Genomic DNA, 72,089 nt, shown 5'->3' on the forward strand with positions numbered 1-72,089 from the left:
TAGAAATAGAATGACATAGACCGGTCTATTTTTATTTTAATATTACAACCCATTTTTGTTAGCAACCATCTTCAAGGTCTAAGAAATTAGGTGTCTGTTACGTCCAACGTCTGTCTTAGATATGATTTTTTATACCGTGAAGATGATTCAGAATCGAAACCGGTTGTAATCTCTCTCTCTCTGTCTGTCTCTCTCTCTCTCTGTCTCTCTGTCTAAATATCCTGACTGACTAACTCACTATTGTCCCGCCCAAACCGCTAAGGACAGAAGCCTGAAATTTGGAGAGGCACCGTTTAAGAAGGGATGTTTCGAAATTTCACTCTAAGAACGTGAACTAGGGTATGAAACATTTTCTGAAAATTGTCAATATTAAGGTAATTTTGAAGCTTGAACTACGAAAATTGTTTTCTCGAACAGAAATAAATAAATATGTGTTTCAGCATTTTTGGGAATTTAACCTCTATGGGGGTGAAACAGTGGGTGAAAGCTTTTTTTTAAAAAAAAATAAATCACGAACAAAGCATTTTAAAGCGATTTATATAACATCTGGCATTTGATTTCTTGGCTGGATATAAAAAAATACGTGTTTCAGTGTTTTTGGAAAATTAGGTACCAAACAGGATGAAAGTTTTTATGGAAGTATTTCATTACGTAAGCTTTTTTGAAGCAATGTCTATGAAAATATGAATGTGAATTCCCGGTGGAAGTAAAAAATACTGTTTCGGGGTTTTTGGAAATTCAATCCCTAAGGGGGTAAAATAGGGGATGAAACTTTTTATTAAAATATTTCATTACAAAATCATTTTTCAAACTAAATCTCTCAAAATTCGTATTTGACTTCTTGCCTGGAAACAATACAATGCATGTTTCGTTGGTTTTTTGCAAATTCCGCCCCTAAGGTGGCGAATAGGGGATAATTTTTTTATGAAAATATCTCGTTATGTTAAAACATTCTTAAAGCAAAATCTATGAAAATTTGTATTTGAGTTCTTATTTAGAAATAACGAATTAAGTGTTAAGACATGGAAGTTTCTAGACCTCAAAGGGTAATATTAACGAAGACCTCTTACTTCGACTACCAGAACCGCTTTTCGGTCAGAAGTACATTTGGAAAAGGCCATGCTTCTACGGCCTTAATTAGCACCACAAGTTTAGATGTTGCAGTCTGTGAACAGCATAAAAATTTGATTACAGAAAACAAAAACAAAAAAATCTGTGCGGTCCATACACTCTACGTGAGCAAAGCAGTTGGTGCTAAGCTAGTAATAAAACAAGAAGACAGCTTTGTGTTATGCGCTTCCTAAAACTGAACTGCTCATATACGGAATTTGAAACAGGAAGTGGTCTTTGAGTGGGAAAAGGAATGGTCTTGGGTTGTCAGGGAACTAGCACAAAGAATTCCAAGTTTTCTTTTTATTTTGTTTTATTGTTTCCCATTTGCATCTGTTCGCCGTTTCTTATTTATTTGCGCGGCTCAGTCACAAACAAGATACAAAAGACAACTGGTGTACAAAACAAAAACACACATACAAAACGAGAACTCAGACCGAGCGTAAAACACACAAGTTCCGAGAACAGATAACGTACCGAGAGGGCGGCCTTGCAGCTTTCAGATCGGCCACAATGGCGTGCAAACAGCAAGCGGCGCGGCTCCGTTTATATGCGAAAGGTCGCCGGCGGCGCTGTCCCTGCCGCTACAGTAAGTAGACACAGTAGGTGGGCCGCCTAAGCCACGCGCCACACGGCCCTCGAACACTAGCAGACTACGGCACACACAACGTGCCCCACCACCGTTAATTCTCAAGCACGACATTAAAGCCACAAAGTGCATTCTAATCAGATTCAGCGTTCAATGCTTGTAGTATAAGAGTGGCCACTATGTTACGCAAAAGGACAGCTGTCAACGGAAGATATTATAGGTCACAATGCTCTATCGATTCTTTAAAATAGTGCAGGTAATGCAGAAAAAATTCGACTAAAGACAGTAGGATACGGTGCCATTAAGAGAACGTTAGCAATTCAGTGCGAGATAAATAAGTACAGCCAGTGCTGAAGCATGTAAACAAAGAAATAGTGTTCCTTGAGAAAAAATTCAATGAGTAGAAAAAGAGTTATTGTCGGAGTAGAAATACGATAGAGAAGAATATTAGAATTGTTAGAGTTAGTGCAGGACATCAAAATTCTGAAATTTTATAACAGAATCAATGTTAGTTGAAGTATTTAAACAAAGATAAAGATAGAAGAAGCTTTTCAACAGAGATAAAAAAGAAGGAGAAAAGAATGGCCTTAAAAGAAGGTAGTACAGAGAAATGAAAAACAATTAATAAAGTATTTGGGATAGAAAAAGAAGTATGATGTAATTAGTTACAAGCAACACATTAATCTAAGATAAATCGGACGTTAACATACAGGAAAGCGAAGAAGAGCTGTATGAAGAGAAATAGGCATTTACGTAGTATTAGCATTAATTGAAAGGAATTATATGCAAGGGCAATTACCAGGAACAAAATGTTTGAATGATACATATAGATGGCAGAATAAAGAGAGAGATATTGTATACAGACACGAAGATGAGAAGTATTTCTAAATAGCACGAGTGAAGAAGAACAACAAGACGGAAAAAATAGCTACGTCAGGTTACAAAATAGCAATAAGTTGTCAAAAAGTTCACTCACAATGTTAAAAATGTTATCAAAACATAGAGAATAAAGAAGTATTTATTCAGCATATATTTGAAACATTATGAAGCCTTCTTGAATGGTAAATAATATTGGCGTTAGCAGTAATGAATCCAAGAATGGGTTAAAGAGTTCCGAGATACACGCTAGTTACATGCAAGCACTTGGTGCTCCAGCAAGATAACACCCACCCACGCCTTGCAAGCCACGAAGCCGCCTCTCGGTGCGTCGTTTTCCGGCAGCGAGACTCACGGGTTTGAGAAAAGCGGAGTCCACCTCGGCGCAGCAGAACAGCAATAGTTCCGACTTCTGCAACAGCAACCACACTCACAAATTTATTAAAAAAATTATCATCAGTCAGTCTTGCGAGATCTGTTCTGATGCGCACGAGGCGGAAAGAAATGAAGTCCGCTACCCAAAACCTTGTCATTTGTGCGCTTGTGTCTGTTCACATATAAGTAAATACATACATTTTTGATTATCTGTAATATAAAAAAATACTTTGCAAAAGGATGGTAACGCAGAAGAACACCTACATCTCGCTTTGGAAACAGACAGATAGGAGAGAGACAGAGAGAGAGATAGAGAGACAGGGAGAGAACTAATCAAAAAAAATATTGTACCGTATTTGCACAACGAGTACATTTATTTACATTACCAATTATTAGAGGGAAAATATTTCGTGTAAGATAAGGCGCAGAAATCAAAATAATAATGCTATACATTAGACCTACGCGCTGTAAGATGCAGTACAGGAGAAAGACAGTTGGCGCAGACAGATACTGAAAGTATGAAAAACACATTATAGCGAATGATGGTTGTAGTAATTACGTTAAGATTTAGCAGGAGCATTAAGCTAACCTAAAACCTGATTACCTTAAATAAAAGAAAAGGAAAGATTAGAAAGCTGACGACTACAAAAAAGGAAAGGGAAAAATAAAAACACAGAGGAAACGTCGAATATTTGGAAATTAAGGAGAAGAAATGGAGTTTATCTGAACATGGGTAAGATGCCAGAGTAATGACGACGTGGAGACTGCTATTATTTGGACATATTTACAGAATGGATGACAACAGCCTAACCCAAAAGACTTGAAATGTCATTGGCAAGACAAAGTCAACAACCGACCACATGAATTGAAGCAGCCCCCCCCAAAAAAAAAAAAGAAAAAAAAAAGAGTTGGAAGAACCAATACAGGAGAAGAAGACGTTATGGAAAAGGAAATATTTTCCAAGGCAGGAAGCGAAACAGGGAGGAAGTGGCCTAACGAGTGGAGAAAAAGAAATACCAATGTCAAACAATGGAGGAATACTGGAGGAAAAAGAAGTAACAAGGAAAAATGAAGAGAAAGTGCTATGTGCAAGACTATAGTGCAAAAAGAAAAAGAAGAAGAGGAAGGAGGGAGGGAGAGGGAGAGAGAGAGAGAGAGAGAGAGAGAGAGAGAGAGAGAGAAAGAGAGAGAGAGAGAGAGAGAGAGAGAGAGATCATGATATCTGTAAACAGTTAAAGTGGGAAAGACGTGTATATGAAAGAACATGAGAGAGATCAAAGTAAAGTTATAATCGAAAGAAAATGCTCAGTGACTCTCTTCATTGGCTCCGTAGATTGCTCAGAGGACCGGCAGCGATGGTGCAGAGATCGTGGTGCAGGAAGCGACCCAGAGACCACAATCGGGGCCCTACCGGCGGACTTCTCTTGCGGAGGTCGACGATTCGAATGTTGGGCAACGCACGCCCCCTTTACTAGTGGTGCCATGTTGCTGCCCCGCTGTTAGCGAGTATCCTGGATACAGATTTCAACACTCACTCGCTTAATACGCGCAGAGTCTGTCTTTGCAACACGACGTACACTTGTAGCAGAAGAGATGTTGTGCAAGTGAGTACCGCTCCTAATTTTTCACCACTGTTCGCCAGTCATCAGTGGAGTGTCATGTGTTACGGATCGGCGACAGGTTGAAGCTTATCCGCACTGAATCGATTTCGCCATTACATTTGGCAAAACTGTGACTGTAATACTTCAGATGAATGTGCATGTAAATTCCATCGTCAGCCACGAATAACCTCGGTGTATAAGAAACACTGGATATGTCAAACATAACTGATTAAAATTTTGTACCAGCCATGACAGGCAATAAAATCTGCGCATTTATTGCACATCGTTAGAAGTGAATTTATTTGTTAAGCTTATCCATTGTGGATATTGTAGAACACATACCACTGTATTCCAGTGTATTTACAGTCAAATTTATTTATCACTGAAGACGGAATTCATAGTTACAATGATGCAGATTTTTAAAAAATTGACAATATTCTGTTGGATGTTTTTTTTTATTTCAGTCACCCCAGACAGGAGAAACTTTTGGATGCTCTGGACAGAAACAGTTGAGATGTAATTACTTTCCTTGTGAAGACTCGATTTTACTACACTTTTCGCAGATACAGTCCAGCTTTAGTGTCTTTAACTTTGCACTGAATAATTTTCCTGTGGTAAAGGCACGTCACATGGTGAATTTCATCAGTCTACAGATACAATATTAAACACTGCTTTTTTAGACTAATGTCGTGTCGTGTCGTTAACAAGTTCTTCTTCAACCTGGAGAGATGTTGGTGACTGCTATATGTATTTTTAAATCGTTGTACTCCAGTTTTAATTTTGATAGTGTTTTGGAGGGGCTACGTCGTGGCATAATTGGCTGCGGACTTTGGTATACCTCCTTGAGCAAGACAGGAACGCTTCTCCGGAGTGTTTTACAGAAGATGTATGCATTTTTGGTCCGCTGACGGAACTTTTGGACTGCCGAAATGCAGACCTTGAGCAAGGATTTTCCGTTCTAATTACAGAGTAGAGTATCTCACGTAAGAAGTAATCACCTCAACGTTTTTAGCCCACTTGCGAAGGTATCGCATGGCACGAATGCTGAATTTCAGAGAGCATTTCTAACGGTAATTGCAGATTACTGACAGTCTCCCGTAAGACTGGATTGTATCAACATATTTGGCCCTGAGGCGGAAGTTTTGCATGGCAGAAAGGCTGATGTTCAGTAGGCACAGTGCACTTTGCCGCACACAAAACGTAAATATCTGAAATGTTTTGGTCGACTGAAACTTTGATCGGCAGGAAGGCTCAGCTTCAGCAGGGAGTTTTAAAATGCTGTGTGTCTCAGATAAAATATAATCGAGTGTGTGGCCCACTAATGGAAGTTTTTTATGGTACAGAGTCTGAACGACTGCAGAGCTTGTTGGTCCATGGCGTGTCTCGTTGGGCAAATAATCGACCTACAATGAGTATGGGATCTGTATATTCACAAAACTCTCCCAATTTTCTTCCGATTAACACACACAGGGGGGAAGGGGGACACGTTGAAGTGGACGCCTTGCTGACCATACGGTAGCTAATCGCAAAGTGTTCTCCTGACAGGTGATGACACTCCAAGACGGTGTGGCTGCTGGTGGTTTCGGGTACCGACGCGCTTTTCCTACGGTCGACGGTGGACGGTAAGTTTCTGAGAGGTCAAGTCGGAAAGCGTGGAGCGGCGGTTCGGGGATGGCGGGTCCCGGCGGCCTCAGTTGGCCTCCACGGTGACGGCCTCCTTGTCGGCGTCGGCCTTGGCGTCGCCGCCGCCCTTCTGGTCCGGCGTGTCCGCCGCCGGCGGCGCGGGGGCGGCGTGGGCGACGGCCAGCGGCACGGGCACGGTCAGCGGCAGCGGCAGGTAGTTGTAGCCGTAGTGCAGCAGCGGCGGCACCAGGTACGGGTTGTAGTGGTACGAGTACGCCGAGTAGTAGTACGGGCTGTAGACGGCGAGCGGCGCCACGAGCGCGGCCGCAGTGTGGTTGGCCGCCGCCTCCGCCTCCGAGGCGTTCTTGGCGGCCGGGGGCGGCGCCGCCTCCTCGGCGACGATGGCGGCGGCGGGCAGCAGCGCCACCGGCCCCACGACGGGCAGCGAGACGGTGTCGGCGCGGCTCGGCGCCAGCCGCTGGTTGGTCGAGATGAGCGCGTTGTAGACGCGCGGCACGCGCAGCAGGCCCGCGCGCCCGCCCGCCACCACCGCCAGCAACACCGCCACCAGCTGCACCACCTGCGCGACACACCGACACACCAGTCACCGCACCGCACGTCACCCCGTTCCTAACAACGCTACTGAACAGCGGCTTCAGCCGGGGGCGGGCAGGAATCCTGCACGTGTGCGGTACACTTGCTCGTGTGCAGTTAACAGGTATTCTGCGTGCACACAGGGGCAAGTTGGCCACCCGCTTCTCTCCCCTCCCCACCATACCGTCTCTCCGCTCCTTCCTCCGTAATGCGTTTTGTTTCCTAGCTTGCTTTATTGAATGAAGGGAATAAGGTTAGTAGGAGTCCTTGAAAGAAATCATGGTTTGAAAGAGTACCTATTACCTACGGTACGTTTTATTTAATTATCACAGATGAAATTTACAATACGTTTAATGTCTGGAACAAAATTTCTACATACAGACAAACGCAAACAGTTACGTAAATTTTCATCACTGATGTTTGCTCTTCTTAACCGAGACTTATTAATTTTCATAACAGAAAAAAATCTCTCACAAACGTATGTCGAGCCAAATATTGACGTTATCTTCGCGGCTTCACGATGGAGACGAGGAAACTCTTGCAGTGGAAAGTCGTGATAAAAGTCTATTACACGTTTTGCCAAAAGGAACTTGTCTCTCAGACTAGAATTACACTGTAGATCTATTAATTCTGTTGTGGACTGGCAAGACAGCCCCACTATAAGGAAGCCGAAAGGCACGCGTTTAAGCTCACGCAGGCTGGCGTGAGGTCTGGAACAGGACAAGGAATTTATAGTAGCCAAAAACGTACGTAGCTGCTGGAATACTTAACTTTAACCCATAATTGGTGAACATCGCTCTTGACGGTACATGTTTTACAGCATCAATAGTAACTTGTAATGGCGCCTTGCTAGGTCGTAGCAAATGACGTAGCTGAAGGCTATGCTAACTATCGTCTCGGCAAATGGGAGCGTAATTTGTCAGTGAACCATCGCTATCAAAGTCGGCTGTACAACTGGGACGAGTGCTAGGATGTCTCTCTAGACCTGCCGTGTGGCGGCGCTCGGTCTGCAATCACTGATAGTGGCGACACGCGGGTCCGACATATACTAACGGACCGCGGCCGATTTAAAGGCTACCACCTAGCAAGTGTGGTGTCTGGCGGTGACACCACAAATTCCATTTGCAAATAGGGATGAATATCATGTACAGAAACAGCAAATGGTCTCGAGAACCATTCAAAAGCTTGGGATAAATATGATATATCCCCAAATCGCTTGAGAAGTTCCTCTTTTATTGCACTAAGTACGGAAACATATTCTTTGCAATTCTGTTCTCGCATAGTAGACAGAGTAGGGAAATGCACTGCGTTCCCTGACGAGAGCTGTCGTTCCCACAGCTCAAGTTTGCTAGTGAAAGCTTGCACCTTCTCAGCGATTTCACAAATTAGCTGATTTTCTCCTTGCAAACTTGTGTTCAATGCATTCATGTGTCCGGTAATGTCCACTAAAAATGCAAGGTCGGCAACCCACTCTGAGTCTTCTAACTTGGGATCGTACGCCTTTGCCCTTTAAAAACTGATTTATAGGTATTCTCAGCTCAAAAAATCTTTTGAGTACATTACCGCGGCTAAGCCAGTGGCCTTCACTGTGGTATGGTATGTCACCGTACTCTTCCCCAATTTCGGCTAAATATGTGTGAAACTGTCTATGTGTATGCCCGTGGGATCTCAAATAATTAACTGCCCGAAGAACAACTTGCATGACGTCCCCCAGTTTTGCTGCTTTCGCACAGAGTACTTCTTGGTGCAAAATACAGTGGATGTGTTACAATGATTCTTCTGTACGTTGTAGTTTTTTTCTTAGTAATCCAACAAATCCCATTTGTTCCACTTTCATTGCAGGTGCTCCGTCTGCTGTCACTGACTCCAAACGTTCCCAGTTTAATCCAGCTGAATCGACAGCTTCTTCAACAGCTTTTAGGATGTCCGCACCGGTGGTCGTGCTTTTTAAAGATATCATATCTAAAAAATCCTCTGTTATGTGCAGAGCAGTGTCCACGCCGCGGACATAAATTACTAATTGCGCGGTGTCTGAAATATCTATGGACTCGTCAAGTGCGATGGAAAATGCAATAAACTCCTGCACTGCACTCCTTAATTGACGGTAAACGTCTCCTGCCATGGCACTTATATGACGAGAAAGATGATTTGCATTCAGTGGGAAAAGTAAATCAGCAGCTTCATTGATGCACTCCTTTATAAACTCACCTTCAGCAAATGGTCTCCCAGCTCTCGCTATATTAAGCGCAATCTTATAACTTGCACGTACCGCTGGGCTATGATTGTTGTCGTCCTGAAAAATTAGATGAGATATATGACGAAAGAAAGTCGCAGATCTCTCGTGACAACAGCAACTTACATCAGATTCACCTGGTATCGTCAGATCGCTCTTCATAAGCTCACTCAATTTCCCCATCCGCTCAGAACCGACAGTAAATTGTACTCGTCCTTGTGAAATTTATTATAATGGCGTTCAATACTAAACTTCCGCTGACCAGCGAGAATACTGCCACATATTGAACATTTCGAATTTTCACGTTTTTGTACAGAGAAAAAAAGGTTCTCCCATTCCTTTTTAAAAGACAGCAAATCTCCACTTCTCCGTTCCCTTGATTCACTCTGCATTTTCCGGATCTTGAAATACAACGTTCCCTACGTAGTGGTCGCTTCGAATCAACGTCCGCAGCTTAGCCCGGTACTACACTGCCGCAACCTGCCGGCTGTCGCCACTGCCCCGCTCGACGACTGCACGCGAGCAGCACACGTGCAGCGCTGTGCGCTCATGAGCCGCGCGCAACGTTTGCCCGCCCCTGCCTTAAGCCTTCGGCACACCCACCGGGCATCCGAACGTTGAGCGTTGAGCGTGCCGAGTTTCTGACGCCATAGCGTGGAATAGCACGTTCGGGAGTCTTTCCGAACGTGCAGAGCAATATCTGGCATGTCATATATTCTGAGCGTGCGTCTGAGCGTTGACCAATGAGATGGCACAACGCCACATACGTCACACGCACGCCGTCTCCCTTCAGTACAGAGTTGTGAGGCGCCATATTGGCATTCATTTAAAGCTTATACGTATATATGCCGTTTCTGAGCACCACCAAATTGAGAATCACTGGAAAACCTGTTGTTAACTGTGTGACTCGTTCCAATAAAATAATGAGAAACATCATATTCGTGGCAAAAGAATTATTGTAACTTGCGTATTGTGGTGTGCGTACTGTAAGATCTTCAGTACACACTAGAGTCCTGCATGACCGAGTAAGCGAGCACAAAATACGAGATGGGGCGAGCACACCCTAACTGGATAGGCTGCCCGCACTAGTTCTAGTGACCGAGCATAGAAGCCGTGACCGAATACGTAGCACGCAACTTCAAACACATTACACGTGTCATTATCCGTGTGAGACTGCAGCCAGTACGGGCTTCTCATTTGTGGTGTCTCTCTCTCTCTCTCTCCCTCTCTCTCTCTCTCTGCAATCATGCAGTGCGAGGAAACCAGTGCAGTAAGATGTAAGATTGAAATCAATGTTTACACGTTGAAGAGACGGGAAGGTCTAAAAAGCCAAGTACGGAGCATAGTTTTGGTGGTTGTAGACGAAAACAGTGCGTCTACTGGGTACGTATAGTGCATAAACTGCTCCACATTATTGTGTTTCCAATCGCGAACCACTCTTTGAAAGAAACACAGTTGCAAGAAAGCTCACAAAGATACAGCTCCTTCAGTAATACCGGCAGTAATAAAAAATAGTATTACAGCAAAGTGTGTTGCAATGTGTGCTAAAGATATGAGACCTTTTAATGCTGTTTGCGGTGAAGGTTTCAGAGAACTATGCCAAGAATTAATACGTCTAGGTGCGCACTATGGAAAAGTTAACGTGGCAGATGTCATGCCACATCCCTCTACTATAAGCAGACATGTCAGAGAACAAGCTGATGCGATACGAAACAGTATAATGCGTTCTGTTATTGCGGAAGTTATTAATAAAACATGTGCTGCGACAGTTGATATGTGGACTGATTCGCATAATCAGGTGCACTATTTGACGCTTACATTTCATTACATTAACACAGATTGGTCTCTTGTGATCAATGTTTTATTTACAACAAAATTCCCGGACGTTAGGAAGACGGGAGTAAATATTATAAAAGAAAGTGCTCTATGAATTTAGCTGTGTAACGTACCCGTTCTTGGAAACGTTACTTTTGTATTAAAAGAGAGAGAGAGAGAGAGGCGTTGGATTTGTACAGTAAAGTACAGAGCAGCGAGCCGGGGCTAGGCGAGGTGAGATGTCAGCGGTGACCGGTCATGCTCGGTTATCCGCGTGCCCGGAATCCGGACATCAGACATGGCGCGAGTACGTGACCGAGCCGAGTCGTATGGGACCGGACACGAGCTGCTCGGTCCCCCCGTCAACAGGCGAGCCGTGACCGGTAAAACACTGAGCGTTGCAGCACTCTAGTACACACACCATAAGATCATTTCACTTGTCGCTCTAACGAAGTAGGCGAGTGTCAGCAATATGTCTCGTGGTCTTATCGTGGCGTGTTTATCTTCTGCCGTTAGGTCAGACGATAGAAATACCACTTGCACGCTTAGAGTAGCAGATTGACGGTGACCAACGTAAACAGAACTTGATTAATTTTCACACACATTTATTAAAATAATAACAAGCATAAAAATTACTTAACTTGGTTATGGATGCGATTTACAGTTGACAATCTGAAGTTCCTTTGGTAATGGTACGTTAATCTTATTCTCACATATATTTCTGATACTTGACAAAAGAGTCTATACATTTATCTTCATGTCTGTGTACACGAATATGGTAATCTTATTAGGCGCAGACTGAAACTTGACTATAGACTGGTGCAGAAAAATGTAGAACTCGTACAGATTGGTACAGACTAATGCAGACTGGTACAGACTGGTGTAGACAAATGCAGACTGACTAATTGGAGGTCTGTACACTCGCTATAATACCTCGCGCGAGGAGAAAAGGTTCTACATTAGCAGAAATCTCATTGGCTGCGTTACATATTAATACGCGAATCGGCAGAAGCAGAATTTGGTCCATCTCTATGGCAGCGCCATCTCGTTGTGCGGAGACTGACGAGCACTGCGCCTGCGCTGTTGTGCTTAGCGGGGCGCGCTCTAGTGGGAAAGTTGTGTACGCGCTGACTACGCGGAACTATGTACACAACACGTATTATGTGAGTAGCCTATTTGAAGCCAGCGACACACTAAAACGCTTTGTTCTTGGTACAAATTGTTATAACGAAACTTCAATTGGGAACATATCTAGGATTAAGGTTTTCTGAAACGCATTGTTCTTGGTACAAATTGTTATAACGAAACTTCAATTAGCAACATATCTAGGATTAAGGTTTTCTGAATGTGTTAAGATACTATTAACAGACATCTACAGCGTGTTATTACTGTAGCGTAGCGACTAGCGTCACTGACCTCCCCCCCTCCCCCCCCCCCCCTCCCTCCAGCAGATTATTTTGATGGGGCGGTGGTTTGCGTCTTGCCACTTCCAAATTTTTTTCCAAACATTCGCGTTTTTATTGGGTTCTGGTACTTTATTATTAGTTTAATATAAGTATATACTATAATATTTGATGCTATGTAAATATAAGTTCACCTTTTTTTGAGGGGTGACTTTGTTCGATTGGCTTAATCTACAGGTCAGTTTGTGCTACTCGTATAAAGATATTTTGCTCCTTTTTCTTTTACGCTTCGTAATTCACATGTTACAATGATTCTGCTACTGGGTAGGAACAGTGATCAAGTAAGACTGACCTTGGGGTTTTACTAAAATGTGGGAATGATGAAATAATGTTTATGTTATGCGGAGAAGTATTCCAGATTTGTACCGCACTGTTTGTAATGGAACTTTTATAAGCCTGTGTCCTTGTTGATTGGACATGGTACTTTCCTTTTCGCGGACGATGGAGGAAATGCGCGTTTTAACTGAGCTAACGTGGGAATTTTACGCGCGCCCGTTTAGTAAACAGAGTGGTTTACGAACTAGAAACATCCCTCAACTGCCGTTGGAGTGCGTTGCGATCGCGTCTACCACGTTGGGGACCACGTACCGTATGCACGAGTCGCATCGTTCCTGAGCGTTCAACAGCACGTTGAACTTGGCACGCTCAACGTTAACGTTCGACAGCACGGTCCGTGTGCCGACGGCTTTACTGTTGGGCAGCGTAGCTACAGCATGGAAAACCTCCAAAGCAGTCATTATTTAGAAACCAGCAGACAGGGAACTTTCAGATCCAGAGACCTCTACACTGAAGAACAAAAGAAACAGGTACACCTGCATAATATCGCGAGCACGCAGAAGTACCGCAACACGACGTGGCATAGACTCGACTAATGTCTGAAGTAATCCTGGAGGGAACTAACGTCAGGAATCCTGCAAGAGCTGTCCATAAATCCGTAAGGGTACGAGGTGGTGGAGACCTCTTCTGAATAGCACGTTGCAAGTTATCCCAAGTATGCTCAATAATGTTCATGTCTGGGGAGTCTGGTGGTCAGCGGAAGTATTTAAAAGAGTGTTCCTACAGCCACTCTGTAGCAATTCTGAACGTGTGGAGTGTCGCATTATCCTGCTGGAATTCGCCAACTCCGTCGGTATGCGCAAAGGATATGAATAGATTCACGTGATCAGACACGATGCTAACGTACGCGTCACCTGTCAGAGTCGTATCTAGATATATCAGGGGTTCCATATCACTCTAACTGCACACGCCCCACAACATTACAGAGCCTCCACAAGCTTCAACGGTCTCCTAGTGACATGCAGGATCCATGCAGTCATGAGGTTATGTCCATATCCGTACACGTCTACCCGCTCGATATAATTTGAAACGAGACTCCTCCAACCAGGCAACATTTTTCCAGCCGTCTACAGTCCAATATCTGTGCTGACGGGCCCAGGCGAGGCGTAAAGCTTTGTGTCATGCAGTCGTCAAGGGTATGCAAGTGGGCCTTCCGCTACGAAAGCCCATATCAATGATGTTTCGTTGAATGGTTCGCAAGCTGACACCTGATGGTGGCCCAGTGTTGCACGTCTGTCACGTTGAACGATTCGTCGTTAGTCCCGTTCTTGCAGGATGTATTTCCGGTCGCAGTGATGTCGGAGATTTGATGTTTTACCTGATTCCTGATATTCACGGTACACTTGTGAAATGGTCGTACGGGAAAATCACCATTTCGTCGCTACCTCAGAGAAGCTATGTCCTATCGTTCGTGCGCCGACTATAACACCACATTGAAACTCACTTAAATCTTGATAACCTGCCATTGTAGCAGCAGTAAACGATCCAACAACTGCGGCAGACACTTGTCTTACATAGGCGTTGCCGACCGCAGAACCGTATTCTGCCTGTTTACATATCTCCGTATTTGAATACGCATGGCTATACGAGTTTATTTGGCGCTTCACAGTACGAGGTGCATCCAAGTTCTAAGGCCTCCGATTTTTTTTCTAGTTAACTACTCACCTGAAATCGATGAAACTGACGTTACTTCTCGACGTAATCGCCCTGCAGACGTACACATTTTTCACAACGCTGACGCCATGATTCCATGGCAGCGGCGAAGGCTTCTTTAGGAGTCTGTTTTGACCACTGGAAAATCGCTGAGGCCATAGCAGCACGGCTGGTGAATGTGCGGCCACGGAGAGTGTCTTTCATTGTTGGAAAAAGCCAAAAGTCACTAGGAGCCAGCTCAGGTGAGTAGGGCGCATGAGGAATCACTTCAAAGTTGTTATCACGAAGAAACTGTTGCGTAACGTTAGCTCGATGTGCGGGTGCGTTGTCTTGGTGAAACAGCACACGTGCAACCTTTCCCGGACGTTTTTGTTGCAGTGCAGGAAGGAATTTGTTCTTCAAAACATTTTCGTAGGATGCACCTGTTACCGTAGTGCCCTTTGGAACGCAATGGGTAAGGATTACGCCCTCGCTGTCCCAGAACATGGACATCATCATTTTTTCAGCACTGGCGGTTAACCGAAATTTTTTTGGTGGCGGTGAATCTGTGTGCTTCCATTGAGCTGACTGGCGCTTTGTTTCTGGATTGAAAAGTGGCATCCACGTCTCATCCATTGTCACAACCGACGAAAAGAAAGTCCCATTCATGCTGTCGTTGCGCGTCAACATTGTTTGGCAACATGCCACATGCGCAGTCATGTGGTCGTCCATCAGCATTCGTGGCACCCACCTGGATGACACTTTTCGCATTTTCAGGTCGTCATGCAGGATTGTGTCCACAGAACCCACAGAAATGCCAACTCTGGAGGCGATCTGTTCAACAGTCATTCGGCGATGCCCCAAAACAATTCTCTCCACTTTCTCGATCATGTCGTCAGACCGGCTTGTGCGAGCCCGAGGTTGTTTCGGTTTGTTGTCACACGATGTTCTGCCTTCATTAAACTGTCACACCCATGAACGCACTTTCGACACATCCATAACTCCATCACCACATGTCTCCTTCAACTGTCGATGAATTTCAAGTGGTTTCACACCACGCAAATTCAGAAAACGAATGATTACACGCTGTTCAAGTAAGGAAGTATTTAAAACAGTTCTCATTCTCGCCGCTGGCGGTAAAATGCCATCTGCCGTACGGTGCTGCCATCTCTGGGACGTACTGACAATGAACGCGGCCTCATTTTAAAACAATGCGCATGTCTCTATCTCTTTCCAGTCCGGAGAAAAAAAATCGGAGGCCTTAGAACTTGAATGCACCTCGTATAAGCCTAATAAACATCCTACAAATATTTACGAGAAGTTATTGTATAATCGTTTCCAAACCCACAGGGCTCTCAGGGGCTCGAGCCAACACCAGTTCGGCTTCAGAATCACCAAGTCCATAGATACTGTCGTCAATCGTGCCCTACACACAGTTAATGGCACAACGCAGAAATACGCTATGGCAATAATGATTGACACTGACGGGGCATTCGATAACCTCTGGTGGCCCGCAATGTTTCAATAGTCTAGGAGTATCGCAATCACTGTACAGCAGTTTCCTAGACTACTGTAAAGACCGAGTAGTCGAATGGCAAATGGACAGAGGGAAAGTAATTAAATGAGTTACCAATGATTGTCCTCAAAGATCATTTGGAATATAACAATCAAACCCCTCCTACAACTTTTGGAGAGAAAGCCAGTGGAATACTAAAAACAGTTACAAAATGGTGTCACGTCAACAAACTCGGGATAGCCGAAAATAAAACAACATACACATTGCTGAACGTACCACTCCAAAGGAGCCCTCTATTTGAAATAGGAGACACGAACATAAAACTAACACATGTCACGCGCTGTCTTGAGGTACTGATAGACGAGAAATTGAATTTCCACGATCTCATAACTCTAACAACAGACAAAGTAGAAGAAAGTACTAAATCAACAGGTGAGGCTAAATTCAAAGCAGTACAGACTACCTCTACAAGTCCTACGGACATACCAGTGTGCGCTCTTCGAATCATCACTCAGCTTCGCAGCTAGCACGTAAGCGCACAGACTTATTCTCGTTACCAACAAAGCATCAGTCAGACGAGGACAGAGCAGTGTCCTACTTAGGCTACCCGGAGCCTTCGGCACCACCTCAGTGTATGCACTGTGTGTGGTGCTCAGTGTTGCCCCATAGATATCACGATCAGATACAGAGCCGCAACGTAGTGGTTAATGATGGGGAGGATAGAAAGGTGCACGCAATAACTACACAGACTGCACGTTACCTGAAAAATTAGCGTTTGGATACGTGGCAAGGTGAGTTGGATGTAAGAGACGTAGACTGCACGACTTCCTACCTGACACAAGAGAGAGCTGTTGAGAATAACAAATCGATCCCAGACGGTATGGTACATTTCTTAACTGGACACGGACCTTATCCCACGCACTTAAACCATGTGAGTCTGAGACCGACTCCTACATGCACGTGCAGGGAAGAAGAATCCCCAGAACACGCAGTCTTCTTCTGCGGGAATAGGCGAACAATAGACGTATACTGCACTTAGACTACACAGAAGCAGATATGCATATACAGGGCGGACCATTTTAATCCATAATGGGGAATAACTCAGGATGGAGATAAGAGACAACAAAATGTTTCAGATAAACTTTGTGGGTGGCAAAGATGACCACGAATTGCTACTAATGGCCGTGATTTTCAAGGTGATTTGGAGGTTAAAATGATTTTTTAAAATGGAAACCCTACTATTTGATTCAAGATTCGAAAAGGCAGGCAAATATTACGTATTAAAAGATACATTATTGAAGGTCATGGAAAGTTCCAGTCGGGGTCAAATAAGGAAATATGTTTTTAGTTCTAGAGGAGGGATACAGCAAAATACAATGTTAGATACAAATTAGAAGGGGCATTCCGAGGAATGAGAGGTGAGGCTTCCCATTCAACGACTTGTAAATCAATGATATATGTTTTATTTATGTTAGGTCTTGCAAATGCCACAATAACATTTATACGCTATGATGTACTTATTTTTGCCATGTACTTATTTTAGCTGAGTCCAAAAAATCAAAATACAAAGCGCCAAAAAGTGCCTATCTTTCGAAGATCCTTGGTAATGTCCCGCTGCAGCACGAAAGTTTGAAACCTGGCTCAAAATTGCCTACAACCTTCTTCTGTAATGGTGGAAAAGCGTGACACACTTCGACCGCTACGGTCGCACGTTCGAATCCTGCCTCGGACATGGGTGTGTGTGATGTCTTTAGGTTAGTTAGGTTTAAGTAGTTCCAAGTTCTAAGGGACTGATGACCTCAGCTGTTGAGTCCCATAGTGCTCAGAGCCATTTGAAATGTCTGTGTAGTACTTAGATTAAAAGGAAACACACGTTTATTAGATCTAAATTTAAAGGTCTTACCCATAGGAAGTAATATGTGACGGGGAGTGAAGTGGCTATTAGGGATTAACTCGAAGTAGAGGAGGGATATAGCAAACGATGTCAAACTTGGTCTCGGCGATGGGTCAAACAGAAATGTGTCGACACATGCGAATAACAGGCCACCTTGTGAGTTGATGATGTCACACTGGCACCATAATTCACCACAATACCGTTGAACGGTGTCGTGGACGAGTCACACGATGAGAAGGTGGTCGCACCCACTCTTATCGACGTTTCACACATTCTTTTCACGCCTCTGCGATGGTTCTCAAAACTGTGACACCGAGCGTTTTCCTAATGGGTTACCGACGAAAATATTTCAGACGCAGTGCCGCTCAGAATCGACTCAGAAAGCTGTCAGGAGGTGGCATTAAGGTCGTCAATGAAACCGCCACTTTTCTTGGGTCATTGATTCCCACACATTTCGCGGTCGGAAACGATGGTTTCCAGTGCGATAAACAACAGAACGACTTTTTTGACACAGCTGACACCCCATGGATGATTCAACCCTACTCTAAGGCTATTGTGGGTCTGAACACGATCTGCCCCCTAAAGCGACAGCAGTTTTTCCTCTGTTGGACAGGGTGCAGCCACCAGGGACCAATCGAAACCGTCCTGAGGGTGTTTATGCATTTTAGGCCTTCCTTCTTCATGCCCACCAGTGATGTGACAAGGAGGGGTGCAACATGTGCATGAATTAAACGGTATAGACCCCCTGTAAAATCTGCCAGTTCGGCACCACTTTAGGTGCCAGCCACGCACCGTCGTTCAGCACATTAAAAATGTACCTTCCACAGATTACGACACTTTTCAGCTGTGTCTCGTGACTGCTCCAGCGCATGAGGGTTGTCGAAAGGGTTGCCTGCTCCCAGGCGCCAGAGCAGCAGCGGAACGCTACTCCGATGAATGGTGTCGGGAGTCTTAACGTGCTGAACAAAGGTGCGCGGCTGGTACCTACAGTGTTGCCGAACTGGCTGGTCTTGCAGGGGGCCTATCCAGTTTTATCAGCTGTATGACAACGTCCCACAGCCCCGTGATCACACCACAGGAGGGCTCATCGCACGGCGAATTGTCGTTTTTAGATCGCGAAATGTGTGGGACTCGACGCCCCATGGAAAGTGGTGGTTTTATTGTCTCCCTTTATTTTACCGCTTCGGGACTTTCCGTGTCCATTCTGAATGGTACTGCATCTGAAATGTCGTCCTCGGCCATCCATAAGCAAACCGCATGGTTGCTACGTTGGGTGTCGCGGTTCTGACCTCCATCGCAGAGGCGCCAAAAGAAGGATTAAATGTGAGCAAGAGGGGCTGTGACGCCCTTCCTATAGTGTCTTACGTCCACGGTGGCATTGGGCAGAATTGTGGCGAAATGTGGTGCCAATGCGAGATAATTAACTCAGCTTACACTTGCATGAATTTCTGATCTGTGGTTTAACTGTGAAGAAAACTCACCACTAAGAAGTTAATCTTAAGAAAGTTTTCCATAAAGGTAATTAATAATTAATAAAAGTGGTCTAAATGTTAATGTATGCAACTTAAAAGGATATCACACATTTGTCTGTGATATGAAAGGCACATATTGTATTGATACAATCATGTACAATTTATACACATCTTCAGCATGCGTATCGACAATTTTTCGCTTGTATGAAAACGAAATATTGAAATTTTTCTAGTCTTTAATGCAGCAAAATCTTTCAGTATAGAATCTTAGTCTACTGACTTCCAGGTATCACTTTCAGTGACTAAAATTGGTAGTACACATAATCCTTCTTGAGAATGTGCCGACCTGAGGTAAGACTCGAGGTTTGAAAAGCTCCTTTAACCCATAGGTACAGAGACAGAAAAAGTCAGGAGGATTCAGAAGCTTACAAAACTATTCCGAAATACAAGCATGTCAGCATTTTTTTTATATGGTAATGACCTTGTGGAGGTCTTCAAGCAAAACGAGTCAGCGCTAAGAACAAAACTTGACCTTTTGATGATTTTTAAGTGCTGCTGGAGGGGACTTCAATCGAAAAGATTAAATTTCAGACAGATTTATACCAACTAGGGCAATATTAGACACTGGTGTCAGTAGCGGCTAGTGAACACACATCTGCAGTTATGTCGTTGGCGGAACCCATGATTACTGGTATTATTTCCGTTCTATTAACGTATACTCCAGCACAAGTCAGCTTTCGCGAATAATTATCATGCACCCTGTATATGATTTAAAACTTCGAGGTTTGCTGGCGACACTTCTGTCGTGGCAGAGACACAAAGGACTTAGAAGTGCTGTTGAACGGAATGAATAGTCTCTCGACAAAAGTAAAACAACGGTATACGTTGCCGAATTAAATCAAGTGATGCTGAAGGAATTACGTTAGAAAATGAGACACTGGAAGCGGAAGATGAGTTTCGCTGTTTGGGCATCTAAAAATCTGTTGATGGCAGAAGCAGAGAGGATGCAAAATGCAGATTAGCAATAGCGAGAATGGCTTTAATAAAAAACAAGAATTTGTTAACAGCGAAAACAAGTTTAGTTGTTAGAAAATCTTTTCCGAAGTTATATCAAGTGTAGCCCTGTACGCCAGTGAAGTGAAGACCATAAAGAGTTCCGACAAGAAGAGAATAGGAGGTTTTGATGTGTGGTGCTGCAGGAGAATTTTGAAGGTTTGATGGATGGAACTAACGACAAGGCACTGAATCGGATTGGGAAAAAAGAAATTTATAGTACAACTTAAAGAAGAGATCAGCTGACAGGAGATATCGTGATATCTCAGTGCATCGTAAACTCGGAAATGGAGGGAATTGCTCAGGGAGACCGAAGCTTGAGTGCAGAAAGCAGGTTCGAGCGCATGTAGGTTGCAGTAGTTATGCTGAGCGGCATAGGCTAACGTGGAGAGCTCCACCAAACTAGTAACGACCGAAAAAACAACAACAGTAACAGCGGAAGTGTTTTGTATGGAGTTAAAGAAAATCAGACCTAGAGATAACAGTATACTAGTAATTTCCGTAATGAAGAAATGAGAACTGGCGCCGAAGGTGGACAAATGTATTGTGAAGCTGAGAAATTGTTCGAGAGTGGTGAAGACGATAAACCGATACACCGCCAGCCGTGGCTGCGGGTCGCACGAGGAACTGCTTCCGCCAGTCACGAAGGAGGCTCGCCAGAGTCACGACTGCTTTACAGAGACCGACATCGCGGTGTGGCAAAGCCAAGCACGAACCAGCTGAGCTATTGTCTGGAACACTGGAACTAGTCCGTAAGCCTTTGCTGTGCGCCCCGTGTTTGCGGGAGCGCGGTACAGAAAAATAACGGAAAAAATGAAAAACCCTTACATGGGAACCTCCCCATCGCACACCCCTCAGATTTAGTTATAAGTTGGCACAGCAGATAGGCCTTGAAAAACTGAAAACAGATCAATCGAGAAAACAGGAAAAAGTTGTGTGGAACTATGAAAAAAAAAAAGCAAAATATACGAACTGCGTAGTCCATTCGCAAGATAGGCAACATTAAGGATATTGTGAGCTCAGGAGCGCCGTGGTCCTTAGTTCAAGCCTTTCCTTTAGTGAAAAGTTTACTTTCTTTATTTTCGCAATGTTATGATCCGTCCGTTCGTTCATTGACGTCTCTGTTCACTGTAATAAGTTTAGTGTCTGTGTTTTGCGACCGCACCGCAAAACCGTGCGATTAGTAGACGAAAGGACGTGCCTCTCCAATGGGCACCGAAAACATTTGATCGCAAGTTCATAGGTCAACCGATTCTTCCACAGGAAAACACGTCTGATATATTCTATACGACACTGGTGACGGCATGTGCATCACACGACAGCAATATGTTGTCGACCCACCTAACTTGTACACTTGGCGAATGGATAAAAAGATTCTTCTACCTTGCCCGATTTAGGCTTTCTTGTGGATGTCATAATCACTCCCAAAAAAGTGATGAAAACATAAGAGTTTGTCACATAAACTGCAACAAATGAATGCAACAGTTTCACAGTCGCACAGTTTTCCCTGTGCTCTGTCAAAACATATGTTTTTAACGTTTTCAAATTTCCGTGTGTAGACCGTCAAATGCTGCATATGTCCAAGCAAATCTGAACATGTCATGAAATTTTGGAGAGCGAAGTTGATTATGTTTGAGTGTCTGAACTTTGATAATTGTCTGAAAATAAAAAATTAAAACGTTTCATCTAAGGGTAGACTTGAACCAAGGGCCTTGCTTTCCACAGCTGCTCATACTAACCACGGGACCACGGCGTTCCTGAGCTCGCAGTATCCTTGATGTTGTATATCTTGCGCATGGACTACTCAGTTGGTATATTTTGCTTTTTTTTTTCATAGTTCCACACAACTTCTTCCTGTTTTCTCGATTGATCTGTGTTCAGTTTTTCAAGGCCTATCCACTGTGCCAACTAAATCTGAGAGGAGTCCATGGGGAGGTTCCCTTGTTAGTAGCAAAATTACACAGACGGTGGGTGATCCAAAGTGATATTCCGATCAAGAATCAGAGGTCAGTTGTGAATATTTCGGACAGTACGAGTGAGGTCTGGTCAGCACCCGTGCATTGAATGTACCTCAGAGGTAGGCACATTTCCATCACCGTAGTAGCCGAAACCAGTGTCTATAGATGCTGTTGATACTAACTTATATATGAATTACGCGATACATTTGGTCACATACAAGTTGTTGGGAAACAGTTTGTTCAAATTAATACAGGAGATACAGAACATCAAAACAAATATGTTTCGATAACTAATATAAGGTCTCCGAAGCTAATTTGTAATGTTAAGGGACGTTTTGTTACTGGTGCTGACGTAAGCTGTTGCACCGCTGTCGCCGACTGGGAATGTGTGCTGACATTAAAATATCCACAGTTCGTGTGTTTGGGAACATGTGAATCCACGACTTACTCGACCTCTTGTTAATCAATGGATGTACTGCCAGCACGATGGGGCACCAGGCCATTTCAGCATTGCTGTGAGGAATCTACGGTTCGACCACCCGAGTCACCTTGTCTCACATGCCTGGATTTCCTCCTCTGGGGGCATCTAAAGCAGCTGGTGTAGGAAAACGTTGTCGAAACAGATGACCTCGTCGCTAAAGTTGTCGTCGCTGCTGGCACCATTGTGGACATGCCGCGAATCTTCCAATGGACACGTCAGTCAATGGTCCGACCATGTACTGCGTGCATACGCGCCAACAGTCGGGCATTCGAGCAGTTGCCGTGAATGTCACTGCATGCTAAGCTACTTTCGGTGTTAATCGTCCTTAGCATGAGAAACTGGCGCCAGGGATCGCGTTTACCATAACCAAATACATTTTTCTATGTTCTCTATCTTCTGAATTAATTTGAACGCATAGTTTCGGAACATCCTGCATATGTATTTATTTCATTCAGCGTGTTAGTAATTGAAGTAATACCAGTAAAACATCTATTTTAACGTATAGTACTGAAAGTGCGTCATCAAATCATTTATTTTAAACTAAAGGGAGTTATTAAAAACAAAAGGGGGCTAATGAAATAAAAAAAATAAAACTTTATACTTCTTTTATACTGTCTATTATATACGTAATGTCTAATCAATGTTTTCCAGAAATTGCACAAATTTTATTAAAGACGCTTAGCAGTGAACTACGTTGTACTTAGTTATCAGTCTCCTGATTATAATAGGGTAGTTGCTTTTACTAAAAACGTTTTATTTTAAAATTATATGATAAAATTGCTACACGTAGACAGCATGTGTTGCCTAAAATTTCTGCACAGTTGAAAGTTTTTTGTATTAACTTTGAAATACCCCAACTGAAACCTCCTTTTCCCCGTTTTTGAAAGCACAGTTTTCTTTAACGAAAAACTATTTGTTTCAGGTATTATTGATGAAAAACTTTAGCATTCTATAATGTTCTTTGGTAAAATTCAATAAGATCTGAATAACCTATACTATATTATAATTTTGGTAAACATTTTTGGAAACAGTGATCAATAGAATATTATATTTTAACTAAAGTTCAGTCTCGATCACAACACTTATGTCTCAATAACATAGGTGACTTCGTGGCATCTGAGGAAAGCTCCGCCTACCATCCTCCAAGGAACCCACGGTTCTGAAGATGGTTATATAAATATAATCGAAACCGGTCACGTATGTTATTGAGACATAAGTGTTGTGATCGAGACTGAACTTCAGTTAAAATACAATACTATATTTTTTTAACCCTAATTCTTAGGTTCCTAAAAATGTATTCTTCGTCAAAATTATTGTATCATTTATAAAATTATTGTAATTAAAATATTTATTTTTCTTAAAAGTTGTCGATGGAAATGCGAAATCATAAATACGATAGTTACGAGTCTATTCAGCGACACTATGCTTAGCTTGTGATCTCCGAAGATATTACGGTAGTCAGTCTGTGATCAACTTACAACTTAAAGTTACTTTGCCACTCATTTGAAGACGTTTGCCATTTGTCTCATTTGCCGGTAAAAGTTGTTTTGTGAACAGCAGATCTACATCTACATCTACATCTACATCCATACTCCGCAAGCCACCTGACGGTGTGTGGCGGAGGGTACCTTGAGTACCTCTATCGTTTCTCCCTTCTATTCCAGTCTCGTATTGTTCGTGGAAAGAAGGATTGTCGGTATGCCTCTGTGTGGGTTCTAATCTCTCTGATTTTATCCTCATGGTTTCTTCGCGTGATATATGTAGGAGGGAGCAATATACTGCTTGACTCTTCGGTGAAGGTATGTTCTCGAAACTTTGACAAAAGCCCGTACCGAGCTACTGAGCGTCTCTCCTGCAGAGTCTTCCATTGGAGTTTATCTATCATCTCCGTAACGCTTTCGCGTTTACTAAATGATCCTGTAACGAAGCGCGCTGCTCTCCGTTGGATCTTCTCTACGTATATCTTCTATCAACCCTATCTGGTACGGATCCCACACTGCTGAGCAGTATTCAAGCAGTGGGCGAACAAGCGTACTGTAATTTACTTCCTTTGTTTTCGGATTGCATTTCCTTAGGATTCTTCCAATATCTCAGTCTGGCATCTGCTTTACCGACGATCAACATTATATGATCATTCCATTTTAAACCACTCCTAATGCGTACTCCCAGATAATTTATGGTATTAACTGCTTCCAGTTGCTGACCTGCTATTTTGTAGCTAAATTATAAAGGATCTATCTTTCTGTGTACTCGCAGCACATTACACTTGTCTACATTGAGATTCAATTGCCATTCCCTGCACCATGCGTCAATTCGCTGCAGATCCTCCTGCATTTCAGTACAATTTTCCATTGTTACAACCTCTCGATACACCACAGCATCATCTGCAAAAAGCCTCAGTGAACTTCCGATGTCATCCACCAGGTCATTTATGTATATTGTGAATAGCAACGGTCCTATGACACTCCCCTGCGGCACACCTGAAATCACTCTTACTTCGGAAGACTTCTCTCCATTGAGAGTGACATGCTGCGTTCTGTTATCTAGGAACTCCTCAATCCAATCACACAATTGGTCTGATAGTCCATATGCTCTTACTTTGTTCATTAAACGACTGTACGACTGTAGGGAACTGTATCGAACGCCTTGCGTAAGTCAAGAAACACGGCATCTACCTTTGAACCCGTGTCTATGGCCCTCTGAGTCTCGTGGACGAATAGCGCGAGCTGGGTTTCACATGACCGTCTTTTTCGAAACCCATGCTGATTCCTACAGAGTAGATTTCTAGTCTTCAGAAAAGTCATTATACTCGAACACAATACGTGTTCCAAAATTCTACAACTGATCGACGTTAGAGATATAGGTCTATAGTTCACAAGTGGCGAAAAAGGCGAAGAAATGTGTTTTGTCACATAACAAACCCGAACGTAGACAACTAGCGCGAAGCCAAATGGTTCAAAATGGTTCAAATGGCTCTGAGCACTATGGGACTTAACTTCTGAGGTCATCAGTCCCCTAGAACTTAGAACTACTTAAACCTAACTAACCTAAGGACAGCACACACATCCATGCCCGAGGCAGGATTCGAACCTGCGACCGTAGCGGTCGCGCGGTTCTAGACTGAAGCGCCTCGAACCGCTCGGCCACCCCGGCCGGCCGAAGCCAAATACAGACATTCATTGTAACTGTGTCTTCCCAATGACAGTTAAGTAGTGCAGGAATCGTAAATATTTACATCTAAAATGCTTTTCATTTGTTTGATATCTAACTTCCTTGCATAGTGATTGCGAAGGATTATTGCAGCATCACGAGGTTGTTTACTGTTAAAATTCGTGAGAACATAGCCTCAGAGAATGATCAATCAACCAACTACACTCATGTTCAGAAAAAAGCAGAGCACCTTGAACGATTAGAGATAGGACGTTCTTATTTACAGGACATTTACACTAATATGCTGTGCAGAAATGAATAGCATTTGAACCAGGTCGACCTACGGGTTCAAGATCAACGTCGATATCGCGGTGCAACACCACCTGCCGATAAAATGTGCCTGCACCTCTCGTTGTCGCTATAAACCGAAGGTAATGAATTGGTGTGATTTCAGCAGAGCTGCAGGATACCTAGCAGATGTATTCGCGAACCGTATCATCAGATCAGTGAGTTTGAAAGTGTTACAAGAGAGAACGTGATGCATCCACCCGGGAAACTGCTGCTCGTGTGGGACGAAGTGTCTCGGCAGTGCAACGTGTGACATTACAGCCTTTATCACTGCGATTTTTAACATGTAAAAGTTTTTTTTCTGTATTCGCGTCAGTATGTGCGAACTTTTAACATATACCAATGAATGTTGTAACCAGATATCTTTGCCGCACTCCTGAAAAGCGCAGAATATCACGATAGCTATAAACTGTTATACGCTGCTATCGATCAGTAAAAAAAAGCGATGCGCCTATGTTTCAAAATAACAATTGCCAATTTTTACTTCTGCATGGAGCCGCGCCGCTCTCTAGCTGTTCTTCTGTGAATGTGTTGGGAGTCGGACGCAAAAGTATTGTGCTCCATACTGATATAATCATTTTATTGTAACTTTAAGAGTTTAAGTGATTAAAAATATATGTAGCCACAAACAAGCGAGAATGTGTATCATGAAAATTCGCTCCACCGCCACAATGGGTGTCCATGTTAATGTAAGTTTCCGTTTCATAATATAATACTTGAAGCCTTGAAGTTTATTTAATTTCAAAGAAAATCTCTCAACCTTATTTTCATTAATTATACTTGTGATAATCTTTTCTGTTTAAAAGATGTATGCAGCTTATGATCCAGCCTGTGTTCTGTCGGAACAGGAGGCTGTCGTGACGACATCGTTATAGTATTTATTCCAAGTTCTTTCAGTTCCGTTTATATGTTCGTACAAATCCATTTAGTTGGTCCCTTAGGTTTCTTTCATGTAACTTCTGTCTGTTTTCTCCGCGCGATCTTCCTCCGAAAAAAAATTTCTGTTCATTTTTTAGTAATTTTCGATATCGCGAATGAGAAAAGACAGCCGCCTCCTGCTCCGAACGGAACACCACGACTTTTCTAACGTCGGAGAGTACCGCACGAATTTTCCGCTAAAAAGTAATAGAATTTCTTAAAGCTGGATCAATTACACATGTTGTTGCTGTTCTCCGACAAATCTGGTGTGATTAATAGTAATTTATTCTGTCACGACAAAAAGAACCAATTTTATTTTTACCAAAGCAACAAAGCTTTCAATTAAATTACTAAAAAAAAAAATCATACCAGAAACGGCTGTGCGCAGAACACGACGATATGGGTCAGGTCGCACCACCCAGACACCCCCCCTCCCCCCCACCCTTCCGCTCCCGAGAAGATCGATACCTCCTCCGAATCGAATAGCACTGCAGGACAGATCTGCGTCCTCCTCGGCTCTGGCGCAACATTGGAACAGTGGGATGTGTGCCCCGACCGGGACTCGAACCCGGGATCTCCTGCTTACTGCTTACATGGCAGACGCTCTATCTATCGGAGCCACCGAGGATACAGATGAATAGCGTGACTGCAGGGACGTATCCCTTGCACGCTTCCCGTGAGACCCACATTCCCAACTGTCCATTCTAGAGAAGCTGCACAGTTATCAATGGTATCTGTTCTTTCGAGAACAGTTACTATCTTCATATATACCCTTCAGATTTAGTGGTAATATGGCCGATTGGATAGCCCGTCAAAAACTAAACACAGATCAAGCACGAAAATAGGAACAAGGTGTACTGAACTGTGAAAAAAGAAACAAAATAGAAACAGTGATCAGTACAACCTCAAGATGTGCAACATCGAGCGAATGCGAATAGCTGTGGCGTCGTCGTCATATCGTCACGGTGTTCAACTGCGTCACCCGGTTTCCGTTTTCAGATCTCCCACGTGCCCAATATTTTTTTGTTTTTTTTTGTTTTGCTTCACAAAATTACAAACTGTCCTTTCAGTGATTGTCGTGTATGTTCGCCGTATTCAAATTTGTGTCTGTGTCGTGGTGTAACGTCCGTTTCCGACAGCGAGGCGTAAGGAAGTGACCTGCAGATAGATCTACGTACCTCCTGTTTGTTCTAGACAAGTACCACATATTACGACTCTAGCGTTTCGTTTAGAAAGTTTTGACTCTTGATTCGCTTTGCTGTAACATAGTCCACATCTATATTTTTTTGTTTTTTTCGTTTCTGTGAGAGGTCTATGCAACATGTCGCCTGCTGTCACTATTTATCACTTTAGCTTATGACGATAATACACTCCTGGAAATTGAAATAAGAACACCGTGAATTCATTGTTCCAGGAAGGGGAAACTTTATTGACACATTCCTGGGGTCAGATACATCACATGATCACACTGACAGAACCACAGGCACATAGACACAGGCAACAGAGCATGCACAATGTCGGCACTAGTACACTGTATATCCACCTTTCGCAGCAATGCAGGCTGCTATTCGCCCATGGAGACGATCGTAGAGATGCTGGATGTAGTCCTGTGGAACGGCTTGCCATGCCATTTCCAACTGGCGCCTCAGTTGGACCAGCGTTCGTGCTGGACGTGCAGACCGCGTGAGACGACGCTTCATCCAGTCCCAAACATGCTCAATGAGGGACAGATCCGGAGATCTTGCTGGCCAGGGTAGTTGACTTACACCATCTAGAGCACGTTGGGTGGCACGGGATACATGCGGACGTGCATTGTCCTGTTGGAACAGCAAGTTCCCTTGCCGGTCTAGGAATGGTAGAACGATGGGTTCGATGACGGTTTGGATGTACCGTGCACTATTCAGTGTCCCCTCGACGATCACCAGTGGTGTACGGCCAGTGTAGGAGATCGCTCCCCACACCATGATGCCGGGTGTTGGCCCTGTGTGCCTCGGTCGTATGCAGTCCTGATTGTGGCGCTCACCTGCACGGCGCCAAACACGCATACGACCATCATTGGCACCAAGGCAGAAGCGACTCTCATCGCTGAAGACGACACGTCTCCATTCGTCCCTCCATTCACGCCTGTCGCGACACCACTGGAGGCGGGCGGCACGATGTTGGGGCGTGAGCGGAAGACGGGCTAACGGTGTGCTGGACCGTAGCCCAGCTTCATGGAGACGGTTGCGAATGGTCCTCGCCGATACCCCAGGAGCAACAGTGTCCCTAATTTGCTGGGAAGTGGCGGTGCGGTCCCCTACGGCACTGCGTAGGATCCTACGGTCTTGGCGTGCATCCGTGCGTCGCTGCGGTCCGGTCCCAGGTCGACGGGCACGTGCACCTTCCGCCAACCTCTGGCGACAACGTCGAGGTACTGTGGAGACCTCACGCCCCACGTGATGAGCAATTCGGCGGTACGTCCACCCGGCCTCTCGCATGCCCACTATACGCCCTCGCTCAAAGTCCGTCAACTGCACATACGGTTCACGTCCACGCTGTCGCGGCATGCTACCAGTGTTAAAGACTGCGATGGAGCTCCGTATGCCACGGCAAACTGGCTGACACTGACGGCGGCGGTGCACAAATGCTGCGCAGCTAGCGCCATTCGACGGCCAACACCGCGGTTCCTGGTGTGTCCGCTGTGCCGTGCGTGTGATCATTGCTTGTACAGCCCTCTCGCAGTGTCCGGAGCAAGTATGGTGGGTCTGACACACCGGTGTCAATGTGTTCTTTTTTCCATTTCCAGGAGTGTATATTCTTACCTTATGACTCATATTCTATAAGCAATATATGGTACAATTGCCAAGACTACAGAAGGACAATAGATACGTCATTGACCGAACTAAAAATTAAAATTCTGTGTAAAAAAAGGTTCATAAGGGAGATTTGAACACGGATCCTTCCCTTTCCACTCTTAAAGACCACACAACCACGACGCCGCGCGATTCTTACAACGCGCTCGTTGTTGAAGTATCTTGAGCTTGGACCATTCACTGTTTCTATTTTGCTTCTGTTTTCACAATTCACTGTACCTTCTTCCTGTTTTCATGCTTGATCGGCGTTCAGTTTTTTGTGGGCTATCCTCTAGGCCATGTTACCACTAAATCTCAGAGGGGCGCGATGGGGTGTTCCCCTTGTTAGCGCTTACGAGGACGCAGAGGCTGGTACACGTACAGAAAAAGTGCCGTGTCTCCGCCAGCGACTGGGAGGAAACGCGTGGATAGGCAAGCAGGAAGCTGCGCGTGCGCAGAATGTGTGTGAGCTTCCTGTGGGGTGCCACTGCCTGCGGGTGTGCGTGTGTGCGTGCGTGTGTGTGTGATGTGTGTGTGTGTGCACCGGCAGTTCCGGCGGGCCCGTTGGTGCTGTGGTGACGTCTCTGTCCGGTGATGCTAACGGCCGTGGACCTAGTCGAGTTTTGTGACGTCATAACGTAGAATTTCGCGTTGTGCAGCATTTCCAAGCGTGAAAAGCCCAATCAGCCACGCGGGATTTTTGCTTTATGGAGAGGAACGTGGTCAATAAGAGGCATGATCGCCTTCTATGTCAGAAGCAGAACGTAGTTGTCACCACAATGGATTACGTCGTTTGCATCTACATTTGATGCTTTTCGTTTTTTGTTTGCTACGAAAGTATGACGTCACAAGGCACCAACTCATACAAGATTTAACCAAGGCACGTCGTTTCTGGTACTATTGGTTATAATTAAATGTCAGTTAGTGACATATCTATGGTTAAAGCCGTCAGAAGACCGTATCATCAAGGAAAGACACAATTACGTCTGTCAATTATCAGCATTCGTTCAATTCTGTAATAATTCCGCACAATTAACTATTTTAGTATTAAAAAACTGTAGTCTCGGATAGAGGAGTGCATTATGATCCGAAATATTGTCAGTTCGCATCCCGCTATATGAAAATATTACGAGTATTTTTATTCACCTTCATATTTTCTAAAAGATCCTGGGACTTCGTTATCAATTTAATATACGCAAATTCTGCAATATTCGATGTTGTGTACGTATAAGGGCTCTCAGTGTTCAGGAGTGAATTTGTTCGATTTTGTGAACGTGACATGGAAAATGGGCAAACGAACTGTAAGACTGGTATCTTCGTCACTCCTTTGACCCGCCCGGTTCGCCAAGCGGTCTAACGCACGTTTCGCGCCGGGTTCATTCAGTAAATTAAAAAGCGTACGGCGTTAGTCATCCGGCTAAAGTAGCAGAAGCTGCTAGAGAAACGTTGTGCATTATGGTGTGGTTTGTTCTTAAACTATACATTCCTAAGAGAGTATACACTGGTGTGACAAAAGTCATAGGACATCTCCTAATATCGTGTCCGACCTCCTTTTCCCGGCGTAGTGCAACATGGTCTGCACTCCACAAGTCGTTGGAAACCCCATGAAGAAATACTGGGCCGTTGCCTCTATACCTGTACAGCCGTCCATAATTGCGAAAGTATTGCCGGTGCAGGAAGTTGTGCACGAACTGACCTCTCTATTAAGTCACATGTTCGATGGGATTGACGTTGGGAGATGTGGGTGCCAAATAATTCGATCGAACTGTCCAGTATCTTCTTCAAAACAGACGGAAACAATTGTGGCCCGGTGACATGGGGCTTTGTCATCCAAAAAAAATTCCATCGTTGTTGGGCAACATGAAGTCAATGAATGGCTGCCGATGATCTCCAAACAGCCGAACATGCCCAACAACAATCGGTTCAACTGGATCAGAGGATCACAGCCCACACCATTATGGAGCCACCACCAGCTTGCACAGTGCCTCGTCAACAACATGTGTCCATGAAACTTCCTGGCAGATTAAAACTGTGTGCCCGACCGAGACTCGAACTCGGGACCTTTGCCTTTCGCGGGCAAGCGCTCTACTACTCTCAGCTGTGAGACCGGGCGTGAGTCGTGCTTCGGTAGCTCAGATAGTAGAGCGCTTGCCCGCGAAAGGCAAAGGTCCCGAGTTCGAGTCTCGGTCGGGCAAACAGTTTTAATCTGCCAGGAAGTTTCCTATCAGCGCACACTCCGCTGCAGAGTGAAAATCTTATTCTGGAAACATGTGTCCATGTCTTCGTGGGGTCTGCGCGACAGCCGAACCCTACCCTCAGGTCTCCCCAACTGAAATCGGGACTCATCTGACCAGGACACAGTTTTACAGTCGTCTAGGTACAACCGATATCGCCACGAGCCCAGGGTAGGCGAACGGATACCTTCCTCGTACGTCCATCATTGATTTCTACGTTTATTTCACGCAGTGTAGCTTGTCTATTATCACTGACAACTATACGCAAAAGCCGCTGCTCTCGGTCGTCAAGTGGTGCCGGTCGGCCGCTGTGTTGTCCGTGGTGAGAGAGGTAATGCCTGAAGTGTGGTATTCTCGTCACGCCCATGACGCTGTGCATCTCGGAGTATTGAATTCCCTAACGATTTCCGAAAATCAAAGCCAAAGTCCCACACGTCTAGCTCCGTCTTGCATTCCGCGTTCAAAGTCTGTCAATTCCCGTCGTTCGGCCACAAATCGTGTCGGAAACCTTAGCACAGATGACAGCTCCGCTAATGCACTGCCCTTTTATAACTCGTATACGCGGTAGTACCGCCTTCTGTACATGACTTTTGTCACCTCACTGCAAATTACTTTTTGCTAGTTATACCTCGCGCAGGTAAAATTAGATTCCAATATACACAGAGGCTTACCAAGAATCTGCAGTGGCTTGCAGAATATACACCACTGGCCATTAAAATTGATACACCACGAAGATGACGTGCTACAGACGCGATATTTAACCGACAGGAAGAAGATGCCGTGATATGCAAATGATTAGCTTTTCAGAGCATTCACACAACGTTGGCGCCGGTGGCGACACCTACAACGTACTGACATGAGGAACGTTTCCAAACGATTTCTCATACACAAACAGCAGTTGACCGGCGTTGCCTGGTGAAACGTTGTTGTGATGCCTCGTGTAAAGAGAAGAAATGCGTACCATCACGTTTCCGACTTTGATAAAGGTCGGATTATAGCCTATCGCGACTCCGGTTTATCGTATCGCGGCATTGCTGCTCGCGTTGGTCGAGACCCAGTTGCTGTTATCAGAATCTTGAATCGGTGGGTTCAGGAGGGTAATACGGAACGCCGTGCTGGATCCCGAGGGCCTCGTATTACTAGCAGTCGAGATGACAGGCATCTTATCCGCATGGCTGTAACGGATCGTGCAGCCACGTCTCGATCCCTGAGTCAACAGATGGGGACGTTTGCAATGCAACAACCATCTGCACCAACAGTTCGACGACGTTTGCAGCAGTATGGACTATCAGTTCGGAGACCACGGCTCCGGTTCGCCTTGACGCTGCATCACAGACAGGAGCGACTGCGATGGTGTACTCGACGACGAACCTGGGTGCACGAATGGCAAAACGTCATTTTTTCGGATGAATGCGGGTTCTGTTTACAGCATCATGATGGTCGCATCCGTGTTTGGCGACATCGCGGTGAACGCACATTGGAAGCGTGTATTCGTCATCGCCATACTGGCGTATCACCCGGCGTGATTGTATGGGGTGAAATTGGTCACGTCTCGATCACCTCTTGTTCTCATTGACGGCACTTTGAACAGTGGACGTTACATTTCAGATGTGTTACGACCCGTGGCTCTACCCTTCATTCGATCCCTGTGAAACGCTACATTTCAGCAGGATAATGCACGACCGCATGTTGCAGGTCCTGTTCGGGCCTTTCTGGGTACAGAAAATGATCGACTGCTGCCCTGGCCAGCACATTCTCCAGATCTCTCACCAATTGAAAGCGTATGGTCAATGGTGGCCGAGCAACTAGCTCGTCACAATTCGCCAGTCACTACTCTTGATGAACTGTGGTATCATGTTGAAGCTGCATGGGCAACTGTACCTGTACACACCATCCAAGCTTTGTTTGACTCAATGCCCAAGCGTATCAAGGCCCTTATTACGGACAGAGGTGGTTGTTCTGGGTACTGATTTCTCAGGATCTACGCACCCAAATTGCGTGAAAATGTAATCACGTCAGTTCTAGTATAATATATTTGTCCAATGAATACCCGTTTATCATCTGCATTTCTTCTTGGTGTAGCAATTTTAATGGCCAGTAGTCTATATGTACATGTAGATGTATGGGAAATATAGTTGAATAGTGGACCACCTTGTTGATGGTATGAACTGGACACATGAAGTTTTTGGCATGAAACTACTAACCTTTGATTCTTGGTATAGTGACTGCAGGATTTTTAAGTATCTGGTTTGAGCGTTAAGTAAGTAAATTTACTTATTTTCCGTAGTGGTTGGTATAAAAAGAACTTTTCAGACGTTCAGGCAGATCTCTGCCTCCTCCTGTTCAGTCCTTGTTAGCTTCCCCATATTGCAACAACTCTCCTACTTCACACCCGCCGACTAAATGGGCAACGTAATTTTCCAACAATTTACAGCTGAGAGAACTGCGCAACGCCTAGGTGGGACCGAGCATGTCTCGATAGCGGAGAAAAATCTGTCACACATCGCTAACGAATCACAGTTTTGCTTTCGAGTGAGAAGAGAAGGTTAAAAAAATGTTAGGTGCTATCATCACGTCCACGACTACGTCATGAGAGGTGGAGAACAGGTCCGGATTGCGAAAGATAATCGACCGTGTCGCTTTCAGAGAAACTGTTCTGGAAATTGTGGCATTTACGGAAACCTGTCGAAACCTAAATCCTGATGGCCGAACGGAGATTTGAATCGCTGTCATCCGCAATTTGTGTCCAGTTAAGACAAGTACGAATTGAGAACAAAAATCAAATACAAATCGCATCGAATTACAGCTGCATTCGCTGTTAAACGTAGGCGCAAATCCATCCAGCCAGAGGTAAAAGACAAACTCAAACTATTCCTCCCATTTTTCGGAGCGACCTCAAGCCACATCGAGCGGATATTACGTAAATATCGCATTACACCAATATTACGACCTTCACGGAAAATTAAGGATTTGGTATGTCCAGTGAAGGGCTTGATTAGAGAGTGCCTGTGGTCTACAATTTGCCGTGTGAACTTGGCGAAAATTACGTAGGGCAAACAATTCGCAATGTAGTCGAGCGCTGCAGAGAATATGGACGGCATATGAAGGACAGAAATCTTGGGAAACCAGCGATAGCGGAACACAACGTCAGTGCCACTATATTGTTCGAGAAACCGAAGGTCCTCTCTCACGCATCAACCGACTGGGATTCCTTAATAAAAGAAGCTTTATAAATTGTTATATGCAGTAACAATTTCAGCAAAGACGTAGATTATAAACTGAGAAATGCCTAGAGTCGACCCGCATCCCTCCAGGTCACGTCACATCGCCAGTAGAAGCGAGTTACTCGATCAATGAAAGTATTTCGCTGCCGCCAGACAGTCATCTCCTGACGAAGAGGATGATAATCTTCGAAAACTCGAGCTTCGATCTGATGCGGTCTGGACACCAGGAAGATTTTATACATGTGAATCCACTACCTCTCTTGGTGATGGAGAAGTCGAAATATAAATAAAAAGCTAGTATTTGAGGGTACAGCAGCTCTAACAGATGTAGAAACTGGATTGAAAACGGAGTGGGCTGGGATGGAGGGAGATGTCAATGTAATCAAAAACTTAAGATATTCGAATGGCAACGGTTACAGCAGGTAGTGAAGGTGACGAAAGTGCGCTGGGGAAAAAAGAAAACACGACAAAAAGCGAAAAAGCTCGTCTGCGGCTAGATTAGAATAACACCAAAAATTTTGACGAATGGATATTAGTGTGCAGATGAAAATTACCGATAAATATACAGTTTTGGGCTCTACGACAGCAGTGATCAGTTTCTGTTCTGATATAATAACATGTAGGCTACTTGGAAAAACAGCAAGTTGCTAAAGGAAAGGAAACTGTCACTATTTACCGAAATAAAAATGACTAAATCTGTGATCTTTCGCGTAGTTTTGTACAGATGTGAGTCGAGGACAATGAAAAATGTGAATCGCAAGGAAGTCGATTATTTTTAAATGTGGGTTTGGAGAAGGAGCCTAACGATTTCATGGTCTGGATAAGTAAGAAATAAAAGAGTTCTGGAAAAAATAAAACCACATATACCTTTGATGCCCAAGATACTGTATTTCGTGAGAGGGGAAGACTCACTAGAAAGAAGTGTGGTGTTGCGAAGAACAGAAGATTAGAGACATAGAGGAAAACAAAAGAGAAGGTGGGTACATCAGAGAAGGCTCTGGAATTACCCTGGAAGAACTGAGTATCAAAATAACATCCAGGAGGGCATGGAGGGATATCATTCAGCACTTAACCAGGCGCTGGAGACGTCAAGATATACGAAATATGAACAATTATGCTTTTAGTGCTTTACATAGCCTATACAAAAACTTTGGATGAATTTAAAATGGTTCCTTCAATGGTTCTATTCCAGTCTTCACATAGTCTAATTGTGTTGGTGTTTCATTCCCAAAGGCACCACAATGGAGACGCTGAAACTGACCTTTTCCGTTCTCGACCTACGATGGAGCTGCGTGTCATAGTATCGGGACACATTTTCTGAATAACTTTTAAGAGACACGGTTAACACAGTAACTTGCTGTAACGGCGAGGATCGAACTCGAGTTATTAACACGTTTGACTGAGAACGGAGAATTCCTATTTTCGGCTCATATGATTTCCAGTTTCTAAATGGAATGTAATGCACCTTCTGCTGCAGAGTCAACATAGGTGGCAACATTTTAACAAATAGCGATAGTTAAGTATCCGATACAAGTAGTCGTACTGGCGCTTTTGTGCGAGGCGGCGAGGAACCTAGCGAATATGTTCGTAATCGGATTTCACTTACGACTCTACGCAGTTACGGACGAATATAAAAACACAAAGTTCCTTCCACCCTTTCAGAGTTCCACGGCTTGAAGAGGCAAGGCTCAAAGACGTAAGAGTTAAGGTTACTGTTTAATATCTCATCAAGAACGTGATCGTTAGAGATGACCGTAAGTGCGGACTGATCGAATCGCGAAGGCAAACCACAGTGTCCTTTTCAAAGGAAACGTCCTTGTATTCTCCTTGTGTTAGAGAAACCACATTGAACCGGGGTCTGAGTGACCGACCGGGGATCGAAGTCAATATCTGTACAGTCGGCGTACTGGTTCCGACTAGAATAAAATTTTAGAGACGCCAGTAGCATGAGTTGAAAGGTCTCTGTTGGAGTCCTTTCATGTTAATTTCTTAAATCTGTTGTCGTTTACGGCATAAATTCCTCTTCTAAATTTACTGTGGCGTTTCTAACTAACTGGGAGGAGACTGAGTAGTGGAACGTGTTACTTTTACACACAAACAAGAATGATCTGTCACACTACTACACTTTAAAACACAGTTTATATGTAATTCATGTCACACAGTCTCATACGGAACCTACATCCGCTTTCTTTTATATACTGTATATGATAAGATACTGTCATCCCCCTTCCCTTCTGTGTGAGAGGATGAATGAGCAAATGTATTTCTAGTTGCATGCTTGAGGGTAGCAGACAAGCCTGTCTGCTAGAGAACAGTAGGACCAACGTCGGAACAGGTAGCTACGCTTTCTAAAAGCAAAGAGGTTTCTATCCTTAGTATAGTCTTGTCCGTCGCTTGTCATGTTGGTATAGGAAGCTGCCCCTCTGGCCACTTCCGTTTGTATTTGTGAGCCCCCCTCAGGAAGGGACCAGGTCAGTCTGTCCGTGGCGAGCGTCTGAAGTGGTAAGATCTCCTGCTAAGCGCGTGTCTGCTAAGTCCGTAGGACAATGGATTTCTTAAGTTCAGCCTAACTGAAAATTTAATCACCTTTATTTCAGGTTTAGCTCTAAAATATCTGATGTTATCTTAAATTGCAACGCAGTGTAATTCGCGTGTGAAGTTCAGATTATTTTCCGGTAGTTGCTTTGTCACTACTTTGTGAGTAAAGTGGAACCACGTGTTGATCAGTAACTCTATCTAAGATCATCAATCTTAAATGCGAATGTGCGTGAGATTATAATGTCTCGTCTTGACAGTGTTTTTCAATATAGCAACTTTTCTTTATGTTCAACCCACGTGGGGTGTACTTTTTGAGACCACTACCACGTGCTTATATAATTGTTTGACCCATCAGGTTAATAGTAAGACGTTAGTAACCAGTTGGAGGTTTTTCTTTTGTAAATTGCTTTTCGATCTAATTTATTTTAATTATCAAAATTATTGTGGAGTTACACGCTTTGTATAAACCAAGTTGACCACGTGAAGCATGTGGTGTAATCATCAAAGTAGCCCTCAGCTATTCTTTTTTGGGAAGATTTCACAGAGAGTTAGTATGAATTCAGTATACCAGTGTGTGGTAATTATATGACGGACAGGATTGTGCTACGAACGTAATTTCTTTGGGTGAAAATTGAATCGGTTGCTTGTGGTTAATTTCCTCTTTCATATTTTTCAACGTTCTTCGTGTGTTATTTTATGAATGCAGTGTTGTATGGAGTCTCCCAATCTTGGCTCCATATTTGATGTGTTCCGTAAGATTACAATCTCACATTTTCACAATCCTAAATAAGGCACCAGCTTAATTACGACTCAAGTTTAATATGCTGAAATTTGAATGATCAATGTTAAAATAAATTTCCAAATATAAACTGATTTATTTCTTTTTATTTAAATTCTCTTTTATATATATATACATATATATATATATATATATATATATATATATATATATATATATATATATATATATATATATCACCGGTTGTCGTATGACTATTAAAAGATTATAATTAATGTTAGTCTGGTTGGGAATTTGGTAAGCTAGACTGGATACCTGGTGAAACAGTTGCGCAGTAATGCAAGGTTAACTTCCCCAGACAGCTCACAGCTTTTAAACCGCTTTTATTGTCTATCAGTACCGCTTTCAAAGAAAATTAAAGCAACAACGTTACAGAGTGCTCGCGCTCTTCTAGAGTGACAACTATTTCGAATGTTTCCGGGGGGGCGGGGGAGGGCGGGGTCTGTGCAGAGTATTTTCCGACGTTATGGCAGGAATTGCTTTGTCAAATAAGAGATAACGCCTAACGGCTAAATTTCAACACAATAATTGTTACCTTCATAATCAACAGTCGATACTGCATGCTATATTATGCACTGAGGTGACGTAAGCCGTCGGGTACCTCCTAATGTATGGCCGAACCTCCTTTTGCCCAGCTTAGTGCAGTACTCAACAAGTCTCTGGAAGTCCCATGCAGAAACATACAGCCGTGCTGCCTCTGTAGCTGTCCGTTATTGTGAAAATGTTGCCGGTGCAGGATTTTGTGCACGAACTGACCGCTCGATTAGGATTCAAGTGAGGTGATTTGGGTGGCCAAAGCATTCGCTCGAATTCAATGTTCTTCAAACCAATCGTGAACAATTGTGGCAAGGTGAGATGGTGCACTGTCATCCATAGAAATTCCGTTGTCGTTTCGGCACATGAAGTGCATGAATTTCTGCAAATGGTCCCCAAGTAGGACCAGAAGACCCAGCCCACTCCAAGCAAACATAGGCCACACCATGATGGAGCCACCACCAGCTTGCACCATACCTTGTTGAGACAACTTGAGTCTGTCGTTTCGTGGGTTCTGCGCCACACTCGAATCCTACCATCATCTCTTACTAACTGAAATGGGGACCCATCCAACCAGGCCACGGTTTCCCAGTTATCCAGTCTCCAACCGATATGGTCACGAGTCCAGGCGATGTCGTTCTCTTAGCAAAGGCACTCTCATAGGTCATCTGCTACCAGAGTCCATTGAACTTAAATTTCTCCGCACTGACCTAACGGATAAGTTCGAAGTACGTCTCACATTTATTTCGGTGTTTATTTCACGCAGTGTTGCTTGTCTGTTAGCACTTACAACTCTACGCAAACGTCGCTGCTGTCGGTAGTTAAAGTGAAGCCAGTCGGGTAGTGCGTCGTGCGTGGTGAGAGGTAATGCCTGAAATTTCATATTCTCGGCACACTCTTGACATTGTGGCTCTCGGAATACTTAATTCCCTAACTATTGTCGAAATGAGATGTCCCATGCGTCTAGCTCCAACTACTATTCCGCGTTAAATGTCGGTTGCTCCATCGTGCGCTCGTAATCGCGTCGGAAATCTTATCACGTGTATCACCTGAGTACAAGTGACAGCTCTACCAACGCACTGCCGTTTTGTACCTTACGTACATGATACTACCGCCTTCTGTACAAGTGCATATCGCTGTTCCACGGCTTTTTGTGATCTCAGAGTACACTTATCGATTAAACCTACTACATTTGTAAGGAAAGAAGAAAAATCCGTAATCGCCAGAATATGTAAGGTAGTATTGTCGGATTATATATATATATATAGTGATAGTTTCTGGACATCGAAGCAGAATTATTAAATTTTCAAATAGGCGTGACTGAACACAAGAGCGCAAATTCGATACTGATATATATATATATATATATATATATATATATATATATATATATATATATATATATATATTGTTATGACGAGAAGAAACCACAGCTTTTTCATCCAGACACGAACTCTTTGATTATGTAGTATCTTCAGTATCGAATTTGCGCTCTTGTGTTCAGTCACGCCTTTTTGAAAATTTAATAATTCTGCTTCGATGTCCAGAAACTATCACTATATATATATATATAATCCGACAATACTATATATATATTGTTACGACGAGAAGAAACCACAGCTTTTTCATCCAGACACGAAGTCTTTGATTACGTAGTATCTTCAGTATCGAATTTGCGCTCTTGTGTTCAGTCACGCCTGTTTGAAAATTTAATAATTCTGCTTCGATGTCCAGAAACTATCACAAGCCTTTCTGTAACAGCTTTCTCTATCAGAGAAACACCTGAAAGCTATATCAGTAGGAAAATACGATTAGTTTGGCACACAATTAAATATTAAAGTGACAGACGAGGGCTCGTATTAAAGAATGTTTATCTGCATCAGGAAACGTATAGCACTACAGTTTTATTCTTTTTATTTGTTCATTTTCTTCAAATTCAGTTGTACGATGGCCTCAGTCTCAATATTTTTTTTTTTTTTTGTTGTAGTTTACGCTCAGAGCAGGTGAATGATAATTGGTACTCCTAAGGGCGTGCGGCAGCTTGCTCTGCATTGGAATGCCAGCAATCGTTTTGTGTACTGTGACCACGACAGTTCGAAGCTCTACAGTGAAGACACTTATGTCCCACTGTGACGTCAGCTGTGAACGGTACCACTAACGCCATCTCCTAAAGCAGAAGGCGAAGAGCCGAGCCGTTCACTTCCTCTGACCCCATAGGGACCTCCGGTAGCAGGTGATATAGGTGCTGTAGGTGACTGAAGTCTTTGCATGAAACGACTAGAGGTCACAGAGCACTCTGTGCCAGGCGTATGCCTTGGGTGTTTCCTGCAATCCAATCGTCTGTTCCACATGAGCATTAAAGTTCCTGATTAGCTTTCAAAAGATCTTTCTCTGCTTAGAGACAGTCTTAACGCTTTCTTGTTGAAAATCATTCCATGCTGTTTCCGTAAGAGCTTGTAAAACTGTAATAAGACGTGAGAATGCGCCACTGAACCCTTCCAGGTAGCGAATCTTGGGTCGGAGAAGCCTGCTTAAGCAGATACGGATGTAATCTTGTCTACCGCTTTGTCTACCATTACTGTTTTCCACCTTATTTACAACGACCATGGCTGTGGCCGAACGGTTCTAGGTGCATCAGTCTGGAACTGCGCTGCTGTTACGGTCGCAGGTTCGAATCCTGCCTCGGGCATGGATGTGTGTGATGTCTTTAGGTTAGTTAGGTTTAAGTAGTTCTAAGTCTAGGGGCTGATGACCTAAGATGTTAAGTCCCATAGAGCCATTTGAACCATTTTTTGAACAACGACCATGTGTGCAAATTTACCCGTACTGTGCTGTTTATTTACACGTACATTGTTTATTTCCTGAAAGTAAACGAGGAGGGCGAGCCTGATTACAAGGAAATCATGATGCAGGTTTTGTTTACTTTATTTGCCTACAAGGTGGATATGTTGTATTTACATTGACCCATGACAGAACGTGCTACGAAACAACGACAGACACATTTATTACTCAGTGCTATTCAGAGACATACAGTACAATACCATGGAGCAGTACCGGTACAGTACTCCCTGGTGGCCGGATTGGAAGGGGTGGTCCTATTCCATGGCCTGTGAGGTCATTTGACTTGAATTCCCTTGATTATTTCCTACAGGGACATCTAAAATCACTTGTGTGTGAGACCCCGGTGGATACGGAGATGGAATTAGTTGCCAGAATTGTAGCTGCCTGTGATGTGTTTAGAAACACAGCAGGGATATTTGTCAGGATGCGTCAGAAACTTGTTCGGCGATATCATGCTTGTATTGAGGTTGATGGCCGTCAGTTTCAGAACACTTTCTAAGATATTGTACAAATGGTACGTTCGCTGTGTCAATGATGGCTTTCACATTTAACTAATGTAAATAAAAATGTACGCAGTAATGTGATTTTTTGCTATTATCTGCTTAACAGGCTCAATCCCACGTCCGGCCGTCCTGATTTAGGTTTTCCGTGATTTCCCTAAATCGCTCCAGGCAAATGCCGGGATGGTTCCTTTGAAAGGGCACGGCCGACTTCCTTCCCCATTCTTCCCTAATCCGATTGGACCGATGACCTCGCTGTTTAGTCTCTTCCCTAAAACAACCCAACCCAACCTCAACAGGCTTCTCCGACCCCAGGTTCGCTACCTCAAAGTCTTCAGTGGCGCATCCTTTATGTCCTGTTAAATTTTTGCACGTTCTTACAGAAACACCACGTATATGAGCTGTGGCGTCGAACTTTATCAGTTCAAATTACTTTCGACTCGTTGAAGAAATTTATAATCTGCCTTCGCCTAGACGAACTGACCAGGGGCTCATTAAAGAAACTATAATTCCTTCTCGCAACTCGATTAATCTCAAAGATACAGGCATCAACTTCCTTTTTTTCTTTTTTTTTTTTTCTTTTTTATAGGGCCCGCATCTCGTGGTCGTGCGGTAGCGTTCTCGCTTCCCACGCCCGGGTTCCCGGGTTCGATTCCCGACGGGGTCAGGGATTTTCTCTGCCTCGTGATGGCTGGGTGTTGTGTGCTGTCCTTAGGTTAGTTAGGTTTAAGTAGTTCTAAGTTCTAGGGGACTGATGACCATAGATGTTAAGTCCCATAGTGCTCAGAGCCATTTGAACCATTCTTTTTTATAGAACTATGCTAACGCGTATTGTAGTGAGTCTATTTCAGCAAGAGGGCGATTGGATACTACAACACGGACACAAATCATTTATTAAAACATGGTAAATACGTAATTTTGGAAACAAGTAAACCGCACAGAGATGACATGAAACTGATGACGCTCACACTTATAACGTTTAGCAATTCTATAGTATGAATGAGTGGCGTCTGTTATTTCGGACATGTCCGAGAGAACAGACACTTCGCATTCATATAACTTATTCGCCTAGACAGACAATGGATCCGCCTTCTTCATTGCGGATGCACAACTACGTCCGACCCCCTACCGGAAACTCAGAGTAGCGAGCACGGGAGCAAATGGACATGGTCTGTTAATAGGTGGCTCTCGGTGAGAACGTGGGTCGGCCTAGAAGCGTGCCGAGATGGTCTGCGTAGGTGCGGTAACACTGTGCCCCGGGTGGCACGGTGATTAACGCACCTGCCCAGTAAGCAGGAGATCGCGAGTTCGAATCCCGATCCGGTACACTTTTTCACTCGTCGCCGCTGATTCCACGTAATCTTACGATGCAGCTGACATCAGTAATGCCTTTCCTTTCTCCCCCTGCTCCCCTCCCCACCTTCAGTTTACATATAACTTAGCAATTCATTACAGAATGTCAGTTTCACATCAGAGTCTAATTGTCTTTAAAATGATACAATGTTCAGTACAAGTGTCGCAGTCGGACACGTATTTTGACAATACTGTCGTCGCAAGCTTATGGTTACACCTGATCCCTGATTACATAGAGGGTTGCATCAGCGGCACTGGCTCTAATAGCTCTGAGCACTATGCGACTTAACTTCTGAGGTCATCAGTCCCCTAGAACTTAGAACTACTTAAACCTAACTAACCTAAGGAGATGACACACATCCATGCCCGAGGCAGGATTCGAACCTGCGACCGTAGCGGTCGCCCAGTTCCAGACTGTAGCGCCTAGAACCGCACGGCCACTCCGGTCGGCTCAACGGCACTGCGCTCGGACGTAAATAAATAATTTTCCGGCTGAGGCGGCGTAAGGCGTAAGGGCGTGTCTACGCCGATGTCTCCGTTTCGTTGTTGCGTCTGGCAGTGACTGTCTTTATTTGTGGTGTCGTCTTGAGGTACCATCTTACGCGTGAGACCTCATTCTGCTGACGACACCACATATAGCTTTATATTGCCGTCAGAATAACATAGTTCGACGACGTTAATTAGGTGATATAAACAGATACAACTAGAGGACATGTGCTGTTGGTGCGATTCTGTACCGCGTCTTCGACAACTAACAATGACATGGTGGTTTGACAGAAATATGGAAACACCAAAATGATATAAAGTGTAATTGCCTACACAGTTGCTGAGTTCACAGACACAAAATGTTTAAAATATCACTAAACACCAAAACATATTACGTTCCTTATACGGTGTGGAAACCCGTTACCATTGAAAACAGCTCCCAGTTGTTTTGCACTGGATAAGCACAGATACTGTACGGTTTTCAAGGACATCCTCTACCATTCTTTCTGCAAAATAGTGACAAGTTAAGGTAATGATAATGGAGGTGGATAGGGAACAAGCGCAATTCTCGTCAAAGTGGACCACAAAGGCTCAGGAAACTTACTGTCTGTGGTGGCAAGGGGAGATGCGAAAGTTCACCTTCCTGCTCACTAAACCAGTCGACGATGCGAACAGGGGCTTTGTCGTCTTGGAACACAGCCTTACCATTGGAGAACAAAGATTGTACCACGGTATCATCCAAACTGGTCACTTAATCCCTATACGACATGAAATACCACGATATGGCTGCCCAAATCACCACTGAACACCAGCCATGTTTCACTTTTGAGGCGCAGAACTCGGCCAGGAGGTGGAAGCCGTGTATAGCATGCTTCATCCGACCAAATGACATTCTTCCATTGCTCTGTAGACCAGGTGTTACGGCTTGGACGCCACGTTTTCCTGTCACTAGCATTTAAGTCACCGATGTGTGATTTTTGGCACTTGACCTCGTCCTGCAGAAGTTCTCGGCTTCTGAAGCTCCCTTCGTATTGTTTTGGTGCTGACAGGATTCGTGAGTGCGACTTTCGGTTGTGCAGGGAGTTATACAGCTATCGTCCTCTTAGTCTTCGTCACAATCCTCTCCAATGATCGTCTGCCACGATTAGTCAATACATACTTTCGTGCGCGTTGTGACTTAGTGGATGATGTTTTTCCCCTTTACCTATCGTTGCAAGCACGAAGACGAGCAGTAGAAAGTTTTTATTTCTCCACCCTTTCGACTGATGGTCTGCGGGACTGACTTCATCCCTTCACTACGTAATAAAATGAAACACCTACAGCCGTCTTTTTTATGTTATTTTATTATACTGCAACCAATTACGGTGACCCAATACACCACCTTCCGGCATTCAGATGGTGTACTAAATCAGTGAAACTGGTTGCAACATAATACCATACCATTAAAACGATGGCTGCAGGTGTTTCATTTTATTACGTTAAGTAGTAGAATCTCTCGCCGTGTGCGGCACGGAATTATCTTGCTAAAATGTAATCCCATAATGGCATGCCACGAAGGGCAACAAAACGGGAAGTAGAATATCGTCGTCGTACCGATATGATGTAACGGTGCCGCGGATAACAACCAAATTATTCAAATGGCTCTGAGCACTATGGGACTTAACATCCGAGGTCATCATTCCCCTAGAACTTAGAACTACTTAAACCTAACTAACCTAAGGACATCACACACTTACATGCCCGAGGCAGGATTCGAACCTGCGACCGTAGCGGTCGCGCGGTTCCAGACTGAAGCGCCTAGAACCGCTCGGCCACCAGCGGCCGGCGGTGACAACCAACGTTCTATTTATGAAGCTCTTTCTTTTGAATAAATCATCCAGTTTTTCTGAAATTATAATCATCTGTTCGTCTGTACTTGTACATCACATCTACCGACTTCCGTCTCTTTCTCATAATTCCTTCGTCGTGCGTCCTTTTCGATTTATGTTTGTGTTTCTCTTTTCCTTAGAGTGTATAGAGCTACAATTGTACGAGTAGCTAAAGGGAGTGTTGTAGGGCCACTACTATTGGCAGTTTATATTAACGATCTACTTGGCGGTGGCCGAGTCTCTGTGAGGCTACTCGAGGACGAAATCGTTGTGTATACTGTAGGAAGATTGACAGTGAGAAACAGGAAGACTCGCATGGGTTTGACGAGTGGTGCATAGCCTGACAAATGACCCTAAACATAAATACATCAAAGTGTTGCGCATAAAGAGGCGAGGAGATACACTACACTTCTATCACGCTATAGGCGACAGATCACTCTAAAATCTGTGGAACAACCACATAAAAAAAACAAACCTCCTCCGTACTGGCCTTCAAGGCTCAGAGGTACCGACCGACCGCCTAGTCATCCTCAGCCTACAGGCGTCACTGGACGTTGATATGGAGGTTGCATGTGGTCAGCACACCGCTCTCCCGGTCGTTTGTCTGTTTTCGCGACCAGAGCCGCTACTTCTCGCCAAAAGCGCTTCGAAGAGCGCCAGCCAAGCCCAACAGTGCTTAACTTGGGTGACCTGACAGGAACCAGTGTAGCCGCTGCGGCAACGCCTTTGGCAACCACATAAAACGTAGGAAAAGCAGATGCCAAGCTGAGATTCGTTGACAGAATCTTACGGAAACGGAATTCGTCCAAGAAAGAAGTGGATTTTAAAACACACGTTCGACCGATCCTCGAGTACTGTTCACCCGTCTGGGACCGTAACCAGGTTGGACTAATACAAGAGACAGATGATATTCACAGATGAGCGGTGACTTTCGTCACGGCATCGTTTAGCTACTCCGTGCGAGACCGTTACGGAGGTGCTCAATGGAAGACGGTACAAGAGAGCAGTTACGTACAACGAAACCGTTTTCTGTTGAAAGCTGGAGAGCATACATTACAAGAGGAGTCGGCTAAGATTTACCTTTCCCACACATACGTTTCGCGAAATGGTCACGACGAGAAAATTAGATGCCATACGCGATTTTAGTGCTCATCATTTTCCCTACGCCATGCGCGAATAGACCAGGAAAGAGTGGAAAAGAAAGTGGTAGCAGAAGTAACCTCCACCATGTACCTTCAGTTGGTTTGCGGAGTAGAGATGTATATGTCGATCCACAAACCCTCCTGGGTATATTTGGAGCACCTATATTGGAGGAAAATTCAGCGAGTATTCTACTGCTACTTTGTATACCTTGCATTGGGATGGTGAGGATATGGTAAGAGAGATTAAGTGATGTGCAGAAGCGCGCAGACAGTAGTTTTTCCCTCGCTTGGTAAGTGAATGGAATAGGATATAAAATCGATAAAATGAGCAATATACACTCCTGGAAAAGGAAAAAAGAACACATTGACACCGGTGTGTCAGACCCACCATACTTGCTCCGGACACTGCGAGAGGGCTGTACAAGCAATGATCACACGCACGGCACAGCGGACACACCAGGAACCGCGGTGTTGGCCGTCGAATGGCGCTAGCTGCGCAGCATTTGTGCACCGCCGCCGTCAGTGTCAGCCAGTTTGCCGTGGCATACGGAGCTCCATCGCAGTCTTTAACACTGGTAGCATGCCGCGACAGCGTGGACGTGAACCGTATGTGCAGTTGACGGACTTTGAGCGAGGGCGTATAGTGGGCATGCGGGAGGCCGGGTGGACGTACCGCCGAATTGCTCAACACGTGGGGCGTGAGGTCTCCACAGTACATCGATGTTGTCGCCAGTGGTCGGCGGAAGGTGCACGTGCCCGTCGACCTGGGACCGGACCGCAGCGACGCACGGATGCACGCCAAGACCGTAGAATCCTACGCAGTGCCGTAGGGGACCGCACCGCCACTTCCCAGCAAATTAGGGACACTGTTGCTCCTGGGGTATCGGCGAGGACCATTCACAACCGTCTCCATGAAGCTGGGCTACGGTCCCGCACACCGTTAGGCCGTCTTCCGCTCACGCCCCAACATCGTGCAGCCCGCCTCCAGTAGTGTCGCGACAGGCATGAATGGAGGGACGAATGGAGACGTGTCGTCTTCAGCGATGAGAGTCGCTTCTGCCTTGGTGCCAATGATGGTCGTATGCGTGTTTGGCGCCGTGCAGGTGAGCGCCACAATCAGGACTGCATACGACCGAGGCACACAGGGCCAACACCCGGCATCATGGTGTGGGGAGCGACCTCCTACACTGGCCGTACACCACTGGTGAGCGTCGAGGGGACACTGAATAGTGCACGGTACATCCAAACCGTCATCGAACCCATCGTTCTACCTTTCCTAGACCGGCAAGGGAACTTGCTGTTCCAACAGGACAATGCACGTCCGCATGTATCCCGTGCCACCCAACGTGCTCTAGAAGGTGTAAGTCAACTACCCTGGCCAGCAAGATCTCCGGATCTGTCCCCCACTGAGCTTGTTTGGGACTGGATGAAGCGTCGTCTCACGCGGTCTGCACGTCCAGCACGAACGCTGGTCCAACTGAGGCGCCAGGTGGAAATGGCATGGCAAGCCGTTCCACAGGAGTACATCCAGCATCCCTACGATCGTCTCCATGGGAGAATAGCAGCCTGCATTGCTGCGAAAGGTGGATATACACTGTACTAGTGCCGACATTGTGCATGCTCTGTTGCCTGTGTCTATGTGCCTGTGGTTCTGTCAGTGTGATCATGTGATGTATCTGACCCCAGGAATGTGTCAATAAAGTTTCCCCTTCCTGGGACAATGAATTCACGGTGTTCTTATTTCAATTTCCAGGAGTGTAGTTTGCAATATATGTACACTTACGGAAGGGAAATTCAAGCTTGCTATTAACAGAGCTGATGTATCCTCTCGGGTACCAAACGTTGAGTGCGAAACTGAGCAATGAGAGAGTGTTTGTCCTTCCTGCCAGTACTGGCGACTCGGGCTGCTAGACGGCGGCTAGCGGGAACTACTGACGCCTCGCATCGATCTCTGTCAGCCTACGGCCAATCGTAATTGACTACTGTAGCTTGAAGCTACCGCCTGTGTTTTTTCCGTTCAAGGCAACGACAGCTGCTAGGATAAACAGATTCGGCCGTGAAATTCCTCAAGCGGCGGCTGTCGTTGGCTAGACTTTTACACTACTTGCCAATATAATTGCTACACCAAGAAGAAACGCAGATGATAAACGGGTATTCATTGGACAAATATATTATACTAGAACTGACATGTGATTACATTTTCACGCAATTTGGGTGCATAGATCCTGAGAAATCAGTACCCAGAACAACCACCTCTGGCCATAATAACGGCCTTGATACGCCTGGGCATTGAGTCAAACACAGCTTGGATGGCGTGTACATGTACAGCTGCCCATGCAGCTTCAACACGATACCACAGTTCATCGAGTTAGTGACTGGCGTATTGTGACGAGCCAGTTGCTCGGCCACCATTGACCACACGTTTTCAACTCGTGAGAGATCTGGAGAATGTGCTGGCCAGGGCAGCAGTCGAACGCTTTCTGTATCCAGAAAGGCCCGTACAGGACCTGCAACATGCGGTCGTGCAGTATCCTGCCGAACTGTAGGGTTTCGCATGAATCGAATGAAGGGTAGAGCCACGGGTCGTAACACATCTGAAATGTAACTGCCGGCAATGCAAACAAAAGGTGACCGAGACGTGTAACCAATGGCACCCCCTTACCATCATGCCGGGTGATACGCCAGTATGGCGATGACTAATACACGCTTCCAATGTGCGTTCACCGCGATGTCGCCTATAACACGGATGCGACCATCATGATGCTTTAAACAGAACCTGGATTCATCATAAAAAACGACGTTTTGCCATTCTTGCACCCAGGTTCGTCACTGAGTACACCATCGCAGGCGCTGCTGTCTGTGATGCAGCGCCAAGGGTAACCGCAGCCATGGTCTCCGACCTGATAGTCCATCCTGCTGCAAACGTCGTGGCTGCACGATCCGTTACAGCCATGCGGATAAGATGCCCGTCATCTCGACTGCTAGAGATACGAGGCCGTTGGGATCCAGCACGGCGTTCCGTATTACCCTCCTGAACCCACCGATTCCATATTCTGCTAATAGTCATTGGATCTCGACCAGCGCGAGCACTAATGTCGCGACAGGCTATAATCCGACCTTTATCATAGTCGGAAACGTGATGGTGCGCATTTCTCTTCCTTACACGAGCCATCACAACAACGTTTTACTAGGCAACGCCGGTCAACTGCTGTTTGTGTATGAGAAATCAGTTGGAAACTTTCCTCATGTCAGCACGTTGTAGGTGTCGCCACCGGCGCCACCTTGTGTGAATGCTGTGAAAAGCTAATCAGTTACATATCACAGCATCTTTTTCCTGTCGGTTAAATTTCGCGTCTGTAGCATGTCATCTTCTTGGTGTAGCAATTTTAATGGCCAGTAGTGTATGTAGCAGACACAGTGGTAGCGGCCGGGGCCCACAGTAAATACGTCCCCCCCCCTTCCCTCTTCCTCCCCCCCTACCACAACAAATTTGTGACGTCACACTACTTAGTTGTGTTGCCCAATATGCATCGCGAACGCTCGGCTACGTCCGGGGCCTGGTGGCAAACTAGTATGTCAAAGAAAAGGTACTCAAGAAAGTCCTTAGCTGTGTTACATGTTTTCTATAGCGCGAGTGCATGTAAATGCGCAGCTGCGAAGTATTAAACTGGTCTGAAGCAGTAAATCACGCACAGCTGGAGACGGTCGCTGCAGTTCGTTTAAGACCTGCAGGGTCACGTGCGGTGTGGGGCGTCACAGGGCCCGTATATCTCACTGGTTCCGAGTAACAGCAGCGGCGTGATATCACAATACAAAAAGCACTTTTGTTACCATTAACTTCCCCGGATGGGGCCTCCCGGTCAACAACGCCATACGCTCATTTCCATTACCATGCCCGCTTTGCTCTTGACATCTTCCCCTACGAAGGATACTGCATCAACACTGTATCTACATACATACTTTGCGAACTACTGTTAAGTGCGTGGCGGAGGGTACGTCCCACTGAATTTCGTATGAGTAAGAGTTGCAAAACTACCGAAGGCTCGTCAGCGTAGACTAGGGTAGTTGTCCCTCTGTTCTTGGCCACTTATGACTGCAATCGCGTTACCTGTGTGTTGTATATCTGTCGGACGTCACCTCATTTCGATTGCATTGTTCACGTATGCTATCAGTGTCTTAATAGATTCCTCTGGAAGTCAGAAGCGGTGAACCGTCTAGAAATGAGAATGTGTAAAGGACCACGAATCTGCGGAACATTTTTTGTTCTACATAGTTACCCTCTTTTCTGTTACTTAAAAATAAGCAACAAAATTGAAATTGTCTGTCCTTAAGTCAGGTTTTGTTCGAAAATTTTTGATTTGTAACGTGAAGCAGATGGATGTTACAGTAAAAATTAATCTTAAGAAAACCATACAGATTTATTACATAGCGCTAGAAAATGCAATTTCCCCCATATAAAGGTAAAATTGAAAAAAATAAAAACATTAAACAAAAACGTGTCGAACACCACTTCAGTACTTCGTCAAGCTTGTATAAAACATGTTTCTGTTATTCAACACAGTCGCACTTAGCAGTAATAACAAGGAACTCTCACCTTTTATCACGATGAACATTCTGTTGAGTACAAAATAACAATAACTATATAGATGTTTTAATGTTTGCACATATTAACTGCACTTGCATCAAAAGTAGTTGTCTTGGTTACGTAAGAGCGCAAATGTTAGGCGATCAACTAACTTTTATTTCTTATAAAATGCAATTTATATTTTGTAAGGATATAAAATACACCATGGTCTAACGCTGAACCATGTCGGTTCTAGTTATGGAAAAACCAAAGAAACAAAGTAACAAAAACAAAGAGAAGTTGTCGGCTGCCATTTTTCTGAGATATGGTCGTTTTCCTTTCACGACCAATGCTAGCAACTACTACCGATAATTCAGCCATTTACTACGTCGTTTACATCTACATCTACATCTACATTTAAACTCCGCAAGCCACACAACGGTGTGTGGCGGAGGACACTTTACGTGCCGCTGTTATTACCTCCCTTTCCTGTTTCAGTCGCGTATGGTTCACAGGGGAGAACGACTGCCAGAAAGCTTCCGTGCGCGCTCGAATCTCTCCAATTTTACATTCGTGATCTCCTCGGGAGCTATAAGTAGGGGGTACCTCTTCCAGAAACGCACCCTCTCGAAACCTGGACAGCAAGCTACACCGAGATGCAGAGCGCCTCTCTTGCAGAGTCTGCCACTTGAGTTTGCTAAACATCTCCGTAACGCTATCACGCTTACCAAACAACCCTGTGACGAAACGCGCCACTCTTCTTTGGATCGTCTCTATCTCCTCTGTCAACCCGACCTGGTACGGATCCCACACTGATGAGCAATACTCAAGCTTAGGTCGATCGAGTGTTTTGTAAGTCACCTCCTTTGTTGATGGACTACATTTTCTAAGGACTCTCCCAATGAATCTCAACCCGGCACCCGCCTTACCATCAATCAATTTTACATGATCATTTCACTTCAAATCGTTCCGTACGCATACTTCCAGATATTTTACAGTAGTAACTGCCACCAGTGTTTGTTCCGCTATCACATAATTATACAATAAAGGATCATTCTTTCTGTGTACTCGCAATACATTACAATTATGTACTGTACGAAAACTACCGAACCGTCGTGTGGTAGAGCGCAACTCTACGTATGACAAGCTCTTCCCGTTCCATTCGTGAATAGAGCTTTGGAATAATGGCTGTTTGAATGCCTCTGCACGCTTTGTAATTAGCTGAATATTGTCACCGATACGTAGGGATTGAACAACGTCTCTAAATTCTCCACTTAATACTGATTGTGGAAAAATTATGCAGCGGGGTGTAACAACTACATCTACATTCAGCAGGCCACCTTACGATGCGTGGCGGAGCTCACTTTCGGTGCCACACTACCTGTTTCGCCTTTTCTATTCCATTCGCGAACGGCGCGCGAGGAGGAGCATTGTTCGTGAAGCTCTGCATTAGCTCCAATTTCTCGGGTCTTCTAATTATGGTCATTTAGCGAGACGTACGTATACGACTGGAAGTACTCTCTCGGAATGACAGTGGTAAACCGCTCTGTGACGCGTCACGCCTCTCTCGTAGCGTCTGCTGCTGTAGTCTGTCGAATATCTCCGCAACAATCTCACACCGATAAACGATCCTGTGGCGAAACGCGACGCTCTTGCATCTCGTCTCTATTAATCCAGCCAGGTAACTGTCCCAGACTCAGGAGCAACACTCATGAATCAGTCGAACAACTGTTCTCTAAATCACTTAATTCGTGTGCGAATCACATTTCCCTTCATTTTTCCAAGAATCACGGTCTGACATGTCCTTTTCCTACTAATTGCTTTATGCGGGCATTGTCTTTTAGGTCGCTCCGAATTATTATTTATTTCTCGTTCGATCTGCCAGATACATTTTACAAAGAACAGATAAGATTAATATAAATCACATTAAACGGTTGGAACTTACAATGTGGAAACAAAATTATGTCAGTTATTACACTACAATTATGTCAGGGAAACTACATTATTATATTAAATGGAACAAACAGCACATAAATTGAAGACAATTAATTACACAGTAACATTAAGATTTTGGAGCCATTTTCTGGCATTGTCCGTTAAGTTGTGGAGCGACATCAGAGAGCCGTCTCTGAAACCCTGCTCGTGTACTTTTTTTTTCAAAATCGACCGAATTTTCAATTTTATTTCAAAGAATATCAGAAAACAGTGTAAGGTGTGAAATATTATAAAGATATTCCTTTTGATTCTTCGTTCAACTCCTCTACATGTGGATCTTCTTCTGGCTGCACTACTGCAGAAACAGGTACGGCACTTCCATTTCACAGAATTATTCTAACACACGGCACTAGAGACGCTTTGCGAGCAACTGGCGCTGTAGTTAGATGCGAAAGTAATGGAATGCAACTCACATCTTCATTGGCCGGAACTAGGTGCTGGGATTCCCGTTGCGGCTAACGATATTCACGGGAGAGGAGAGGATAATGGGAGGAGATCAATTCAGGTAACGCAAGAAGCGACCCTTGTACGAACATTTGGAACTCCAACTGCGAATCACAAACAGAATGAATATTTGAAATTATTAATAGGTGAATATATCTTTATAATTTCGCACACCTTACTCTGTTTGTTGATATTCTTTGAAATAAAATCGAAAAATTCGGTGGATTTTGAAAAAAGAAGCAAGCCCGTCGAATCTGGCTGCGAATGGGCAGTTGGGCAGTAGTGGGCGGCAGGAGAGAGTGGGAAGAAATGGGTGAAAGGGGCCGGAGGACAGAGGCAGGAAAATTATGTCGGAGCAAACGAAGATTGTTTGTTGGTTTACCAGTCACTCAACAGGTCTAAACCTTGCAAACATTAAGAGCACCCAGCGAAATAAAAAGAACTGCACTTACTGACGCGTTTCGTTAGAGATAGAACACTTCCGTTGCGACGTTCGAACGAACCATTCCGGTGCAGATGTTAAGTGACTTAAGGCAATAGCTGAAATGTGTGTTCCAACGATCCAGTCATTCCCGACCGGCCCTTCCCCCCCAAAAGGAAATCCTACAAGAGGTAGACAGTGATGAGTCAAACACTAATAATTAAAAATCGAAACAACGTTGTGAAACTTAATTATTAGCCATGAGGTACACGTATAGTTACTAACGAGTACTTAATACCGAGAAATGGCAAATTCAATATGTACTGGCGCGACCATAAAAAACTGCTATTTATATAAGCCACAACCTTTGTGTGATAACAACTAAAGTAAAGAGCAATAGGATTTATAGCAACTGTCATCATAAATTAGCTTTAAGTTCGTTAACTAAAATTCATTACTACGCAGGGAGAATATTTCACTAGAATATACAATTTTTCATGATAATATAGTTACCAGCGAAAAAAATGTTCCTATTGGAGCACAAAAAACTCGAATATATTCCTGTTTATTTAAAAGACTCTGACTGAAAAGTGGGGCACCAGCTCTCTCATTCTACCTTCCTCAGCACCTTTTAAAAATTTTGCCAAAAATTTTGGCATGCAAACGTATTTGGTTTTTTTAACAAGCGACTCTCCTCAAACTCCCAAAAGCTCCCCTATCTGTAACTCACTCACTCCCACTATTCCATCCCTGTAAGTCGCTGATACTCATTAACTCGCTCACTCATTCATTATCTCTTTGTGTCTCTCTGACATTGTCTCCTGTATCACAGCCACAGTCCCCTTCGTTCTGTCCTACTTCTACAGTCTCCTTTCCCTGTCACTACCTCCCTCTTGTTCTCTGTTACTACTACTATCTCGTTTCCTCCACCCTACTGCTGCTGTCTCTTCTCACTGTGACTGTCTGTCTCTTCGTCGTCGTCATTGCTATATACTCTGTTCTCATTATCACTCGCTCTCGCCCCCTTCCACTTTCTTTCTCTCTTTGTCTCACCCCCCCTCCCAACCCTGGCGCTATCACCTTCGCTCCTTTCCTAGCACTGTCCTGTTCCTGTCAACTATCTGCAACTGCCATTGTGTCTCTCTCCCCCTCTCACACTGCCACTCGGCCATTGTCTCCTTTGCTCCCTCTGTAGCACAACCATGAATGAGACAGCTGGCACTCCAATCGCAGTCAGTCTTTTAAAGAAAACGGGGACGTACTCACATTTTCTGTGCTCTGACGGGGGCATTTCTTCACTCGTTTCGTTCTTTTCCCTGCAGCAGCAATAAAACAAATGTAGTGGTCAAAAAAATTAGATAGTTTACTTGTCAGAAATTGAAATAACGCAGAACTAATTTTACACCCCAGACCGCATTTTCTGTGGAAAAAAATTTAGTATGTACTTCAGTACAACAACAAGGGTTTTCCAAATGATACCAGAGGCACTATACAGGATATTTCTCTGTGCCACGTTGCTCCATAAACTACGTTTTCGCCTCTGTCTCGGAAACGGATTAATATATCTAGAAAGTCAAGGTTGTTTGAGATCGGCATATTAAGAATACGTCGTAAGAATTACAGCCATTTGCTGTGCTTTGCCGACTCGGGTTCTGCTACCATAAAACAAGTTTTTGGAGTGTTTCTCCATAACGGATAAACATTTTTGAAAACAGGGAGATGGCTCTTCTAGATAAATGCCTAGATAATGTACCGTTAAAATTTGAACAGTTTTCTGCGGTTATTTAATGTGTTTTGTAGGGAGCACATTGTGCTCACGTTGGAGCGATCTAGATGCTTGTAAAACAATAAACTGGTAGCCAAGATCGCAGGAATTCTTTTTATTCCATGATTACCGGTTTCGGCGAAACTAAAGCCGCCATCATCGGATCTTAGGACACATACAGGTTATAGTTATAGGCAACTATTAATATCACCATTGCTTGCCTTGATGTTGTAAAAAGAATTTCTGTGATCTTGGCTACCAGTTTATTGCTTTACAAGGTTATTTAATATTTGATTTCACCTCGTAACGGATTTTACATGTGGAAGTTGGGTAAATTTGAATCTCTGTATTCTGGAAACAGATAAAGATATCAAGAACATTTTGAAGTTTGTTCGATATTTGTATCATAGCAATATACTGCAAAAAAGCTGTCTTAAAATAGTCGTCTGGGTTTTGGTCCGCTGGTGACGGCGAAAAATAGAAAAAAAAAACATTTTTCCGGGATTGCCGAGGAACCATCCATGAACCAACGGTGCATCCATAAGTTCCATCAAGCCCACCATAAATCACATTAAATCCAAAAAGAACCAACCGATTTGCACCGTTTGCATAAGCAGTAGGATGCTTGTAATATTCATACTTTTACTCTGTATTGTAGGATAGTTACAGGAACATGATCCTTCTGTTGAGTATAAAAATCGTCGCTTGCCCAAGGCCTATCCGAAACACTTGTCCCTACTTTTCTATCACCAATATAACTCGAGGGGGGGGAGCGGTAAATCTCGTTTTTATGGACCGGCGTTTTGGAATATATTAGGTATTCGTGCTGTCGGATGCATGCTGATAAACAGCGACTCATTTACGCAGCTGGAAGAGCAAGTAGATTATAGGTAACATCTCATATAGATTTTAGAAGCATAAGTAACGTAGAAGTGCACTGTACCGAATCAGCACGCACCTAAAGCGTAATCTTACAGTTAGCGTGTAGCTTCATCTTTTGAAAATTACGCTACTGTAAAATGACGGTTACATGCGTAATGACTTACTCATATACAGCTGATGTTGTTTTCTTGGTCATCAGTACTAAAGTAGATTTCATGCAGCGCTCCATTACTGTAGCTTTTCAACTGTTTCCTCTTTTTCAGCACACCTATCGCATCCCGTATCATCAATGCCCTGCCTTACGTACTATTATTTAGGTCTGTAATTGCAATCTTTTCCTTCTGCTATTCCTTTAATTATAGTTTGCAGCGTAATTAGTACCGGCAAGAACGATAATTCGTAAACCACTTCGATTTTAAAAATCTTTTTATATTGGTTTATTGTCCGCCACAATCATATGATATGTCTAAAGTAAATTACCCATTTTGGTCGTCATTACACATCTTCATATCATAACACGTAGCAGTAGATCATTTGCAAGCACATTAACCGCCTTTCCCACGCGGTTTTCTCAGTGTGCTTTCAATTCATTTACTGAATACTCTTATGATCTGACGATGGCTGGTGATGACCGAGTTCTTTTGAAATTTTATGTGATTGTGTTGGACAATAAACAATTTAAAAATATTAGCGTATATTTCGCTAAAGTTGCAATGTTCCTTATTTTATTTAATATTTTTATTTCATTGATTGGCCGTATTTTATTTCAACGATTGCGGTGTCAATTTTTTTTTCGTTTTTTCACGCTACATATTGATACTCCTGCTGCTTCCTATGGTAATATGCTCCACGTTATGCACAGGGGGCATAGGATATTTGCTAACGGAGGTTATTGGCGGGCCCTAATCACCCGACCGTTAGTTTACCTTAATCTGGCACATTCAACGCTACCGATTGTAATTGGCGTACTGAGATAAAAAAAGTGTGTGTGAATTCCTATGGGACCAAACAGTTGAGGTCATCGGTCCCTAGACTTACACAGTAGTTAAACTAACTTACGCTAATGACAACACACACACCCATGCCCGAGTGAGGACTCGAACCTCCGGCGGGAGTGTACTGAGATCAAGAAGTGATACATTAATATAGATAACTTTCAAAGTGCCTAACTTACTTTCCGTCATATGTTTGCCAGCTCTGTCACGCAGTTAACGACTTCAGCTGGAAACACCGCGCTTAATGGGCAATGCAGCTCTTCTACTCAATCGCTCAAGCCTCCAGGGCTGAGAAATTTTCCACTCGTGCCGTGATCCAGCGCACAGTGGCTGCGGAAACAGACGCCTCGCTCTCCCCTCCTTTCAGATAATCTACCACTGCGCCTGAACACGTCGTGAAGCCGCCAATTGGTAACCAGCCCACGGACAGCGTGGAATGATAATGCGGTACTTCGAGAACTAGCGAGCGTGCTTGGGAAAGTTAAGGGACCCGATACGTGTGAAATGCACATGGAATATTACAGCTAATCTAGTCTTTGTAGCCGGCCGGTGTGACCGTGCGGTTCTAGGCGCTTCAGTCTGGAACCGCATTACCACTACGGTCGCAGATTCGAACCCTGCCTCGGGCATGGATGTGTGTGATGTCCTTAAGTTAGTTAGGTTTAAGTAGTTCTAAGTTCTAGGCGACTGATGACCTCAGATGTTAATTCCCATAGTGCTCAGAGCCATTTGAACCATTTTGTAGACATGTTTAATACGGCCGATTGTAACTGACGTACTAAGATAAAAACGTGATCCTCTTAAATAGCTACCTCACTGCAGGCAGCTAACGACCCAAATATAGACAATGAGCTTAATAAGTAATGTTGCTGTTCTACTGAAGCATTGAAGTCTCCGGGGACGAGAAATATTGCGCTTGTGACGTGCTTCAAGACCCTGTGGCAGCGGAAACGAGAAGCTTCTCCCTCGTCTGAGATTATCCATTGTTGCGCTCGTGTACACGTCGTAGGGCCGCCAGTTCAGCTCACGGGCAGCGTAGAATGATAATGCGGGACTTCGAGAAAGCAGCGAACGTGCTTAGGTAAGTTAACGGTGAGAACACATCTGAAATGCACATCTCCTACATATCTAAACTGCACACTCCGTGTTCTGAGCTAGACGCTGACGAACGTCTGCGGGGCGCGTTCACGCTGGCGGAGAGAGTGAAAGCTAACGCTGACTGTGTGACCTCCCGGTGCGAAAGGCCGTTCCCGATACCCGACAGGCGGCAACTCCCCCGCAGAGTGCGGCGCGGCACTTTAGCGTGTCCACTCACCTTCATGGTCCCGTTGCGGCGCCGAACGACGTGCAGTGTCGCGGCCGGCGGCGGCCGGTGCCTTATATAAGGTTGCCTCCCCCTCTCCCCCTCCCCCACCCTTCCTCTCGCACTGGCAGCTGACCATGCCCCTCCCCCGCCGCCTAGTCACACAGTCGACTCCGCGAACATTAACAAGGTCGATGCCGCCTCATTCAATGTTTTCCTGCAGAAAAGCTGACGCCCCGTTTTCTGAAGAGAACTATCGCAGCTCCCTTTTAAATTTGCCTTAATACTCTTTGGCATTCCAGTCGTGAATGTCGTAGTACCACATTGCTTAGATAAATGCTGTCGTACAACTGCTTCGCCTCTCTTACAACACTACAGCGTTAGCTTGAACGCTGGACGCGTGACTAGAACCGTTCTGGTGCCCTGGTTTCAAACACTGCCACGACTCGTGATTCCAATTTTATACGGTTTCTTTAAACGCTTTATGGGCAGGAGATGCTATCTTACATTGCTACCCAAGTGGTTCTGTTCACCGTCTTTGTGAAAATTGAGCCAGGACTCTTTCACTATAGTCGACATATTCGTCACGACAAAACAGGAATTGTATTGATATTTAAAACATTTCTCACCTGTTCTTCAGTCTCAGTTGCACAGTTTTAAATATATGACATGTTTCGATCTATCTGGATCCTCTTCAGAACTATACACTTGCGTGAAAAACCCGTCGTGTCTATGTCAGACCCTCATATCAGTGCTCTGTATGTGTCAGAAACTCCTACCAGAAACTCAGATCATTACTATGATAAAAGGTCCTAACACAGACAGGACTTGTTTTTGATGCAATTACATAATTCTGAAGATGATTCAGATAGACCGAAACGTGTCTCGTATTTAAAAAAGTACAACTGAGGCTGGAGAATACATGAGACTTGTTTGTGCCAGACCTACAGGGTGAAGCTCACATCAGTACTATGTTATGAAGTTCTGCCACTGACAAGACGAGTTCTTGGTGCAACCAAGTAGTTCTGAAGATCATCCAGAGAGATCGAAACATGTCATGTATTTAATAATGTGCAACTGGGACTGAAGAATAAATGATAATTGTTTGAGCCAGATATGCAGCATGTACGAATGCATGATTTCGCGGCGATATCCGTTAGTAAAACTGTGGTGTCACCGCCAGACACCACACTTGCTAGGTGGTAGTTTTAAATCGGCCGCGGTCCATTAGTACATGTCGGACCCGCGTGTCGCCACTGTCAGTAATTGCAGACCGAGCGCCACCACACGGCAGGTCTAGAGAGACGTACTAGCACTCGCCCCAGTTGTACGACGACTTTGCTAGCGACTACACTGACGAAGCCTTTCTCTCATTTGCCGAGAGACAGTTAGAATAGCCTTCAGCTAAGTCCATGGCCACGATCTAGCAAGGCGCCATTAACCATATCTAGAGAGAGTCTCACTTGTATCATCAAGAATGCTGTATACAAATGATGGAGTAAAGTTACTTTTCATGGAGCTACGTACTTTTCTTTATAACATTCATTACGTAGCCTGTTCCAGACCTCACGCCCGTCTGCGTTAGATTATAGCGTGAATTTAGGCCTCCTCTATCTACAAGGTGTTGGCACATTTGCCAACACATCAAAAACATCCTCGGGTTTCAAGCCGCGTCAAGTGGTTTGCTGCCCACGAGCTCTCGGCAGAGATCTCCTCTGCCATTGTCAAGTGGATGACTGTCGTGTTCTTGTCATTGCCGTGCTTATATATTCGCGCCGTCGCTCGTGAATTCGCTCGTGACGTCACTAGTGCTCGGTGCCGCACCATATATCGTAATGTTTTGGCCGCGCGACCGCCGGGCGCGCTGCAACTAACACCGGATCCCACGCTGTAGTCAGCTGAAATCCACCGTCTCTACTGAAGGTGTTGTCAGAAATTCTAATCTCTATGGCCTCGTTCATCACGCTATCCCAGAAGCTCTGAGGACATTAGTACATCGTGCTGAAACCGTCACAGACGCTGGAAACTTCCCAAAAGAACTGAGTCACTTACGCAAAGTTTTTAAGGAAAACGGTTACAACAACAAACAGATCTCACAAGCTGTGTCATCCAAGCCTCAAAGGAAGAAGACCTCTGAAGAAGACACCAAGCAGGTTGCATCCTTACCGTTTTGTGGTTCGACAACAGGGAAGACTATTCGGCTCCTGAAGAAGCATAAAATAGACACAATCTTCAGGCCTCCGACAAATACCTGGCAACTAATGAAATCTGTGAAAGACGATGTAGGCCTCATAACGCCAGGAATTTACAAGATACCGTGTGGATGTGGGCAGTTCTATGTCGGCCAGACTGTTCGCACTATTGAGCAGCGTCGCATAGAACATGAAAGGTGTTACCCTCTGCGCTGTCCCGAAAAGTCAGCTGTATGCTCTGGAAAACGGACACCGAATTGCATTCGATGAGACGTCTATTATTAAACGGACTGATGGTTCTGGGATAGAGTGATAAACGAGGCCATAGAGATTAGAATTTCTGACAACACCTGCAGTAGAGACGGTGGACTGCAGCTGAGTACAGCATGGGATCCCGTGTTGAGGGAGCTGAAGCGAGCCCGCGGTCGCGCGGCCAAAACATTACCGTATATGGTGCGCGACCGAGCACCAGTGACGTCACGAGTGACGGCGCGGCTGTATGAGCACGGCAATGACAACCAGACGACAGTCATCCACTTGACGATGGCAGAGGAGATCTCTGCCGAAAGCTCGTGGGTAGTAAACCACTTGACGCGGCTTGAAACCCGAGAATGTTAGTAATAGATATACAGCATGTTTGTTTTAACTTGAGACAACTAAATCACTCGAAAAGGACGCATTGCACGAAAAATGATGTAGGTGAAAAGTTAGTATTAGTCAAGGGGACATATGTCTGTACTACAACTGCCCACCTCCTAACCACACCACCTTGGCCGGGATCAACTTTGTATTTTGTTTATTCCATACTCGGACACTAGGCAAAAAAAAGTACGGCATACACGAAACATTCTTTTCCATTCGTGGTAGATGGCGCTGTATTCGACAAATGTCAAGTGTTGCTGCCTTTTCGATTAAGAGACGACGCATTTCATTCTACGATTCATTTACGACGTAAATGTAAGCATTTATGTTATAATGGTTGATATTTACGTTTTAAATATGTCCTAGTGTTGCAAATTTGGTTGTGCAGTACAAAGCTGGTAAGAAACTACGTTTATCGCGATCCAGGAACGACGGCGTGGAAGTCATAGTTTCCTGTTCCCATCGGGTTGCTTAATATCGGTGAGGTTAGCGCCATCGCTCACCTTCACTAATCCATCTGCCAGGTAATGTTTGGTCAAGATACGCACGGACAGTGCGCTAGAATCAGGCGATGGGCCATCTTGTTGGAAGAAACCCACGCCTCGGATTTGTAGCGGAATTTCATCAGTGGCATATTCTTGCGACATCATTAAGTATTCGACTACATGAACTGCAGCCAGCTCGAATACCCGTGTTCTTGGGGTAGCGTTTTTCAATAATAATCAAAACGTCCTTGGCCCCCCGTTCGAAACCCGCCACCGTTTACATTTTGATTAACAATAAGCTTTGGCAGCCGAAGACATCCGGCATTAAGAAGTCAGCCTCATTCTGCCAACGGCCTTGTCAAAGAGGGCAGAGGAACGAATGGTTCAAATGGCTCTGAGCACTATGGGACTTAACATCTGCGGTCATCAGTCCCCTAGAACTTAGAACTACTTAAACCTAACTAACCTAAGGACATCACGCACATCCATGCCCAAGGCAGTATTCGAACCTGCGACCGTAGCAGTCGCGCGGTTCCGGACTGAGGGCCGAGAACCGCGCGACCACCGCGGCCGGTGACGGAGGAACGGGCAGAGGTTCAGGGCACACTCTTGTCCTAGGTGCGGTCAGAGGAATAGCTGCCCTCTGTAATAAAAAAACTGAGTTAATGGATCAACAACGAAATAAAACGGGTGTCTCGCGACGTCGGCACCGAGCAGATGAAACGAACGAAAACGAACAAAATGAGAAGACAAAAAAAAGGTGTACGTTGGCTGTTTAGGTTTTTATGTTGTTAGCGCCATTTAGCGCTCTATATGAAAATCACTGGCTGTGCTGTGTGCAGTCTGTGGCTGGTTTGCATTGTTGGAATTTGCTATTGTAGTGCTGGGCAGTTGGCTATTAACAGCGCGTATCGTTGCGCAGTTGGAGGTGAGCCGCCAGCAGTGGTGGATGTGGTGGATGTGGGGAGAGCGATGGCGGAGTTTTGAGAGCAGATGATCTGGACGTGTGTCTATCAGAGACAGTAGACTTGTAATATTGGATATCATGAATATATATATATATATATATATATGTGTGTGTGTGTGTGTGTGTGTGTGTGTGTGTGTGTGTGTGTGTGAGTGTGTGTGATGACTTTGGAACATTATTAAGTTAAATACATTTTTGTTATCTATCAATATCTTTCATTTGCTAACGATGCCTATGAGTAGTTAGTACCTTCAGCAGTTAGAATCTTTTATTCAGCTGGCAGTATTGGCGCACGCTGTATTGCAGCAATTTGAGTACCGAAGATTTTTTTTAAGTAAGTGATTCATGTAAGGTATAGGTTATTGTTAGTGAGGGCCATTCTTTTGTAGGTATTTTTGAAAGTCAGTTTGCCTTGCACTAACAATATTGTGTGTCAGTTTAAGCACAGTCATTTAGAATTTTTCTAAGGGGACGTTTCATAGGGGTGCGAAACTGCCCCTAAAGATGGAAGAATAGCAGTGATCAATGGCATGAGGATGCAGAAGACAGTCGAAACAGCTGCATTGAAGACATGTAACGTGTATCCACAGGACATGTAGCCTATAACTGAATAAGTGTCACGTTGATGTCTCCATTGGCAAAAAATTCCAGTCGCCCATTCGAATCTCCGGGAGGGAACTGCCAAGTGGGAGGTGAGCATGAGAAAAAAAAATTAAATAATCAACGAAAGGCGTGGAATGTCAGAAGCTTGAATGTAGGAAGAAAGCTATAAAATCTGTAAAGGGAAATTCAAAGGGCCAATCTAGATATAGTAAGCGTCAGTGAATTGAAAGGGAAAGAAGACAGGGACTTCTGGTCAGGTGAGTATAAAGTAATATCAACAGCAGCAGAAAATGATATAACGGGAGTAGGGTTCGTTACCAATAGAAAGGTAGGGCAAAGAGTGTTTTACAGTGAACAGTTCAGTGATAGAGCTGCTCTTATCAGACATCGATAGCAAACAAACACCGACAACGGTGGTTCAGGTATACATGCCGACGTCGCAAGCTGAAGGTGAAGAGATAGAGAAAGTATATGAGGATATTGAAAGGGTAATACTGTACGTAAAAGAAGATGAAAATCTAATAGTTATGGGGGGCTGAAATTCAGTTGTGGGGGAAGGAGTAGAAGAAAAGGTTACAATATAATATGGGCTTGGGACAAGGAATGAGAGAGGAGGAAGACTGAGTTCTGTAACAAGTTTCAGCTAGTTATAGCGAATACTCTATTCAAGAATCACAAGAGGAGGAGGTATACTTGGAAAAGACCCGGTGATACGGAAGTATTTCAGTTAGATTACATCATGGTCAGACAGAGATACCGAAATCAGATACTGGATTGTAAGGCGTACCCAGGAGCAGATAAAGACCTGGATCACAATATAGTAGTGATGAGTAGGCTGAAGTTCAAGACATTAGTAAGGAAGAAGCAATACGCAAGTGGGACACGGAAGTAGTAAGGAATGACGAGACGCGCTTAAATTTCTCTAAGGCTATAGATACAGCAATAAGCAACAGTTCAGTAGGTACTATAGTTGAAGAGGAATGGACATCTCTAAAAATGGCAATCACAGAAGTTGGAAAGAAAAACATACACTATGTGATAAAAACTATTCGGACAAATAACTTACAAGTCGTGGCACCCTCCATCGGTAATGCTGGGATTCAATATGGTGTTGGCCCACCCTTAGCCTTGCTGACAGCTTCCACTCTCGCAGTCATACGTTCAATCAGGTCTGGAAGGTTTTTGGGAATGGCAGCCCATTCTTCACGAAGTGCTGCACTGAGGAGAGATATCGATGTCAGTCAGTGAGGCCTGGCGCGAAGTCGGCGTCATCAAATCAGACTGTCTTAATGGGGCCGAGACACTTAGTTAAAGGCTACCCAGCCTTGACCTTCGTCTGTGCGAATGCGCACACGTTGCCCAAACTTTTACGGGAATCGCCAAAGCGTGCGCGAGTAATGAGTGGGTGGGCAAATGTCTATAAGGTACATTACATGTGTAGAATTGTGGACAGTTGGGAATGTGAGTCTCATGGGAAGCGTGCAAGGGATAAGTCCCTGCAGTCGCGCTATTCATCTGTGTCCTTGGTGGCTCTGCGCATTCCACCTTTAGCCGCGGAGCAGCTCGGACATGTTTACGTCCCGGCTGCGAACGCTCGCGGAAGAAGCGGTGTTTACACCGTCGTCACTCGCGTGTGTTACTGTTTGAATCGAACGCAATGGCTCACAATTTCCGAAAAACCACGATACAGTTCACGTTCTGTAACGAGTATGCACGACCGATGCTTTCGAAATCTAACGTTTCTTGAGGGACGAAGTGCATCTTAATTACACGGAGATTATTGGAATTCATTTATCAATCGTGAGCAGCACTCTTTACGTAAAGATGATTGACGACGCAGCATGCGATAGGATCATTGAAGCCACCAAACGAGGATTCCAGTTCCGACACTCCGATGGTCATATTGGCGAAGTTTTAGTCGCTCATTCGGGCCTGGGCGTGCGTACGATTCGTGTCTTCGAGCTGCCTTTCGAGGTACCAGAATCATTGGTCACTGAATCGCTCCAGCCAATGGCAGAGTTATCAGTCATACGGCCGAACGTTGGGCAAGTTTTAGTACGTATCCAGTGCTCAATGGTGTCCGACAGGTGCGAATTGACCTTACGAAACATGTGCCATCGTACATCAACATCGGCGGCTGTAGAGCTACTTTCATCTATGATGGACAGCCCCGGACATGCTCCGGGTGTGGTGGTGAAGGACATCTTCGATCTGCGTGTATGCAGAGGAGACTCGTGCAACTCCCCAGCGGAGACCTCCAGAATCTCACTACACCAAAGTCACTGCCGATGACTTACGTGGCAGCGCTTCGCGGGGAGGCGACGCCGAGGTCGGAGGGCACTATCTAACCGACGCCGCAGTTGATTGAGGCGCCTTCGGACCCCACTGAAGAAGGAATGGCTCCGACCAACCTCCAATCCCAGACATGCAGAAAGAGGATGACAGCATCAAAACAGGCATGGAAGCTGAAGTGGAACGGCCCCAGAGCGTTGCGGCGGCGGCGAGAACGCAGGAGATGCAAGATTCGCCAACACCAGAGGCCGAGGTTAGGGCCCGCAAACAACGCTCGCCAAAGCGCCGCAAGAAGCGCCGACTAAACTCCGCGGAGACGCTCCCTTCTCTTCTTGGGAGCCCAGATGAGTCTAACACTATGGACCTGTCTGACTTGGAACCACAAGCTTCGGATGTCGCAGACCATATGAATTCGGACAGTGAAAAGATGTCATGTCGTTCAGACGACGCATCCGCTCTGGGCCCTGCTACCTCTTCTGCAGTGGAGTCTAAAGCTGCGAAAGAACAACAAATATCACACATTAATGCCGCACAGGAAAATTTGGAGCACCCCAACAATATCAGCTGGTATGAGCAAGACGACGAAATTACCGATGCGGACCATTCTACTGGTGGGGACTCGCATCCGTCCGCATCTCAAGAAACCTAATGCCGCAGGGACACGTCCGTCGGGAGACCCTCTGCCGATGTGCAAAGGGACTATCGATACGGTGAAACATTGTCATTTTAACATCATGTGTAGATGACAGCTACTCGACCCCAGGTATACCGAATAGGGACAGTGAATGATGATGATGATGTTTGGTTTGTGGGGCGCTCAACTGCGTGGTTATCAGCGCCCGTACAATTTCCCAACCTTTGCTCAGTCCAATTTCGCCACTTTCCTGGATGATGATGAAATGATAAGGACAACACAAACACCCAGTCATCTCGAGGCAGGTGAAAATCCCTGACCCCGACGGGAATCGAACCCGGGACCCCGTGCTCGGGAAGCGAGAACGCTACCGCGAGACCACGAGCGGCGGACAGGGACAGTGAATGTAAATACCATTAGATCGCCCGTGAAACAGCAGTTGTTTAGGGACGTGATATACGCGTCCGATGTGGATATACTGATGGTGCAGGAACTTTACATTCCTGAGTTCCAGAAAGTCCATGGATACATCTCCTACACCTCGCCGCACTCGAACAACGACAGTGGAACGGCGATATTGGTCCCGGACGGGATTCCTGTTCGCGACCTGGCTTATCTACAATCGGCACGAGGACTGGCGATAACTGTTAATGGAATTCGCATTCTCAATGTTTATGCCCCTTCCGGCACAGACAACAGACGGTCGCGTGCGAGATATCATTCGGAAGAGATTTACCCTTATTTACTGGCAGATTCGATCATTTAATTATAGGTAGTGACTTCAATTGTGTTTTAGCTCAAGAAGACCAGACTCCACATTACGAGGTGCATTCAAGTTCTAAGGCCTCCAATTTTTTTTTCTAATTAACTACTCACCTGAAATCGATGAAACTGGCGTTACTTCTCGACGTAATCGCCCTGTAGACATACACATTTTTCACAACGCTGACGCCATGATTCCATGGCAGCGGCGAAGGCTTCTCTAGGAGCCTGTTTTGACCACTGGAAAATCGCTGAGGCAATAGCAGCACGGGTGGTGAATGTGCGGCCACGGTGAGTGTCTTTCATTGTTGGAAAAAGCCAAAAGTCACTAGGAGTCAGGTCAGGTGAGTAGGGAGCATGAGGAATCACTTCAAAGTTGTTATCACGAAGAAACTGTTGCGTAACGTTAGCTCGATGTGCGGGTGCGTTGTCTTGGTGAAACAGCACACGCGTAGCCCTTCCAGGACGTTTTTATTGCAGTGCAGGAAGGAATTTGTTCTTCAAAATATTTTCGTAGGATGCACCTGTTACAGTAGTGCCCTTTGGAACGCAATGGGTAAGGATTACGCCCTCGCTGTCCCAGAACATGGACACCATCATTTTTTCAGCACTGGCGGTTACGCGAAATCTTTTTGATGGCGGTAAATCTGTGTGCTTCCATTGAGCTGACTGGCGCTTTGTTTCTGGTTTGACAAATGGCATCCACATTTCATCCATTGTATCAACCGACGAAAAGTCCCATTCATGCTGTCGTTGCGCGTCAACATTGCTTGGCAACATGCCACACGGGTAGCCATGTGGTCGTCTGTCAGCATTCGTGGCACCCACCTGGATGACACTTTTCGCATTTTCAGGTCGTCATGCAGAATTGTATGCACAGAACCCACAGAAATGCCAACTCTAGAGGCGATCTGTTCAACAGTCATTCGGCGATGCCCCAAAACAATTCTCTCCACTTTCTCGATCATGTCGTCAGACCGGCTTGTGCGAGCCCGAGGTTGTTTCGGTTTGTTGTCACACAATGTTCTGCCTTCATTAAACTGTAGCACCCACGAACGCACTTTCGACACATCCATAACTCCATCACCACATGTCTCCTTCAACCGTCGATGAATTTCAATTGGTTTCACACCACGCAAATTCAGAAAACGAATGATTGCACGCTGTTCAAGTAAGGAAAACGTCGCCATTTTAAGTATTTAAAACAGTTCTCATTCTCGCCGCTGGCAGTAAAATTCCATCTGCCGTACGGTGCTGCCATCTCTGGGACGTATTGACAATGAACGCGGCCTCATTTTAAAACAATGCACATGTTTCTATCTCTTTCCAGTCTGGAGAAAAAAAATCGGAGGCCTTAGAACTTGAATGCACCTCGTACAATACCTGTCGTGAATTGCATGTGCTATGCCGGGATCTGGAGTTAAGTGACACCTGGGACATGATTCATAGGAACCGTGAGGGATATACTTTTTATACCAGTCACTCGGCGAGCAGACTCAATTGAATATATGTTTCGGTTGGCCTACAGGATAAGGTGGTCGACGCGGAACGATGGCCTGCGGCACTTACTGATCATCTGGCTTACATTTGTACCATATCACTCCCTAGGCAAAGTGTATGGAGAAGTCGCGGGACATGGAAGCTCAATTCGTCACTTTTGGCGGACCCCGAATGTCGTCAGAGAGTCGAGGAGGTACGGGCCACATGTCAACGCCGTCTACGAACATATACCTCCGTGCTTCAGTGGTGGCTCGAGTGTACTAAGCCGGCAATAAGAAGAGCTCTCATACAGTATGGTCGGGAGAAGACGAGATGGCACTCTTGATTATTATTACACTATGCTTCGTGAGCTGTCCTTCCAGGTGCCGTTTGCAGAACATCATGCGAAAGTTCATCGTGTCAAGGCACAAATCCTATCGATCACGCGACGACGACTGGGTGGCATCCCAATACGGGCAAGATGTCTCGACACCATCACTGGAGAACGTACCTCGATGCACCATGTGTCGCGGGAACATAAACGTTTCCGCCGGGCATTGGTAACAGTGCTCCACGGTTTAGATGGCCTTCAACTGACAACACAACAGGACATTGCAAATGAATTTTTAGACCATTTTCGCCACCTCTATGCCGGTACACCGCCGGACCGTCTGGTGGCGGAAGAGATACTGCAACATCTTCAAACGACACTGACAGAGACGGATAAGGCAACGCTTATGGAGCCACTCACAAAAGACGATATAAAGGTGGCACTCACAAAAGGAGCGGCCCGTAAATCACCAGGGCCAGATGGGATTACGCTAGAGTTTTATCGAGAATTCGTGGACATGATGATGCCACAGTTGGTGTCGATGTACAATGAGGCGATGCGTCCGGACATGCGCCTACCGTCGGGTTTTGTGACGGGCTTTCTTCTTCCCATCCCGAAGATGGCGGAGAGTCGCAGTGTTAATCAATATCGGCCCCTCACTATGCTAAACACCGATTATAAAATCTGTGCACGACTACTAGCGTCTCGTCTCAAGCGGGCGATATCCAGAACAATATCCCCTGATCAGGTTTGCCTACGGGTGCGAAGCAACATCTCCTCGGCGTTAAGTGAATACCGTGACGTTATCGCCCTTGCGTAAACGTGTAAAATGCGAGCAGCGATGATGTCTGTGGACTTCGATCGTGCGTTCGACAGGATAAACCATGACTTCTTGAATTCAGTCATGAGCCGAATGGCGATTCCCCCTGTTTTCATCTCCATCGTTATGAGTCTAATACGAGGGGCTACATCGAAGGTGATTGTAAACGGTCGGGTAGCGGACTCGATTCCTTTTAACAGCTCAGTCCGACAAGGGTGCCCACTCTCCACGATGCTGTTTGTTATAGCGCTTCAACCGCTGATGTGTGTTATGAGGCGCTCACTTACAGGGATAGCGCTTAATGAGAACTCTTTCGTTTGTCGGGCATATGCGGACGACCTGATCCTTCTTGTCAGATCAGGACATGAAGTGCGTCAGGCTGTTGAACATCTAGTCTCTTACGGGACGGCGGCAGGCAGTGTCGTTAACATGACTAAATTCAAAATTATGCACATTGGACGGGGTCTGGAAGACGTACCGGGACCGTTTCAGACGGTGGAATCGCTGAGATGTCTGGGGATTACATTTACCCGTTCACTACGGCGGTCAGCGGCGGCGAGTTCTTGGTGGCTTCTGCAGAATGTTCGTCTGACGATACGCATCAACTCACTGAGAGCCTTTGACATGATCCAACGTGTGGCACACACCAACGTTCACATAGCGTCACGACTGCCTCATTTAGCGCAGATCCTACCAATACCGAAGGGTATTGCAGACCGCCTCGTGGCTGCCTTTGGTTACTATGTTAGTACTGGGATGTTATTTAAGATCAAATATGATACGTTAACGCTACAGTTCCGGAACTGTGGCCTCAACCTCACAAACGTGCGAAACAAAGCTCTGGCGCTTTACATGCGAGCGATGATACGAAATTGGCAACAAAGAAAGCATACCATAACGTCAGCTCTGATAGAAGTACTTGTTCCGCCTTCGTACGAACCCCCTATTGCGGTGGGCAATATTTCGCCTTCTCTTGCACACATTGCCTCATTTCTTGTTGATTACAGTTATGTTCGTCTGAAAGTACCTTCGACGAGAATACCCACGACTCGGGAGATCTATAGATGCTTGATAGATCACCACGGCCGCAACATAATGGAATTCAAATACCCGTCGAGAACGTGGA

At 44.9% G+C, this 72,089-nt stretch overlaps 1 protein-coding gene across 1 annotated transcript; it reads right to left on the minus strand.

The window, feature by feature from the left end:
* Nucleotides 1-4,823: 4,823 nt before the first annotated feature.
* LOC126190671 (uncharacterized) lies at nucleotides 4,824-59,804 on the minus strand. Its single transcript, XM_049931122.1, has 2 exons — nucleotides 59,769-59,804; nucleotides 4,824-6,754 (listed from the first exon to the last, which is right to left on the minus strand). Exons 1-2 carry the CDS (start codon nucleotides 59,772-59,774, stop codon nucleotides 6,242-6,244), a joined length of 519 nt encoding a protein of 172 aa, XP_049787079.1. The 5' UTR covers nucleotides 59,775-59,804; the 3' UTR covers nucleotides 4,824-6,241.
* Nucleotides 59,805-72,089: the final 12,285 nt, after the last annotated feature.

This window comes from Schistocerca cancellata, chromosome 6 (genome assembly GCF_023864275.1).
Source record: "Schistocerca cancellata isolate TAMUIC-IGC-003103 chromosome 6, iqSchCanc2.1, whole genome shotgun sequence".
Taxonomy (NCBI): Eukaryota; Metazoa; Arthropoda; class Insecta; order Orthoptera; family Acrididae; genus Schistocerca; species Schistocerca cancellata.